This window comes from Mustela lutreola, chromosome 3 (assembly GCF_030435805.1).
Source record: "Mustela lutreola isolate mMusLut2 chromosome 3, mMusLut2.pri, whole genome shotgun sequence".
In the NCBI taxonomy this organism is placed as follows: Eukaryota; Metazoa; Chordata; class Mammalia; order Carnivora; family Mustelidae; genus Mustela; species Mustela lutreola.
Window position 1 is genome coordinate 99,883,895 of NC_081292.1, and position 71,475 is coordinate 99,955,369.

A 71,475-nucleotide genomic window follows, 5' to 3' on the forward strand; every position below is an offset into this window, starting at 1 on the left:
TCTGAAGCCAATGACCAAAAAGAATTCTTGAGACATCTTTGGTATAAAATGGTGGTTTATTTTAGCATGGGGACAGGACCTATGGGCAGGAAGAGCTGCAGCCCTGAGGTTGTGAGGGGTGGCAGGTTATGTACCATGTGGTTGGAGGAAGGTAAGGGAAAGGGAGGTTTAAACAGAACTTTCATATGCTAAAGAGAACCTACAAGATACCAGATACCAGAGGCCTTGCCATTGCCAAGGTCATTTTGCCTTCTAGCAAGGTATTAACATTAAGATAGATGAGAGATTCCCAAAGAATGTCATGTATGTTCCACCCAGGAGTGGGGGGGAGGGTATTGCAAAGGTGTCAGACTTTTGCTTTGTCCTCAGCCAGCCTTCTGTTCCTCATCAATGCCACACTAAATTGACATGGCAGTGTTCCAAATTTTTAAGTTCCAACCACTAAGGCTGTCCATGATCATTTTGCCATTTGATTGTCCCACTGACTGGATGGACCCTGTATCAATTTCTTCATCATTTCCAAAATTTCCACCCTGCCTTTTTTTTTTTAATCACCACTTATATTGAGTTCAAGAGATTTGGGGCTAAATAGTTAAAAAAGAAATGACCATGAAGTAGCAAGAGCAACACTGACAGGGTGGCATGTGGGGAATTCCCTTATCACATGAGGCCATCCAGAGTCTTCAATACAGGGACCACCTGCAAGGAGGGGGAAGGGCAAAAGAATTCCTGAGGAAGAGGAGAATTGAAGAGAGGATTTATGTGTCCACAAGGTGTTACTTAGTGGCATAGCAGAGGGTATTTGAATCAGAGATTTCCAAGGGTATTTTATCTGTTGCTAGTGGATGGTGGGTGCTCTATCCTGGGGTATGCAAAGTAGAAGGCTCCAAAAACTCACTTGAAACCCTATATACCTCAGTTCATTTTTACTCAATACATCATGTTGGCTTCTTACAAAAAAATTACAAGTTGTATTAAAAGACAAGAAATACATTTTGAAGAGACAGCAAGGATCAGAATAAGACTCAGTTATGGCATAAATATTGAAACTGCCAAACTGGGAATTTAAAACAACATGACTCATATGCTAAGATCTTTAATGGATAAAGTGGATAATGTGCAAGAACAAGTGGGCAATATAAGCAGAGAGATGGAAAAAAATGGATGTACTAGGAATCAAAAAACACTGTAATATTGTTGGTGGGAATGCAAGCTGTTTTCCGTACAGCTTTTCCATATGGATCTTCCCCAAAAAGTTGAAAATAGAGCTACCCTATGACCCAGAAATCTCACTAAGGCTAATTACCCTAAAGATACAAAAGTAATGACCTGAAGGGTCATGTGCTCCCTAATGTTTATAGGAGCATTGCCCACAATAACCAAACTATGGAAAGAACCTAGATGTCCATCAACAGATGAATGGATAAAGAAGATGTGGGCTTTATGTACAATGGAATACTATGCAGCCATCAGAGAAATGAAATCTTACCATTTGCAAGAGGTGGATGGAACTAGAGGAACTAGAGGGTATTATGCTAACCAAAATAAGTCAATCAGAGAAAGACAATTATCATAGGATCTCTCTGATATGAGGAATTTGTGAGGCAGGGTGGGGGCTCATGGGGGGGGGTAGGGAGGGAAAAATGAAACAAGATGGGATCAGGAGGGAGACAAACCATAAAGACTCTGAATCTCAGGAAACAAACAGGGTTGCTGGGGGGTGTGGGGGGAGCAATAGGGTGGCTGGGTTATGGACATTGGGGAGGGTGTGTGTTATGGTGAGCACTGTGAATTGTGTGGGACTGATGATTCACAGACCTGTACCTTTGAAACAAATAATATATTATTTGTTAATTTAAAAATAAATTTTTAAAAACCACTGTAATAATAATGAAAAGTGCCTTTGATGAACTCATCAATAGATTGGACACTAGCCCAGGAAAGATTCAATCAGCTTAAAGATACATCAATAGAAACTTCCAAAACTGAAATGCAAAGCCATGAAAAGACATGGAGGAAACTTAAATGCATACTGCTTAGTGAAAAAAGTCGATTATGAAAAGTCGTATGATTCTAAGTATATGACATTTTGAGAGAGGCAAAAATATGGAGACAGCAAAATACGTTAGTGGTTGCTAAAGCTTAGAGGAAGGGAGGGAAGGATGCGTTGGTGAACAACAGGGGATTTTTTGGGGGGCAGTGAAACTATTTTATGTGATACTGTAATGTTGAATACATGTCATTATACATTTGTCAAGACCCATACAATGTACGACCCAAAGACTGAGCTCTAATGACTTTTGTAATAGTAATGTATCAATATTGACTCAACAGTTGTAACAAATGTACCATGCCAATGCAAGATGTTAATAAGAGTGGAACCTGGGAGGGGGAGAGAGATATATGGGAACTCTCTGTCTCTTTCATTCATTTTTCTGTATAACAAAAACTCCTTAAAAAGTTTGATAATGTTTTCATTTTTTTTAAAGATTTTATTTACTTATTAGAGAGAGAGAGAGATCACAAGTAGGCAGAGCAGCAGGCAGAGAGAGGGGGAGAAGCAGGGTCCCCGCTAGGCAGAGAGCCTGATGCAGGACTTGATCCCAAGACCCTGAGATCATGACCTGAGCCAAAGGCAGCAGCTTAACCCACTGAGCCACACAGGTGCCTTGTTTTCAGTTTTTAAAGTTTTCATTTTAGTTCCAGTTAGTTAACACATAGTGTTACATTACTTTCAGGTGTACAATACAGTGATTCAAATCTACACATCACCTGGTGTTTATCACAAGTGCCCTCATCAAAACTCCATCATCTATTTCACCCATCCCCCACCCATCTCCCCTCTGGTAATCATCAGTTTGTTATATATAATTAAGAGTCTGTTTCTTGGTTTGTCTCCCATTCTTTTCCCCTCTTTGCTCATTCTTTTGTTTCTTAAACTTCCCATGTGTGAAATCATATAGTATTTGTCTTTCTCAGACTTATTCACTTAGCATTATACTCTCTAGATCCCTCCATGTCATGGCAAATGGCAAGAATTTATTATTTTTTATGGCTGAATAAATAGTCCCTTGTATATATATGCTGCATCTTCTTTGTCCATTTCCCAATCAGTGGACACTTAGTCTGCTTCCATAATTTGGCTATTGTAAATAATACTACAATAAACATAGGGGTACATGTATCCCTTTGGATTTTTTTTTTTTAATTCTTTGGGTAAACACCCAGTAGTGAAATTGCTGGATCATAGGGTAGTTCTGTTTCTAACTTTTTGAAGGAACTCCATACTGTTTGCATTCCCATCAACAGTGCACCAGGTTTCCTTTTTCTCCATATCCTTGTTGTTTCCTTTAGCATAATACTCTCTAGCTCCATATACATCATTGCAAATGGCGAGATTTCTTTTTTTTCTTATGGCTGAGTAATATTTTATTGCATATATACATGTGACATCTTCTTGATCCATTCTTCACTCAATAGACATTTAGGTTCTTTCCATACTTTGGCTATTGTTGATAATGCTGCTATAAACATCAGGTTGCATGTATCCCTTTGAATCAGTATTTTTGTATACTTTGGATAAATACCTAGTAGTACAGTTGTTGGATCATAGGTAATTCTATTTTTAACATTTTGAGGAACTCCCATACCCTTTTCTAGAGTGGCTGCACCAGTTTGCATCCCCACCAATTGTACAAGAGGGGTCCCCTTTCTCTGTATCCTCAACAACACCCGTTGTTTCCTGTGTTGTTAATTTTAGTCATTCTGACAGGTGTGAGATAATATCTCATTGTAGTTTTGTTTGCCTTTCCCTGATGATAAGTGATGATGAGCATCTTTTCATGTGTCTGTTGGTTATCTGTATGACTTCTTTGGAGAAATGTCTATTCATGTCTTTTGCTAATTTTTTACATTGGGTTATTTGTTTTTTGGATGTTGACTTTGATAAGTTTTTTATATATTTTGGATACTAATTCTTTATCAGATATGTCATTTGCAAATATCTTCTCCCATTCCATAGATTTTCTTTTAATTTTGTTGTTTTCTTCCTTGTGTAGAAGCTTTTTATATTGATGAAGTTCCAATAGTTTATGCTGCTTTTGTTTCCCTTGCCTCTGGAGACTTGTCTAGAAAAAAAGGTGCTCTGGCCAATGTCAGAGATGTTACTTCCTGTGTTCTATGAGTTTTATGGTTTCAGGTTTCACGTTTATCCTCTTTGAATTTATTTTCATGTGTGATGTAAGAAGTTGATCCAGTTTCATTCTTTTGCATGTTGCTGTCCAGTTTCCCGATACCATTTGTTGAAGAGACTGTTTTTTTCCTGGATACTCTTTCTCGCTTTGTCAAAGATTAATTGACTGTGTAATTGTGGGCTCATTTCTGCATTTTCTATTCTGTTCCACTGATCTATGTGTCTGTTTTTGTGCCAGTGTTATACTATTTCAATTACTACAGCTTTATAATGTAACTTGATGTCTAGAATTGTGATGCCTCCACCTTTGCTTTTCTTTTTTCAAGATTGCTTTGGCTATTCAGGGTCTTTTTTGGTTCCACACAAATTTTAGAATTGTTTGTTCTAACTCTGTGACAAATGTTGTTGTTATTTTGTTAGGGATTGCATTAAATGGGTAGATTTTTGTGCATTTGGGTAGTATAGACATTTTAACAATATTTGTTCTTCCAATCCATGACCATAGAATATCTTTCCATTTTTTGTGTCCTTTTCAGTTTCTTTCATCAGTGTTTTATAGTTTTCAAAATAGAGATCTTTCCCTCTTTGGTTAGGTTTATTCCTCGATAACTTATTATTTTTGGTACAGATATAAATTGTATTGTTTTCTTAATTTCACTTTCTGCTGTTTCATTATTGCTATATAGAAATGCAACAGATTTCTGTACATTGATTTTGTATCCTGCAGCTTTACTAAATTTGTTTATCAGTTCTAGTAGTTTTTTGGTGGAGTCTTTTGGGTTTCTATATATCATATCATGTCATCTGCAAATAGTGACTATTTTGCTTCCTCTTTACTAATTTGGATGGCTTTTATTTCTTTTTGTCATCTGTTTGCTGCGGCTCAGAATTGTGGTACTGTGTTGAATAAAAGTGGTGAGAGTAGAGATCCTTCTCTTGTTCCTGACTTTAGAAGAAAATCTCTCAGTTTTCCCCCATTAAGGATCATGCTAGCTGTGGGCTTTTCATATATGGTCTTTACTATATTGAGATATGTTCCCTCTAGATCTACTTTGTTGAGGTTTTTGTCATGAATGGATGTTGTCTTTTGTCAAATGCTTTTTCTGTGTCTGTTGAAATGATCTAATGGTTCTTATCCTTTCTTTTATCACATTGACTGATTTGTGAATATTGATCCACCTTTGCAACGCAGGAATAAATCCCATTTGATTATGGTGAATGATTTTTTTTCTAATGTGTTACTGGACACGCCTGGTGGCTCAGTTGGTTAAATGGCTGCCTTCGGCTCAGGTCATGATCCTGGGGTCCTGGGATCAAGTCCCTGCATCTGGATCCCTGCTCAGTGAGGAGTTTGCCTCTCCTTCTTGCTCAAACTCTCTCCTTCTCTCTCAAATAAATAAAATCTTTTTTTAAAAAGTATTTAAATGTATTGTTGTATTAGATATGCTAATATTTTGTTGAGAGTTTATGCATCTTTCTGTTCATCAGAAATATGGTCATGTAATCCTCTTTTGTGTGTGTGTGGTTTCTTTATCTGGTTTTAGTATCAGAGAAATGTAGCCTCATAGAATGAATTTGGAAGTTTTCCTTCCCTTTCTATTTTTTGGAATAGTTTGAGAAGAGTATGTATTAACTCTTCTTTAAATGTTTGTTAGAATTCGCCTGTGAAACCATCTGGCCCTAGACTTTTCTTTATTGGAAGTTTTTTGATTACTGATTCAATTTATTTGCTGGATGTCGGTCTCTTCAAATTTTCTATTTCTTTCTGTTTCAGTTTTGGTAGGTTATATGTTTCTAGGAATTTATCCATTTCTTTCAGGATATGCAATTTGTTGGCACAAATTGTCACACAATATTCTCTTATAATTGAATTTCTGTGGTATTAGTTGTTTTTCTCCTCTCTCACTTGTGATTTTACTTGAGTCCTTCTCTTTTTTTTTCTTGATAAATCTGGCTAGGGTTTACTAATTTGATTGATTTTTTTTTTTTTTCAAAGAACCAGGGCCTGGTTTCATTGATTATTCTACTATAGTTTTTTAAAATTTTGTTTCATTCTGTTTTTGTTTTTATTTATCTCTGCTCTAATCTTTATCATTTCCTCCGTTCTTCCTACTTTAGGCTTCATTTTTTATTCTTTTTATAACTCCTTCAGGTGTAAGGTTAAGTAAGTTGAGTGTTGGAGATTTTTTTTTACTTCTTGAGGTACGCGTGTATTGCTCTAAATATCTTTCTTAGCACAACTTATGATGCATCCTAAAGGTTTTGGACCATTGTGTTTCACTTTCACTTGTTTCCATGTACTTTTTAATTTCTTCTTTTATTTTCTGGTTGACCTATTCATTGTTTAGTAGCATGTTATTTAACCTCTATGTATTTGTGATCTTTTCAGGTTTTTTTCTTGTGTGACTTCTGGTTTCCTAACATTGTGGTCAGAAAAGATGCATGGTATTCAGGCTCCAAACTCAACAGGGAGTCTGCTTCTCTCTCTTCCCCTGCCCTCTCCTGTCATGCTCTCTCTCTCTCTCTAGCTTTCTCAAAATAAATAAAATCATAAAAAAAAGAAAAGATACATGGGATGATTTCTGTCTTCTTGAATTTGTTGAGGCTTGTTTTGTGGGCTAGTATGTAACATATTCTAGAGAATGTTCCATTCCATTCCACTTGAAAAGAATGTGTATTCTACTTCTTAAGGATGGCATATTCTGAATATATCTGTTAAATCTATCTGGTCCACTCTGTCATTGAAAGCCATTGTTTCCTTGTTGATTTTCTGTCTATATGATCTGTCCATTGATAAAATCAGAGTGTTAAAATCCCCCATATTATTGTATTATTATGGATTAATTTTTAATGCTGTTAACTGTTCTACATATTTGAGTGCTCCCATGTTGGGTGCATAAATATTTACAATTGCTATATCTTCTTGTTGGATTATTCCATTTATTATTATATAGTGTCATTCTTTGTCTCTCCTTATAGCCTTTGAATGTCTGTTTTCTCTGATATTAGTATTGCTACTCTGGCTTGCTTTTGATATCCATTTGCATGGTAGATATTTCTCCATCCCCTGTAATGAGTCTCTTGTAGGCAGAATATTGATAAGTCTTGTTTTTTATTCTATTCTGTCCCTCTAAGTCTTTTGATTGCAGCATTTAGTCCATTTACATTGAAAGTAATCATTGATAGATATGTATTGCCATTTTATTAATAGTTTTGTGGCTGTTTCTGAAGATTTTCTCTTTTCATGGTTTGCTGGTTTTCTTTAATGATATATTTGGGCACCTTTCTCTTCATTCTTTGCATATTTATTAGTGATTCTTTATTGTTACTGTTAGTTCTTTATTTCTTATTTACTTATTTATTTATTTTTAAATATTTTATTTATTTATAATAAATAAGACAGAGAGAGGAGACACAGCCAGAGAGGGAACACAAGCAGGGGAAGTGGGAGAAGTAGAAGCAGACTCCCTACTGAGCAGGGAGCCCAATGTGGGACTTGATCCCAGGACCCTGGGATCATGACCTGAGCTGAAGGCAGATGCTTAACAACTGAGCCACCTGGACATCCCTACCATTAGGTTTTTATATAACTTTTGCAAATAACAGTCTAAATTCGGTTGATGGTCATTTACATTTGAACCTATCCTTTACTCCCTATGTCTTAGATATATGGTGTCATATTTTACATCCTTTTATTTTGTGAGTTGCTTGACTGATTTTTTTTACAGAAATATTCATTTTTACTGCCTTTGTCTTTCTTGCCTTCATATGTCACTTTTTTCCTTTCCTTTCCATTCAGAGCACCTTTTAATATTTCTTGTAGAGCTAATTGAGTGGTCATGAACTCCTTTAGTTTTTGTTTTTCTGGTAAATTCTTTATCTCTTTCTATTATGAATGATAGCCTTGCTGGATAAAGTATTCTTGGCTGTAGATTTTTCCCATTCAGCACTTTGAATATATTATGCCATTCCCTTCTGACTTGAAATTGCTGCTGAAAAATCCCCCAGTAGCTTTAGAGGGTTTCCCTTGTATGTTACCTTTCTTTTCCCCTGTCTTGCCACTTTAAAAATTTTTTTCTTTATCACTATATTTTGCCCAAAAGATCTGCTTTTGTTGATTTCCTGGGGGGGGGGGGTTCCCTGTGCCTCCTGGATCTAGGGACTGTTTCCTTCCCCAGATTCGGTAAGTTTTCATCTTTTATTTCTTGAAATAAATTTTCTGCCCACCTTTCTCTTTTTTTTCTTCTGGGACTCCTATAATGTGAATATTGTTACATTTAATGGAGTTTATTCTTACATTTGCATAATTCTTTTTTCTCTCTTTTGTTCAGCTTGATTATTTTCCATTATTCTGTCCTCTAGGTCATTAATTTGCTCTTCTGCTACTTCTAGCCTGCTTTTTATTCTCTTGGATGTGTTTCTGATCTCATTTGTTGTGCTCTTCACCTCTGATTGGTTCTGTTTTATCTTTATGTTAAGGACTTCACTAATATCTTACACTCTTCTCAAGTCTAGTGGATTTACCTTTGATCATTGCTTTAAACACTCCATCAGTATGTTACTTCTATCTTTTTCACTTCAGTCCCTAGTTGTGGCCTTGTCCTTTTCTTGCATTTGGGACAAATTTCTCTTCTCATTTTACTTAAGTCTCTATGCTTGTTTCTCTGTGTTAGAACAGTCAGCGACATCTTATGTTCCTGAGGGTAATGACCTTATGGAGAAGAGGTCTTGTAGTGACCCTGAGATGTAATATTCTCTGTTTCCCAGGCCTGGTGCTTCCAGGAGTGTTTCCAATGTGTGCTGCATGCACTCTGCTGTTTTGTCCTTGGATGCTTTATCCTTCAGGCCAATTGTCAGCAAAGGCTCTCTTTGCCTGATGTGGGCAGTTTTTTTTTTTTTCCCCTGGCTTGAATGTAGTGCATTTTAACTAGGTATGCTCCAGTCTGCTTGTGAAATGAGATCTGTCACCACAACCACAAGGACCAAGGCTCCACAAAACTCCCAAATCTGGGTGTGTGGTGTGATCAGGAGTTTGACCAGTCTTCTGGAGGAGGTGACCCATGGTGCTGGGACTGAAGCAAGCATGACTAGGAAGGGTGGTTCCACCAGGGTGCAGGGGGGCAGGACTTGGTATAAGCAAGTTAGGTAGTGAGTGTCAGTGCTGTGCTGGTTCCCACAGGAACTGTGCTTATGTGGAGGGATGGGGGTGGAAAATGGCACCTGCCATTTCCTTTGTTCCCAGAAGTATCTCTTCATGAACAATGCCTCTCTGGAATGTGGTCCAAAATGAGTAAATAACCTCCCCGCTCTGTGTTCCAGGTGCTGTTCAGATTGCTGTTTCTACATTGTACGTCTACAGGCTGTTTGCACTGCCTTCTCTCCAAGAGCAGCCTTGAAGACTCTGAGCTCTTCCCATGCACCATGCCCAGTGACCTTAACATTCCACGTTTAAGCCCAACGGTTGTTAGACTATGACATTTGGGCCCACTCACTTTCCGAGCCAATTTCTATGGGATTCATTTTCTCTGTGTGCCCCTTGTGTGTTAGTTTCTCTCTTGCTCTTCTCCATAAGCATGATCTGTTTCTCTCCCAAACCAGTCTCTGCACTCCCTGCTTTCTTCAAGAGGACCTCTTCTCTCCATTTATTTGCTTGTTTGTTTGTTTATAAAGATATTATTTATTTGAGAGAGAGAGTGAGAAAGATCATGTTGGGGGGGGGAGATAAGGGAAAGAGAGAAACAGACTCCCTGCTGAGCAGGGAGCCCAATGTAGGGCTCAATCCCAAGGTCTGGGATCATGATTTGAGCTGAAGGCAGATGCTTAACCAACTGAACCACCCAGGTACCCCTCTTCTCTCCCTTTAGTTGTGGAGGTTGTTTTGCCAATCTTTTAGAATGGTTTCATAGTTATCTAGTTGTGTTCATGGGACAAGGTAGGCCTTGGATCCTCCCACTCCACCACCATCTTCCATCTCTCCTATTAAATTTTTTAAACATGGCAGCCATTTTATTCCCCCTCCCTTCAATATATTTGCTGATTTGGTGCATCGGGATGCTTGCCAGGAGACTGGAGTATTTTTAAATGGTAGAACCTAATCTTCCTTAGTCTTTGGTATCTGGGAGACAAAGTCCTATCCAGAAAAAGGGCTTACTTAGCTCAAACCAAGTGCCCATCTTTTTCATAAAAGATTTGACAAGTTTGGAATCAGCCTGGGGTAGGAAACTGAAGAGTGGACTTTAAGACTTCCAAGAGAAAGAACAACTTTTTGCATCTTTGAAGTGCACAAAGTAGACCCTTCAGTCTCTCAGTCCAAAGCTGATAGTGTCTTACTATCATTTGAAACCAGATGGGATCTTTATCTAACTACAACTGAGGTCAAGTTTCATCCAGCATAGTTATTTTTTTAATCACTGAGATATGATGGATATATAATACTATGTTCAGATATATAAAATAGTGATTTGACATTTGTATACATTATAAAATTATCTCCAAAGTGTAGTCACCATCTGTTCCCACACAGTTAATACATTATTGACTATATTTTCCATGCTGTACATTATATCCCCATGACTTATTTTATAATGGGAAGTTTGTACTTGATCCCCTTCACTCATTTCACCCTTCCACAAATCCCCTTTCCTCCTGGGCACAAATCTGTTGTCTATATTAATAAGTCTAAGTTTTATTTTGTTTATTTGTTCATTTGCTTTGTAGATCCCACCTATAAGTGAAAGAATGCAGTATTCTTTTTTTCTTTCTTATTTCACTTAGAATAATACCCACTATGTCCAAATGTGTTGTTGCATGTAGTAAGATTTCATTCTTTTTTATGGCTGAGTGGTATTATTTTGTGTGCTTATACTACACTATCTTCATCCATGGACACCTAGGTTATTTCCATATCTTGGCCATTGTAAATAATGCTGCAGTGAACATGAGGGTGAATATATCTTTTTTAAATTAGTGTTTTCATTTTCTTCATATAGATATCTAGTAGTGGAATTCCTAGATCATATGGTAATTCTATTTTTTTTAATTTTTTATTTTTTATCAACATATATTTTTATCCCCAGGTGTACAAGTCTGTGAATCGCCAGGTTTACACACTTCACAGCACTCACCAAAGCACATACCCTCCCCAATGTCCATAACCCCACCCCCCTTCTCCCAACCCCCCTTCCCCTAGCAACCCTCTATTTTGTGAAAATAAGAGTCACTTATGTTTTGTCTCCCTCCCAATCCCATCTTGTTTCATTGATTCTTCTCCTACTTAAGCCCCCATGTTGCATCACCATTTCCTCATATCAGGCAGATCATATGATAGTTGTCTTTCTCTGCTTGACTTATTTCGCTAAGCATGATACCCTCTAGTTCCATCCATGTTGTCGCAAATGGCAAGATTTCATTTCTTTTGATGGCTGCATAGTATTCCATTGTGTATATATACCACATCTTCTTGATCCATTCATCTGTTGATGGAGACCTAGGTTCTTTCCATAGTTTGGCTATTGTGGACATTGCTGCTATAAACATTCGGGTACACGTGCCCCTTTGGATCACTACGTTTGTATCTTTAGGGTAAATACCCAGTAGTGCAATTGCTGGGTCATAGGGTAGTTCTATTTTCAACATTTTGAGGAACCTCCATGCTGTATTCCAGAGTGGATGCACCAGCTTGCATTCCCACCAACAGTGTAGGAGTGTTCCCCTTTCTCCGCATCCTCGCCAGCATCTGTTATTTCTCGACTTGTTGATTTTAGCCATTCTGACTGGTGTGAGGTGATATCTCATTGTGGTTTTGATTTGTATTTCCCTGATGCCGAGTGATATGGAGCACTTTTTCATGTGTCTGTTGGCCACCTGGATGTCTTCTTTGCAGAAATGTCTGTTTATGTCCTCTGCCCATTTCTTGATTGGATTATTTGTCCTTTGGGTGTTGAGTTTACTAAGTTCTTTATAGATTTTGGACACTAGTCCTTTATCTGATATGTCGTTTGCAAATATCTTCTCCCATTCTGTCAGTTGTCTTTTGATTTTGTTAACTGTTTCTTTTTTTTTTTTTTAAAGATTTTATTTATTATTTATTTGACAGAGAGAGAAATCACAAGTAGGCGGAGAGTCAGGCAGAGAGAGAGAGAGAGAGAGAGAAGCAGGCTCCCGCTGAGCAAAGAGCCAGATGCGGGGCTCGATCCCAGGACACTGAGATCATGACCCGAGCCAAAGGCAGCGGCTTAATCCACTGAGCCATCCAGGAGCCCCTTAACTGTTTCTTTTGATGTGCAAAAGCTTTTGATCTTGATGAAATCCCAATAGTTCATTTTTGCCCATGCTTCCCTTATCTTTGGCAATGTTCCTAGAAAGATGTTGCTGCGGCTGAGGTCGAAGAGGTTGCTGCCTGTGTTCTCCTCAAGGATTTGGATGGATTCCTTTTGCACATTGAGGTCCTTCATCCATTTTGAGTCTATTTTCGTGTGTGGTGTAAGGAAATGGTCCAATTTCATTTTTCTGCATGTGGCTGTCCAATTTTCTCACACCATTTATTGAAGAGGCTATCCTTTTTCCATTGGACATTCTTTCCTACTTTGTCGAAGATTAGTTGACCATAGAGTTGAGGGTCTATTTCTGGGCTCTCTATTCTGTTCCATTGATCTATGTGTCTGTTTTTGTGCCAGTACCATGCTGTCTTGATGATGACAGCTTTGTAATAGAGCTTGAAGTCCGGAATTGTGATGCCACCAACGTTGGCTTTCTTTTTCAATATCCCTTTGGCTATTCGAGGTCTTTTCTGGTTCCATATAAATTTTAGCATTATTTGTTCCATTTCTTTGAAAAAGATGGATGGTACTTTGATAGGAATTGCATTTAATGTGTAGATTGCTTTAGGTAGCATAGACATTTTCACAATATTTATTCTTCCAATCCAGGAGCATGGAACATTTTTCCATTTCTTTGTGTCTTCCTCAATTTCTTTCATGAGTACTTTATAGTTTTCTGAGGATAGATTCTGTGCCTCTTTGGTTAGGTTTATTCCTAGGTATCTTATGGTTTTGGGTGCAATTGTAAATGGGATTGAGGCCTTAATTTCTCTTTCTTCTGTCTTGCTGTTGGTGTAGAGAAATGCAACTGATTTCTGTGCATTGATTTTATATCCTGACACTTTACTGAATTCCTGTATAAGTTCTAGCAGTTTTGGAGTGGAGTCTTTTGGGTTTTCCACATATAGTATCATATCATCTGCAAAGAGTGATAATTTGACTTCTTCTTTACTGATTTGGATGCCTTTAATTTCCTTTTGTTGTCTGATTGCTGAGGCTAGGACCTCTAGTACTATGTTGAATAGCAGTGGTGATAATGGACATCCCTGCCGTGTTCCTGACCTTAGCGGAAAAGCTTTCAGTTTTTCTCCATTGAGAATGATATTTGCTGTGGATTTTTCATAGATGGCTTTGATGATATTGAGGTATGCGCCCTCTATCCCTACACTTTGAAGAGTTTTGATCAGGAAGGGATGCTGTACTTTGTCAAATGCTTTTTCAGCATCTATTGAGAGTATCATATGGTTCTTGTTCTTTCTTTTATTGATGTGTTGTATCACATCGACTGATTTGCGGATGTTGAACCAACCTTGCAGCCCTGGAATAAATCCCACTTGGTCGTGGTGAATAATCCTTTTAATGTACTGTTGAATCCTATTGGCTAGTATTTTGTTGAGTATTTTCGCATCTGTGTTCATCAAGGATATTGGTCTATAGCACTCTTTTTTGATGGGATCCTTGTCTGGTTTGGGGATCAAGGTGATGCTGGCCTCATAAAATGAGTTTGGAGGTTTTTCCTTCCATTTCTATTTTTTGGAACAGTTCCAGGAGAATAGGAATTAGTTCTTCTTTAAATGTTTGGTAGAATTCCCCCGGGAAGCCGTCTGGCCCTGGGCTTTTGTTTGTTTGGAGATTTTTAATGACTGTTTCAATCTCCTTACTGGTTATGGGTCTGTTCAGGCTTTCTATTTCTTCCTGGTTCAGTTGTGGTAGTTTATATGTTTCGAGGAATGCATCCATTTCTTCCAGATTGTCAAATTTATTGGCGTAGAGTTGCTCATAGTATGTTCTTATAATAGTTTGTATTTCTTTGGTGTTAGCTGTGATCTCTCCTCTTTCATTCATGATTTTATTTATTTGGGTCCTTTCTCTTTTCTTTTTGATAAGTCGGGCCAGGGGTTTATCAATCTTATTAATTCTTTCAAAGAACCAGCTCCTAGTTTCGTTGATTTGTTCTATTGTTTTTTTGGTTTCTATTTCATTGATTTCTGCTCTGATCTTTATGATTTCTCTTCTCCTGCTGGGCTTAGGGTTTCTTTCTTGTTCTTTCTCCAGCTCCTTTAGGTATAGGGTTAGGTTGTGTACCTGAGACCTTTCTTGAGAAAGGTCTTAGGTTTCTTGAGAAAGGCTTGTACCGCTATATATTTTCCTCTCAGGACTGCCTTTGTTGTGTCCCACAGATTTTGAACCATTGTATTTTCATTATCATTTGTTTCCATGATTTTTTTCAATTCTTCTTTAATTTCCCGGTTGACCCATTCATTCTTTAGAAGGATGCTGTTTAGTCTCCATGTATTAGGGTTCTTTCCAAACTTCCTTTTGTGGCTGAGTTCTAGCTTTAGAGCATTGTGGTCTGAAAATATGCAGGGAATGATCCCAATCTTTTGATACCGGTTGAGTCCTGATTTAGGACCCAGAATGTGATCTATTCTGGAGAATGTTCCATGTGCACTAGAGAAGAATGTGTATTCTGTTGCTTTGGGATGAAATGTTCTGAATATATCTGTGATGTCCATGTGGTCCAGTGTGTCGTTTAAGGCCTTTATTTCCTTGCTGATCTTTTGCTTGGATGATCTGTCCATTTCAGTGAGGGGAGTGTTAAAGTCCCCTACTATTATTGTATTATTGTTGATGTGTTTCTTTGATTTTGTTATTAATTGGTTTATATAGTTGGCTGCTCCCACGTTGGGGGCATAGATATTTAAAATTGTTAAATCTTCTTGTTGGACAGACCCTTTGAGTATGATATAGTGTCCTTCCTCATCTCTTATTATAGCCTTTGGCTTAAAATCTAATTGATCTGATATAAGGATTGCCACTCTGCTTTCTTCTGATGTCCATTAGCATGGTAAATTCTTTTCCACCCCCTCACTTTAAATCTGGAGGTGTCTTCGGGCTTAAAATGAGTTTCTTGGAGGCAACATATAGATGAGTTTTGTTTTTTTATCCATTCTGATACCCTGTGTCTTTTGACTGGGGCATTTAGCCTATTAACATTCAGGGTAACTATTGAGAGATATGAATTTAGTGCCGTTGTATTGCCTATAAGGTGACTGTTACTGTATATTGTCTCTGTTCCTTACTGATCTACCACTTGTAGGCTCACTCTTTGCTTAGAGGACCCCTTTCAATATTTCCTGTAGAGCTGGTTTGGTGTTTGCAAATTCTTTCAGTTTTTGTTTGTCCTGGAAGCTTTTAATCTCTCCTTCTATTTTCAATGATAGCCTAGCTGGATATAGTATTCTTGGCTGCATGTTTTTCTCGTTTAGTGCTTTGAAAATATCATGCCAGCTCTTTCTGGCCTGCCAGGTCTCTGTGGATAAGTCAGCTGCTAATCTAATATTTTTACCATTGTATGTTACAGACTTCTTTTCCCGAGCTGCTTTCAGGATTTTCTCTTTGTCACTAAGACTTGAAAATTTTACTATTAGGTTACAGGGCGTGGACCTATTTTTATTGATTTTGAGGGGCATTCTCTGAACCTCCTGAATTTTGATGCTCGTTCCCTTTGCCAAACTGGGGAGATTCTCCCCAATAATTCTCTCCAGTATACCTTCTGCTCCCCTCTCTCTTTCTTCTTCTTCTGGAATCCCAATTATTCTAATGTTGTTTCATCTTATGGTGTCACTTATCTCTCGAATTCTCCCCTTGTGGTCCAGTAGCTGTTTGTCCCTCTTTTGCCCAGCTTCTTTATTCTCTGTCATTTGGTCTTCTATATCACTAATTCTTTCTTCTGCCTCATTTATCCTAGCAGTGAGAGCCTCCATTTTTTATTGTATCTCATTAATAGCTTTTTTTATTTCAACTTGGTTAGATTTTAGTTCTTTTATTTCTCCAGAAAGGGCTTTTATATCTCCCAAGAGGGTTTCTCTAATATCTTCCATGCCTTTTTCGAGCCCGGCTAGAACCTTGAGAATTGTCATTCTGAACTCTAGATCTGACATATTACCAAAGTCTGTATTGATTAGGTCCCTAGCCTTCGGTACTGCCTCTTGTTCTTTTTTTGTGGTGAATTTTTCCGCCTTGTCATTTTGTCCAGATAAGAGTATATGAAGGAGCAAGTAAAATACTAAAAGCGTGGCAACAACCCCAGGAAAATATGCTTTAACCAAATCAGAAGAGTTCCCAAATCGTGAGGGGGAGAAAGGGGATAAAAAGAGGTTCAAAAAGAAAGAAAGAAAAGAAAAGAATTTAAAAAAGAAAACGAATAAAGAAAAATATAAAAAGAAATATATATATATTAGATAAACTAGTTTAAAAACGTTTAAAAAAATTTAGCAGAAGAAGAGAAAAAAATGAAAAAGAAAAAAATTAAATTAACTGCAAGACTAAAAAAATCACAGGGAGAAAGCCATGAGTTCCGTGCTTTGCCTTCTCCTCCTCTGGAATTCTGCTGCTCTCCTTGGTATTGAAACCGCACTCCTTGGTAGGTGAACTTGGTCTTGGCTGGGTTTCTTGTTGATCTTCTTCTGGGGGAGGGGCCTGGTGTAGTGATTCTCAAGTGTCTTTGCCCCAGGCGGAATTGCACCGCCCTTACCAGGGGCCGGGCTGAGTAATCCGCTCAGGTTTGCTTTCAGGAGCTTTTGTTCCCTGAGCGCTTTCCGTAGAGTTCCAGAGGACAGGAATACAAATGGCGGCCTCCTGGTCTCCAGCCTTGAGGAGCCGAAAGCCCGGGGCCCCACTCCTCAGTGTGCCCTCAGAGAACAGCGCCCAGTTACTCCCGTCTGCCTGACCTCTGGCCGTGCTCCGAGCTCACCGTGCCTACGACCGGTTCAAGGTAACCCCTGAGCTGGGAGCTTACTGTCGGCTCTGTCTCTGTAGCCGGCTTTCCCCTTCCAGTACCCGCAAGCTCTGCAACACTCAGACACCCCTGATCCTTCTGTGACCCTGTAGGACCTGTGGCCACACTGACCCTGCGTGGGCTTCGCCCCGGTTTAGCCTCTGGAGCGATGTCCCTCAGCGGAACAGACTTTTAAAAGTCCCGATTTTGTGCTCCGTTGCTCCGCCGCTTGCCGGGAGCTGGCCCCTCCCCCAGGGTCTATCTTCCCCTCGCTTTGGATTCACTTCTCCGCCAGTCCTACCTTTCAGAAAGTGGTTGTTTTTCTGTTTCCAGAATCGCTATTCTTCTCTTCGATCGGCCGATGGATTTGCAGGTGTTTGTAGTCTTTAGATAAGCTATCTAGAGGATCTCCTGCTAGCTGAAGTAGTCTCAGCCTGCTACTTCCGCCATCTTGACTCCTTCTCCTGGTAATTCTATTTTAATTTGAGAAACTTTATACTGTTCCTATAGTGGCTGCACCTATTACATTCCCATCAACAGTAAACCAGGGTTTCCTTTTCTCCACACCCTTGCCAACACTTGATATTTCTTGTTTTTTGTTTTTGTTTTTGATTTTTATTTTTTGATGATAGCCATTCTGGCAGGTGTGATACATCTCATTGTAGTTTTTATTGTATTTCCCTGATGATTAGTGATATTAAACATCCTTCCATATGTCTGTTGGATATCTGTATGTCTTCTTTTGAAAAATTTCTATTCAGATTCTCCATTATTATTTATTCTCTTTTTTATCCATTTGCTTTTTTGACATTGAGTTATATAAATTGGACATGAACAATTTATCAAATGTATGATTTGCAAATATCTTCTGCCATTCAGTATGTTGTCTCTTTGTTTTGTTGATAGTTTCCTTCACTGTGCAGAAGCTTCTCAGTTCAGTGTAGTTTCATTTGCTTGGTTTTGTTTTTATTTCCTTTGCCTTTGCAGTCAGATCCAATGAAAATATCACTAAGACCAATACCAAGGAATTTATTACCTATGTTTTCTTCTAGGAGTTTTATGGTTTCAGTTCTTACTCTGAAGTCTTTAATCATAGGCTCCATGCCTAGTGTGGAACCCATTGTGGGGCTGGAACTCACAACCCTGAGATCAAGACCTGTGCTGAGATCAAGAGTCAGATACTTAACTGACTGAGCCTCCTGGGGCCAGGTTCATTCTTTTGCATGTAATTGTCTCATAGTTTTTCCAACACCATTTATTGGAAAGACTGTCTTTTCCCCATTATACAATATTCTTGCCTCCTTTGGTGTAGATTAATTGACTATATACTTGTGGATCTATTTGGCACTCTCTACTTTTGATCTATGTGTCTATTTTTGTGCTGGTATCATACTGTTTTGACTACTATAGCTTTGTAGTATATCATGAAATCTGAGATTGTGATACCTCCAGCATTGTTATTATTTCTCAAGATGGCTTTAGCTATTTGAGGTCTTTCATTGGGCTCCATGCTGGGTGTGTAGCCTACTAAAAAAGAAAAGTTTTTACTTAAATTCCAGTTAGTTCACATACAGAATAATATTAATTTCAGGTGCACAATATAGTGATTTAACACTTTCACACAACACCCAGTGCTCATCACAACAAATGCATTCTTTAATCCCCATCACCTATTTAACCCTCCCCACTCCCATGTCCCCTCTGATAACCATAAGTTTGTTCTCTATAGTTAAGAGTCTGTTTCTTTGTTTGTCTCTCTCACTCTCTTTTCCCCCCTCCCATTTGTCTTGTTTCTTAAATTCCACATATGGTGAAATCATATGGTATTTGTATTTCGCTGACTGACTTATTTTGTTTAGCATAATACTCTCTATACAAATTTTATAATTATTTGCTCCAAAATACAAAATGTACAAAATGCTGTACAAAATGCTGTTTGTATTGATAAGCATTGCATTGAATCTGTAGATTGCTTTGGGTATGTATGGACATTTATTTTAATTATAGTAATTCTTCTAATCCATGGGCATGGCATACCTTTCTATTTGTTCTGGTCATCTTCAATTTCTTTTATCAGTATCTTATAGTTTTCAGAGTACAGGTCTTTCACCTTTTGATTTAATTTATTCTTAGGGTTTTTAAAAAATTTTTGGTGTCATTTTATTTATTTATTATTTTTTAAAAGACAGCTTCTTGTTAGTTTTATTTACAGAAAATTCAACAGCATCCACTCAGTCCAGTTTGGTGGCCAGTCCTTGAGCCTTTGCTTTTTCCAACTTGGCAATGTGATCCACTGACTTTGGACCTAGGACATTGTCTCCCCAGTGACAGTGGATCACACCATATCTGTCAGTGTAATTGGTCTTAATAGCTTCCACCAGCTTAAGCAGAGCTCCTTTGTCTTCCAAGTTAACCTCTGTGAAACAAGACACCCCAGCCTGGTGTTCCCCTTGATAATGCAGTAAAGAACACCAAACTTATGACTCAGGCCAGCTCAGTGGGATCCACACCATGTGCAATAACTACCAGCTGAACCTTCTTGTTTTCCACCAAGGTGGTGACTATATTATCCTTAGCTCGAAGGACAGGTGGCCTCTTAGTGAGGACATCCCTTTTCCCAGCAGCTTTCTTCTCAGACCAGGCCAACAATCTCTTCTTCTTCTCATTCTTTGTCTCTGGTCTGTATTTGTGGGCCAGCTTTAAGCAGTTGAATAGCTGTTTAGCAGTCCAGGACCTGGGTGGACTGGTTAATTCCAGGAAGCACTTTTAGACATTTGTAGAAAATAGCCCTTTGCTGCTACAGCTGAATGTAGCAGAGACATTTGACAATGCAGGTGAGGTAAATTTAGGGCTGAATGTCTTGTCCAATGCCAAAAATTCTTGGGTCTTTTCTCAAACAGGGGACTGACCACCTTCTGAGCCTCCTGCTTCTTCACAAGAGCAAGGCCTGGGACCACCCCTTAGCCTTCTTTTCCTTTGGCATCTTGGATTGCTGGAGGAGAGAGTGTTATAATTTTAAATGGGATTGTTTTCTTAATTTCTCTTTCTGCTACCTCATTATTAGTGTATAGAAATGGAACAGTTTCTGCATATTAATTTTGTGTCCTGTGACTTTACTGAATTCATTTATCAGTTCTAATAGATTTTTGGTGGTCTTTTGGGTTTTCTATATATAGTATGTCATCTGCAAATAGTGACAATTTTATTCCTTTTTAACCAATATAGATGGATTCCTTTTATTTACTGTTATTATTATTGGTCTGATTAGTATTGATTACTGCAGCCAAGACTGCCAAGACTGTGTTGAATAAAAAAGTATTGAGTATGGAGATCCTTGTCTTGTTCCTGATTTTAGATGATAATATTTCAATTATTCACCATTAAGTATGATGTTATTGTGGGTTTTTCATATATGGCCATTACTATGTTGAGGTATGTTCCTTCTAAACTCACTTTGTTGAGAGTGTATGTTGTATTTTGTAATGTATGTTGTATTTTGTCAAATGTTCCTTCTGAATTTATTTTTTTCCTTTTTCATTTTATTTTATTTCTTTTCAGTATTCCAGAATTCATTGTTTATGCACCACACCCAGTGCTCCATGCAATACATGTCCTCCTTAATACCCACCACCTAACTCTCCACACCACTGCTTCTGAATTTATTGAGATGATCATACACTTTTTGGCCTTTCCCTTGTTAATGTGTGTTAATGTCATATTGACTGATTTATGAATATTGATTCACTCTTGCAACCTTGCAACCACAATCCCATTTGATTGTAGTAGATGACTTTTTTAATGTATTGTTAAATTTGGTTTATTAATATTTTGTTGAGGATTTTTGCATCTGTGTTCATCAGAGATACTGGCCTGTTTCATTTTTTGTAGTGTCTTTGTCTGGTTTTGGTATTAGTGTAAGACTGGTCTTATAGAATAAATTTGGATGTTTTCCTTCCTCTACTATTTTATTGCAATAGTTTAAGGATAGGTATTAACTCTTCTTTAAAATTTGATAGAATTCATCAGTAAAGCCTGATCCTGAACTTTTATTTGTTGGTTTTTTTAATTGATTCAATTTGATTAGTAATTAATATGTTCAAATTCTCTATTTCTTCCTGATTCAATTTTGGAAGATGGTGTGTTTCTAGGAATTTATCCATTTTTTCTAGGTTGTCCAATTTATTGGCATATGGTTTTTCATAATATTCTCTTATAATCTTTTGTGTTTCTATGGTGTCTGCTATTTCTCCTCCATTTCTGATTTTGAGTTCTCTCTTTTTCTTGTTAAATCATGCTAAAAGTGGGTCAATTTTGTTTATCTTTTCAAAGAACCAGCTCTTGGTTTCATTAGTCTTTTTTATTGTGTTTTTAATTTCTTTAAAGATTTTATTTATTTATTTGACAGAGAGAGACATCACAAGTAGGCAGAGAGGCAGGTAGAGAAGTGGGGAAGCAGGCTCCCTGCTGAGCAGAGAGCCTGATGCCGGGCTCAATCCCAGGACCCTGTGATCATGACCTGAGCTGAAGGCAGAGGCTTAACCCACTGAGCCACCCAGGCACCCCTGTGTTTTTAATTTATTTCATTATTTCTGCTCTGATCTTTATCATTCCCTTCCTTCTGCTACCTTTGGGTTTTGTTTGTTCTCCTTTTCTAGCTCCTTTAGGTGTTTATTTGAGATTTTTCTTATTTCTTGAGGTAGATCTCTAATGCTATAAACTTCCCTCTTAGAACTGTTTTTGTTGTGTCCCAAAGATATTGGACCCTTGTGCTTTTATTTTCACTGGTCTCCATGTATTTGTTGGTTTCCCCTTTGATTTCTGAGTTGACACATTTATCATTTAGTAGCACGTTGTTTAGCTTCCATGTTTTGGAATTATTTCCAGATTTTTCTTGTAATTGATTTCTAGTTTCATACAGTTGTAGTTGGAAAAGTTGTTTGATATGATTTCAGTCTTCTTAAATTTATTGAGACTTGTTTTGTGGCCTAATGTGATCAATCCTAGGAAATGCTCCATATGCATTTGAAAAGAATGTGTATTCTATTTGTTTTGGGTGGAATGTTCTATATATATCTGTCAGGTTTATCTAATGTGATGTTTTATTCAAAACCACTGTTTCCTTGTGGATTTTCTATCTGAATGATCTGCTATTAAGTCCCCTACTATTGTTGAATTATTGTTGATTTCTTCCTTTATGTCTGTTACTATTTGCTTTATGTATTTAGGTGCTCTTACATTGCATGTATCAATATTTACAACTGTTATATCCTCTAATTGGATTGACCCTTTTATCACTAGGTCTTTGTCTCTTGCTATCATCTTTATTTTAAAATCTATTCTGTCTGATGTAAGTATTGTTATCCCAGCCTTTTTTATTTGTATGATATATATTTTTCTATCCCTTCATTTTCAGTCTGTATTGTCTAGGTCTGAAGTGAGTCTCTTGTAGGCAGCATATAGATGGCTTTTGTTTTTGGTTTTGTTTTTAGCCATTTAGTCACCCTATGTCTTTTGACTTGAGCATTTAGTTCATTTACAATCAAAGTAATTATCACCATTTTGTTGTTTTCCAGCTGTGTTTGTAGTTCTTCCCTCTTTCTTCTTCTGTAGTTTTCTTCCCTTTGGCTTGATGGCTTTCTTTAGTGTTATGCTTGGATTCCTTTCTTTTTATTTTTTGTGTATCTTTTTCTAAAATCTGTGGTTATCATTGGGTCCATATAGAACGTTTTACGTGTGTAACAGTCTATATTAAGTTGATGGTCCAAGTGATTGAACACACTCTAAGATAACTAAGTTTTTACTTCTCCCTCCACATTTTATGTGTATGATGTCATGTTTTTCATCTTTTTATTTTGTGTATTCCATGACTAATTTTTTTAGATATGATTGATCTTACTACTTTTGTGTTTTAACCTTCAAACTGGCTGTACGAGTGATTAACCTACTACCTTTACTGTATTTTGCTTTTACCTATGAAATTTTTTCCTTTCTTATTTTTTTTACTTCTACTTATGGCCTTCTCTTTCCATGTAAAAAATTCCTTTTAACAATTCTTTTTCTGGGGGGCGCCTGGGTGGCTCAGTAGGTTAAAGCCTCTGCCTTCGGCTCAGGTCATAATCTCAGGGTCCTGGGATTGAGCCCTGCATCGGGCTCTCTGCTTGGCAGGGAGCCTGCTTCCTCCTCTCTCTCTGCCTGCCTCTCTACCTACTTGTAATCTCTGTCTATCAAATAAATAAATAAAATGTTTAAAAACAAAAAACAATTCTTTTTTTTTCCTTTATTGTTATTAGGCTGGTTTAGTGTTGATGAAATTTAACTTTTGTTTTTCAGGGAAACACTTTATCTCTCTCTCTCTCCTTTTTTTTTTTTTTTGTTTGTTTGTTTGTTTGTTCCTATCCTGTTTATCTCTCCTTCTATTCTGAAACTTTCTAGATAGAATATTCTTGGTTGTAATTTTTTTCTTTCAGCACTTTGAATGTATCATCCACTTCTTTATGGCCTTCAATGTCTGCTGAAAGACCAGCTGATACCAACTTAGTTCTTGATTGAACCAGAAAGGGGAAACATTTTCTGATATGAAAAAAAAAATACAATCTTAAGCTGCTATGATTCCTTTTTAAATAATTTTCAGCATTCTAAAAAAAATTTTTGAGACAGGCAAAGAAGCAAAAAATGTAACCAATAAATAAGAAGAAAGGAACCAATATACGTAGACCCACAAACAGACCCACAATGTATTAAAGAAGATAGAGAAAACAGTGGGCCAAATTGGTGGAAATTTGGAGATTTTCTACCGAGAAATGGAATATGAAAAGAAAAATCATGTGGACACTCCAGAAGTGAAAACTTTGACTTCTGAAATTAATAATTCATTGCACAGCTTTCATAGAGATTGAACACAGAAGACAGAATTACTGAACTTGAAGACAGATTGATAGAAACTCTTCAAATCAGCATAGAGAGAAGTAAAGAAAGAAAGAAGAAAGGAAGAAAGAAAGAAAAAAAGGAGGAGAGATGAAATGGCAGATTGTGATTAATCTTATGAAGTCCTTTACACCATGTGATTGTTTAAGCACATGCATGATTTTTTTTTAAACAGGTGCAGTGCTCTCCTGTCTGATGAGGGGTTCTGTGGGACCTCAGTGTCCACACTGACCCTTGCACTCATTGCACAGGGTGATGGGAAGGGAAAGGACATAGGTTAGAAACCAGAAGACCTGGACTTCATGCTTAGCTCTCCCATTGACTTGCTGTGTGATCTGGGTTTGCTTAAAACTTACTTTCCTGGCCAAACCCCATGGAGTCCCCAGAAGGGCTATAGCTAGGATCAGGCCTAGCCCAGCACCTGCCAGTGGAGCCTGACAAGGGGCAAGTCTGAAACTGGCTAATGATTGACCTATTCTAAATATTGACAGAGCCCAAGTTCTGCCATTGCCCAACCATACATGACTTCTCTCCTTCACCTGCAACCTGGCTCCATGTCACAGGGGACAGAACAGAGACTTTGAAGCTTACCACAAGTTCCACATGACTCCTTCATTAGGGACAATTTAGGGAGTCCCACTGATTCTCTTTCCTCCACATCAATATGAAGAGAGTCAGTAGTACTTTCCCTCCCAGTTGCTGTGAGACCACTGCCATCACAAGGTTAGCTAAGTGAGAGTGATCAATACAGCTACCCTCATCCCTGTCCTCAGCCTTCAGCCTCCCCTGAGACAGCTGGGGTTGGCTAGCCATCTCTTCCCTGGGGTCCATCTCCCTGCTCAGTCTCCCCTGGCTTCCCTTGGGACTTAGTCCATCTATTCCTGAACTTGTGCCCACGAGTTCACAAGCCCCACCCCCTGCCACCTCCCTCCATCTCTCCCTGGTCCTCTTGGCCTCAGTTTAGCTAGCAGTTTCCCATCTGTCCTTCCACCCCTTCTCTGCCCCTGTTTAAGCTGGGTGGAGGACTCCTTAGGAGGCAGAAACCCCAATTCCTCAGCAGCAACCCCAGAGCAGGACTCTCTGCACATGACTGGCTTCCAATGGAGTACTGAACTCCCACTTTCATAGATGACTCAGCCTGTGAAGAACACTCCCATCTCTAAAGGAGTTTCAGTTACTGTGACCCTCAGTCCCAAACTTTGCATGAAGGAGTAAGGACAGAAGGGGAGGGAGGAGCTCACTGATACCTCCAGAGACTCTGCAGATTTTTATTGTGTTTTATCCTTACAATCACTAGGGATATAGTGGATATGAACCCAAGTTCTTAGATGAGGATATGAAGGTTCCGGGTAATGCAGCAAGTCTTAGGCACCAGCTGGGAGATATCTATGGCATTACATATGAAATGAGCTGGGAAGCTGTTGCTGGCTTTGCAGTTATTGTTGTTCATTTTAAAGTATGATCTTGTTTAAGTTGGGAACTGTCTGTTCTTTAAAAGTTTGATAGAGGAGTGCCTGAGTGGCTCAGTGGGTTGGCCTCTCCCTTCAGCTCAGGTCATGGTCTCAGGGTCCTGGGATTGAGCCCCGCATCAGGCTCTCTGCTCAGCAGGGAGCCGGCCTCCCCCTCTGTCTCTACTTGCCTCTCTTCCTACTTGTTCTCTCTCTCTCTCTGTCAAATAAATAAATAAATCTTTTTTTAAAAGTTTGATAGAATTCACAGGCACAAAACAACACATGGCTGAGGTTTAGAAGGGGAGAAGGATGGCTTTCAGCACCACTTCAGTTTTCTTCTTATGTTTTCAGGAATGTATCTATTTCATTTATGTTTTCGAGTTTATTAGATTCTAGCAAAACAGTTCTTAATTCCTTCTCCTTGCTATTTTATTTTTTTATGAGATATAATTGACATTTAACATCATATTAGTTTCAGGTGTACAAAATAATGATTATTTGTATATATTTTTAAATGATTGCTACAATAAGTCTTGTTAACATCCATTGCCATAATTACAAAGTTTGTTTTCTGTGAGGAGAACATTCAAGATCTACTTTCTAGCAGTTTTCAAATACAATACAGTATTATTAACTATAGTCACCATGTTGCACATTACATCCTCAAGGCTTTTTTATTTTATAGCTAGAAGTTCATGCCTTTTGACCTTCTTTACCCATTTTTCCCACCCCCAAAATCTCCTCCTCTGGCAACCACCAATCTGTTTTCTGCATCTATGAATTTAGTTGGTTGGTTGGGTGGTCCGTTAGTTAGTTAGGTTCCATATATAAGTGAGAAACTGCAGTATTTGTCTTTCTTTGTCTGACTTATGTCACTTAGCATAGTAACCTTAGGGTCCATTCATGTTGCACAAATGGTAAGATTTTCTTTTTTTCATATTTTCATATGTTTATTTGCCATCTATATGTCTTCTTGTTAAATTAACATTTAATATATTATTTGTTTCAGGGGTACAGGTCTGTGACTCATCGGTCTTACATAATTCACAGCGCTCACCATAGCACATGCCCTACCCAGTGTCCATCACCCAGCCACCCCATTCCTCCCACCACCCTCTTCTCTAGCAACCCTCAGTTTGTTTCCTGAGATAAAGAGTCTCTTATGGTTTGTCTCCCTCTCTGATTTCGTCCCACTTCATTTTTTCCTTTCCTCCCCCATGATCCTCTGCCTTTTTCTCAAATTCTACATATTAATGAGATCACATGATAATTGATTTCCTTGACTTATTTTGCTTAACATAATATCCTCTAGTTCCATCCATGTTGTTGCAAATGGCATGATTTCATTTTTGATGGCTGCATAATATTCTGTTGTATATATACACCACATCTTTTTTATTCATTCATCTGTTGATGGACATCTAGGCTTTTTCCAAAGTTTGGATATTTTGGACATTGTTGCTATAAACATAGGGGTGCACATGCCCCTTCAGATCACTACATTTGTATCTTTGAGGTAAATACCCCATAGAGCAATTGCTGGGTCATAGGGTAGCTCTTTTTGCAACTTTTTGAGGAACCTCCACACTATTTTCCAGAGTGGCTGCACCAGCTTGCATTCCCACCAAGAGTGTAGGAGAGTTCCCCTTCCTCTGCATCCTCTCCAACACCTGTCAGTTCCTGACTGGTTAATTTTAGCCATTCTGACTGTGTAAGGCCGTATCTCATTGAGGTTTTGGTTTGTAATTCCCTGATAACCGAGTGATTTGAGCACTTTTCCATGTGTGTGTTGGCCAATTGGATGTCGTCTTTGCAGAAATGTCCGTTCATGTCTTCTGCCCATTTTTTGATTGGACTATTTGCTCTTTGGGTATTGAGTTTAAGTCCTTTATAGATTTGGGATACTAGCCCTTTATCTGATATGTCATTTGCAAATATCTTTTCCCATTGTGTTGGTTATCTTTGGTTTTGTTGACTGTTTCCTTTGCTGTGCAAATGCTTTTTATCTTGATCAAGTCCCAATAGTTCATTTTTGCTTTTGTTCCCTTGCCTCCAGCAATATATCTAGTAAGAAGTTGCTATGGTTGAGGTCAACCTGTCTTCTCCTTAGGATGTGGCCTGTCTTCTCCTTAGGATGTTGATGGTGTCCTATCTCATATTTAGATCCTTCATCCATTTTTACTTTTGTATATGGTATAAGAAAGTGGTCCAGTTTCATTCTTCTGCATGTTGCTGACCAGTTTTCCCAACACCATTTGTTGAAAAGACTGTCTTTTTCCACTAAATATTCTTTGCTGCTTTGTCAAAGATTAGTTTACTGTATAGTTGTGGGTCCATTTCTGGGTTTTCCATTCTGTTCCATTGATCTATGCGTCTGTTTTTGTGACAGTACCATACTGTCTTGATGACTGCAGCTTTGTAATAAAGCTTTAAGTCCAGAATTGTGATGCCTCCAGCTTTTCTTTTCTTTTTCAGGAGTGCTTTGGCTATTCAGGGTCTTTTGTGGTTCCATACAAATTTTAGGATTATTTGTTCTAGCCCTATGAAAAATGCTGGTAGTATTTTGATAACGATTGCATTAAATGTGTAGATTATTTGGGGGAGTATAGACATCTTAACAATGTTTGTTGTCCCAATCCAAGCTTTTCCATTTCTTTGTGTCCTCTTCAATGTCTTTCATAAGTGTTCTCTAGTTTTCAGAGTTCACATCTTTTACATCTTTGGTTAGGTTTATTCCTAGGTATCATCTGGTTCTTGGTATAATGGTAAATGAAACCAATTCCTTGATTTCTCTTTCTGCTGCTCCATTATTAAAATGCAACAGATTTCTGTGCATTTATTTTATATCCTGTGACTTTGATGAATTCATATATTAGTTCTAGCAATTTTTTGGTGAAGTTTGTTGGCTTTCTACATGGAGCAACATGTTGTCTGTAAAAAGTGAGAGTTTGACTCTTCCTTGCTGATTTGGATATCTTTTGTTTCTTTTTATTGTTTGATTGCTGAGGCTAAGACTTCCAATAATGGTTAAAGAGTAATGGTGAGAGTGGCCATCAGTTTTTCCCCACTGAAGATGATATTAGTTGTGGTTCTTTCATATATGGCCTGCGTGATGTTGAGGTATGTTCCATCTATCCCTACTCTGTTGAAGGTTTTTATCAAGAATGGGTACTATATATTGTCAAATGATGTTTTGGCATCTATTGAGAGGATTCTTATCCTTTCTTGTAGTTATGTGGTGTATCACAATTGATTTGTGAATATTGAACCACACCTACAGCCAAGAAAAATCCCACTTGATTGTGGTGAATAATGCTTTTAATGTACTGTTGGATTCAATTTGCTAGTCTCTTGTTGAAAACTTTTGTATCCTGTTCATTGTTAATGTTGGACTGTAATTCTCCTTTTCTTTTTTTTTTTTTGTTCATATATATATATATGTATATATATATATATATATATATATATGATTTTGTTTATTTATTTGACAGAGAGAGAGATCACAAGTAGCCACAGAGGTAGGCAGAGAGGGAGGCAGGAAGCAGGCTCCCTGCTGAGCAGAGAGCCTAATGCAGGGCTTGATCCCAGGACCCTGGGATCATGACCTGAGCCGAAGGCAGAGGCTTAACCCACTGAGCCACCCAGGAACCCCTATAATTCTCCTTTTCAGCGGAGCCTTTGTCTGATTTTGGAATCAAGGTAATGCTGGGCTTGTAGAAGGAGACTGGAAGTTTTCCATCCATTTCCATTTTTTTTTTTTTAACAGTTCAAGAATGGGTATTAACTCTTTAAATGTTTGGTCCTGGGAAGCCACCTGGCCATGGACTTTTGTTTTCTGGGAGTTTTTTGATTGCTGATTCAACTTCTATGCTGGTTATGGGTCTGTTAAAATTTTCTATATCTTCCTATTTCAGATTTGTTAATTTGGTAATTCTAGGAATTTGTCCATTTCTTCCAGATTGATCAATGGCTATAATTTTTCATAATATTCTCTTATAATTGTTTGTATTTTTGTGGTGTTGGTTGTGATCTGTCCTCTTTCATTTGTGATTTTATTTATTTGGGTCCCTTTTCTTTTTATAAGTCTGGCTAGAGGTTTGTCAATTTTATTAATTCTTTCAAAGAACCAACTCCTGGTTTTGTTAATCTGTTCCAGATTTTTGTTTGTTTGTTTCTATATAATTTATTTCTTTTCTAATCTTTATTATTTCCCCTCTTCGGCTGGCTTTAGTCTATATTTGCTGTTCCTTTTCCAGCTCCTGTAGGTGTAATATTAAGTTGTATATTTGAGAGTTTTTTTGCTTCTTGAATTAGGCCTATTTTGCAATATACTTCTCTCTTAGGACCATCCTTGCTGCATCTCAAAAGTTTTGGATGTCATATTTTCATTTTCATCTGCTTTTATACATTTTTTAAAAATTTTTTCTTTAAGGGGCCCCCTGGGTGGCTCAGTGGTTAAAGCCTCTGCCTTTGGCTCAGGTCATTATCCCAGGGTCCTGGGATCAAGCCTCACATTGGGCTCTCTGCTCAGCAGGGAGCCTGCCTCCTCCTCCTCTCTCTTTCTGCCTGCCTCTCTGCCTACTTGTGGTATGTCTGTCAAATAAATAAAAATCTTTAAAAAAAAAATTTCCTCTTTAACTTGTTGGTTGAGCCATTCATTCTTTAGTAGGATGTTCTTTAACCTCTGTGTATATGTGGCCTTTCCAAATTTTTCTTGTGGATGACTTCAAATTTTATAATCCTGTGGTCTGAAAATATGCATGGTATGATCTCTCTCTTGTATTGTTGAAGGCAGATTCATGACCCAGTATATGATCTATTCTGGAAAATGTTCTGCATGCACTTGAAAAGAATGTTTATTCTGCTGCTTTAGGATGAAATGTTCTGAATATATCTGTTAAGTCCATCTGGTCCTTGTGAGTTCTCTCTTTTAATTGGTCATTTTAACCTAGTTATATTTATCATTATTTCCAACTCATTCCATAGTTTCCATTAACTATACTTTCTTCTTGTCTCATTTTATAGTTTATGTTTGTTTTGATTTACTTTTTGTATAAGGTGTGAGACTTAGATTGGGTTTCATTCTTTGGCCTACAGATGGTCTACGGTACCAGCTTCATGTGTTGAGAAGTCTCTCCTTTCTCCATTGAATTACTTTTGCAGCTTTGTCAAAAATCAGATGCCCATAGTTGTGTGTTTAATTTATATCTAAGTACTTCATTTTCTTTCCTTTTTAAAGATTTTATTTGTTTATTTGACAGACAGAAATCACAAGTAGGCAGAGAGGCAGGCAAAGAGAGAGAAAGGGAAGCAAGCTCCCTGCCAAGCAGAGAGCCCAATGTGGGGCTTGATTCCAGGACCCTGGGATCATGACCTGAGCTGAAGGCAGAGGCTTTAACCCACTGAGCCACCCAGGCTCCCCTAAGTACTTTATTTTCTTTAGGGTGGTTGAAAGTGGTATTGTGTTTTTAGTTTTGATTTGGACATGCTCATTGTTATTATATAGGAATGAAATGTATTTATGTGTAGTGCTTATTTATTTTTAGTCTCCTTTTTTGTTTTCTGTTGGACAGACGCAGTTTTCTTGGGTGTGTTTAAAAGATGTACCTTTGTTCTTGTTTTCTTGCCTTTAGGACCATTTCCAGAGACTTTAAATGTTTTTTCTTTTTTTTTTTTTTTTTCATAATTTTCACTAGTTTCACTACGCTCCTCATACTGTCATGCCCGACTTTTCTCATCCATGCTAGTTAACTGTCTTTATGGGAAGCTCACCTTGTGCAAAGGCATCCAGCATGCTGTCACTCTCTCAATCCATTATGTCCCACAAGTGTCAGGGATGCTGGCCCAATGCACTAATTGGGAGGTGGTTCAAACTCTGGGCCTGTCTTTCTCCCAGTTCCTAGCTGTGCCATCTACCCCTCTCCTGGGTGTATTAAGAGATGAATCTTGCAGGCCCCTTCTCAGGCACAGTTCTTCTCTTGTGGTTGAATATAGATAACTCCATGGGTCCTGGTATCTCTCTGATGTGATTAGCAGCTCTGATCTGACAAGCTGGTTATAATCACAAGTCAAGGTCTCCTTCACTATTGTCTCACTCCTGCTATCCTTTCTGAGATTGCTGCCTGAGGCTTGGGAAAAGTGCCTATCCAAGAAGAAATGGCCCTTAAAGACCATCTGTCTAGTGGTTTTTAACCTCAGTTACACTTTTAAATCACCTAGGGAGTTTTTAAAGTATCAATGCCTGGGTCACCTACTCTAAATCAGTTAAACCAGAGTCTCCAAGGGTGCAATTCTAGCTAGATGTCTGTGAAAGTTCCTCAGGAGGTTCTAATGGACAGATGGGCTTGAGAACCACAGCTTTCATTTAATCCCTTTATTTTATAATGCCCAGATGAGAGAATGAGTTGGCCAAGGCCATACAGAGTTAGATTCCTTGTATGACTTTCAGCTAATTGTCTCAGCTTGTCTCACCTCTATCCCTTTTTATTGGGTACATCCTTACTTCTTTCTCTGTCTCATCCAGTCATTCTTAGAAGGCTGGGTCAAGACAGAACCTCTTGCTTACTGCTGTTCATGATTGTGTGAAATTGTCCTTAAAGAGCTTCCCCAACTACACTGTGAGCTCGTGCTGAGCTGAACCAACACCTTCTGAGTCTCTGGCTACTTCCTCCACTGGATTGATAATAGTCTCTACGCCCAGCAGGTGCTCAACACAGCTGCTCTCCAAGAACAGTGGAGAATAGACAGGGCCATAGGGGTTTGGGAGTCAGACTTAGACTTAAATCCTGATTTCACCATGTAAACCCTCCTGAACTTCAGATTCCTCCTCTGTAATATGAGTTCAAAACCTCTGCCTTCATGGTTGGGTTGACTGTAAAGCTCTGGCTTCCAGATCTGTTTTGTGTGGGCTCCTTCCAAGACCCTGGGAAGGTCTCTCACAGTTTCATAGTCACATTTTTTATTCTTCTTCATATAGAGAGCCGCCTCCAAATGCTATCAGCCTAAGACCTCACCGAACTTGGAACCACTCCTCCCCACCCCACAGAGCTGCTCTGAAGTTAAATAAGATTGTGTTCCTAAAGTGTGGGAAATGCAGTAGACGCTCCACAAATGTTACTTCTCTCCAGAACAGCACAAAAAAAGGATTCAAAGACAGACAGAACTGTAACTGATGTGCATGTCACATGTCCCCTTTAATTTCTCAAATATTCCCATTCAGCAATCCAGCCCCATTCCACAAGTGGCCTCTGGGGTTCAGACACAAGCCTGAGGGATGCTAAGGTACCTGGTTCTCAGGGAAGGCCTCCTCGGCTCTAATGTGGCCATGGATCCAGTCAAGGTAGCGGCTAACTTTTGTGTAAATGCCGTAATTGTGGAGGCGCCCACAGCCTTCGCCCCAGCTCACCAGGCCCACCAGGAACCAGGTGCCACGGAAAGATGCAACCATAGGCCCCCCACTGTCACCCTCACAGGCATCCCGTGTGTCCCCAAGGATGCCCGCACACAGCATGTTCTCAGAGACCATGTTGTGCATGGCCTGGATGCACTCATTGTGCGGGGCCACAGGGATATTGATGAAATTGAGGACGAAGGTGCGGTTCCTTTTGGTTTCACTGCGATAGCCCCAGCCGGTCACCACAGTCTCCTGCCCAACCTGAGTGAGTTCACGCTCTGCAAGGCCACTGTCTGGGAGGCAGATGGGCACGATGGTCTGCGAGAGGACAGCAGGCTGGGCCAGGCGGAGCAGTGCGATGTCATTGTCCGTGGTGCTCTTGCTGTAGTTGGGGTGGATGAGGATCTCCTTGATGTCCACATCCATCTCCCACTTCTCCCAGCGCCGCAGGTCATACTCCCCTGTGGGACAAAGGAGCAGTTAAGAGCGGTTTGGGGCAACCAGTGGGTCCACACCTGGAGTGGTCGCTGTTTCTCCCAGGCAGTTACGAGTGCCAAAAGTCTGTGCTTCATATCCCTGCCAGTGGTAACAGCTGGGGTGTCAGTCCTAAAGGGGCAGAATTCCGACTGGAATTTAATACTCAGTCCCAGATGGAGCAGTGAGCCCTGGCAAGTAAGCAGCTGTGGGTGGTCAGCATGGCAGACACAGATCAGATCCACACTGGGAAGTGGAGGGACACAACTCTTCTAGCAGTGCTGGCCCAAAAACAAGGCAGTGACAAGCCACGATGGGGACAGGGCCAGAACAGCAAGACCTAGAGAGGACCCACGGGACACAGGCTCTGCCAGGAAAGATCTGGATCACACGCAAGGGACAAGATCCTCTCCAGCAAGGCTGATGGCTCCTGGAGCGGCAGGGGCAGTGCAGGGAGCTGAGAATTCTAAACTGAGTGCCACTGGAGGCCATGGGACTTTGGTCATGCTGGAGGCAATTGTAGAGAATATGAATTTGGTCATCCTCAATATATCTTTTCCTTCTTTTCTGCACGAACAGTGGAGAGCCCCCTCCAGAAATTGGTAGAGGGGGGCCCAGGCTTGTGGCCCTGGGTTACTGCAGGAAAGCAGCGGGGAAGATGCTGGGGCCTCTGCTGCTCAGCTCTGTTCTTGTCAGTCATGTGAAGCATGGCCCTGAGCCCAAGCCATGTGGATGCCTTGTGGATCTCCACACCTAAGGTGCCAGAGACCCACACACACAGCCTGTTCGTGTGAGTGTGAATAAAGAGGCGAGGGTATGTGTGTGTGTGTGTGTGTGAGAGAGACCCCCCTCACTTTGCAAACATGTGTATGTAAGCACTTGGGCACCAGATTGGAAAAGAATCCCCTACCTGCAGAACAACAGGTGCCACTGTGTCTAAAATACCACAAGAGTAGCTGCGGGGAGCATACAGGCCTCTTCTCCCCAGACACCTTCCAGGGGACTCACTCAAGCAGCCTCTTGTTCAAGCACCCCAAAGACGAGGGTCCCCAAAGCTCACTAAGGCCTCTGGTGGTGCCCTCCTGCCTAGCCCCAGCCCGCACCGAGCCTGACGATGAGCTTCTTAGAGCCCTCCATGCAGTGGGCGGCTGTCAGCACCCAGGAGGTATGGATGAGCACTGCCCCACAGGCCAGCTTCTTCTTTGCGTCCAGCAGGATCACCTGGAATGGGAGTAGACAGTGACATCACAACACTACCTCTGACAGCTCCAAGTCTGGGCCTACAGTTCTTGGCACAGCCACAGCATGGTTCTCAAGCTTGCATTGGTCAGTTTTTCATGGTCACACAGCATGGACTTATGGTCCCTTGCTGGCATTTTCTGTCTTACAGAGCTGGACTGTTGTAGGGCATCTCCTTGCCTCTGCCCATGCTATTGCTACAGTCATCCTTAGCAGCACCCAGAAAGTTCTGCCCAACCTTGAGACTTAGGCTGGGACTCAAGTCCTCTAAGATGCCTTTGAAGCCTCAAGGTTGTATTGAGTATCCCCCTCAGGATTCCATAAGCCCCTATCCCCCTGGCCATCCTGGCTTTGGTCCCATTGAGTGGCTGTTTTTATGGGCCTGACCCTCGCAGGATCTATCCCCAAGGCCTGCCAATCTTCTGCTTATTGATTTTCTGTACCCCTCCCTCCCACCCAGTGCCTGGGACCATTTAAAGCATTAGTTCCCATGGTAAGGCTGGCGAGGTACTGCAGGGTCAACCCAAGCAAGTCCTCTGTCATAAGCCAGGCCCTGGCCTAATGTGCCACTAGCAGCACATGATCTTTCCAGCTCTTTGTTATAACTATAACTCACCTTCCTGCACATCTGCCCCCTGCCCCTGTGCCCAATTCACGCTGCCCCGACCACTACTCTCCCATCAGGTACCCCTGGATTTCCCTTAAACTGCTTCGCCATTAGCACTGCCCCCCACCCCAAGTGAAGGCAGCATTTCCTCTCTCCATCTGTGCATTCTGATCAGGAATTCCCAGTAGGGGCTCAGAGATTCCTGCCCCAACTGCTGAACAGCTGCTTCTCATCTCACCTGCCAGGGGCTCTCTCCCCATTTGGTCTCTTTCCCATTGACGAGCCTTGGATCTACTTGGTCAGTTTGGTTTGTGTCCCGTTTCAAGTGCTTGCGCTTCTTCTCCAATCGCTTCCCTGGCTTCCCACAAGGGAACTTCACTGAAGACAGGGGAAGCAAGTGAGTTCCTGCCAGGCACTACTCCCCAAGACTGCCCTCCCATCTTTGTCTACTTCCTGCCTGCAGGCTAGTTTGCTCCATTGTAGGGTTAAAAGGCTAGGTGACACTGAGGCACCCAGTTCTAGTAAACTGCACATCCCCTTGTGTTAGTCAGTCAGTCAACAAACAGTGCCACCTAACGGTAAGAGCCAGACCAAGCACCATCACTACCTATCTGTGTGTCCCCGGACAGATTAAACTTTGCAGAGTTCAGTATTTGCTCCTCCAGAAGTTGCTGGGAGCAGTCCCTGAGGTACATAAAATAAAGTCTCATGCTGGGATACCACCAAGCTCTTAACACAGGTAAGAAATTATGGGGAGGAAGTGGTGGGCATTCCTGGGGGAGCCCCCAAAGTAGCTCTGAGCACGGTTGTGAGGTCCCCTGCCAAGAGGACAGAGAACAGGACAGAGAACCGAGGGCTGGGTTGAACCATGCATGCTAGGTTGAAAGATTTAGACTTGTAGGATAGTTTATGGGCAACCATCAGCAGAAGAATTGCATAGTGGCAAAGAATAGAGACAGACAAAAGCAAAAAATTCCAGAGGATAGACATGGTAACTAACTTGGCTGACTGAGAAAGCAAAAACCTTAGCCAGTAATACAATTCCAGCAGCAGACTGCTTTTTATTACAGAACCCTCCAGAAGCCTCAGTGTTTCTGAAGGACACAGTCAGTGTAGGGTGGGACTACAGACAGGAACGCTGAGTTTAGAAATGAAACTGCCAAAGCCCAAGTCCTCTGTCTCAGGCCCCCAGTGGCTTGGCTCCTCTCTCAGTCCTGAAAAAGACCACAGGTGCCTTCTCTGCACAGGGTGAACCAGAGACTGTGATCTGTGGGCCTCCAGCCACAGGAAAGAGTGACATGCAAGGCTGGCCAGACGGAGTCACGCAGATATCTGCAGACTGGACAGATGCCAGCTCCTCTTCTCTACTCTGCTCCAGGGGGGCTGGAAGGCAGGCTATGCCCAGTCAAACATGAATCTGGAGAATTCCTCTCAGGAAGCGGCCTCTGAGGAGGACCTGAGGAGCTTGGCAATAGGGATTCTACCAGTGACCTGGGGCTTCTGATGGCCTCTTAGAAAGCCTTTAGGCCAGCTGGTCCACAGGCATTTCCTGGTAAGTTCCCGTGAATCATTATTTCAAAATAAAAGGTTAGACATTTCTTCCCAGTGAAAGGGTTGGAATATAACATTGTGGAAAGTTCCCTGAAAGAACACGAAGCCAAGTCAAAGAGATGGAAAACAGAAGTGAAAATAAACCTAGAGAAGCGATCCCAAGGAGGGGAGATCTGAGTAATGGGAGGTCCCAGAGGTGAGAATAGAGAATGCAATGGGAGAATATCAAAGAAATAACTAAGGAAATGTGCCTGAGGCAGTAGACAGGAATTTCCACATGAAAAGGTTCCATCAAGGGCATTGTACAACGAATGACAAAAGACCCATACTGGGAAACAATCTGCTGAAATTCATGATAAGAGTTGTAAAATTCTCACTTCTAGGACATATACAAAGTTGATAAAAATTAAAATGTTTTAAGAAGGAAAACAGAAAAGAAGGCAGACTCAAGGTTCCTGTCTCTCCTCAGGGAAGCCAGAGGGGAGCTGGGATGCCAAGCTGGACGAGGTGTCTTCAGAAAATAAAGCCACCCAAGGTGGATGAAGGAAGATGCTGGAGGCCTAGCCCCTAACACCCACTCAGAGTTTGGGAGATGAGCTCATATGGGCTCATGCTCCTCCGGAAGTTGTCCCCAAGGTGAGCTGGGGAACCTGGAGGAAGGCAGGCAAGAGAGGGAAAGCGACCCAAGGGCACCCACACAACTCCCAGGCTGACTGCACTACCAAGCACCCTGTCGGTGCAGGGGCGGCCCGTCTCCTCGCCCACTCCCTGGAAGCCTCTCGTGCCGCCCCCACCGCCGGTTTGGGGGGCGCTCACCTGTGGGCTCGCACTGCAGGTGGTCGTCCCCCAGCTTGTAGCCCGGCGCGCAGCGGCAGCGGCGCCCGCCTTCCTCCTCCAGGCAGTGGTGCGCGCAGCCGCCGTTGTCCACCGAGCAGTTGTAGTAGATGACCTCTGGGCGGACAGGGGAGGAGGCGCCAGGAGTGGGTGGCGCGGCGCGTTCCGGCTCCCGCCCCACCCCCCGGGCCCCCAGGAACCCCGTCTCCCGACCCCCACCCTCCTCCGCGGCCTGCTCTCTCACCGTGCCTACAGAAGCGACCCTCCCAGCCCCCGTCGCAGTTGCAGCCAAAGGCGCTAATGCCGTCGATGCATGTGCCGTGTCCGCAACACGGGCTGTCGCACGGGTGCTCAGAAGGTAGGGACGCGCACTGGTCCCCGTCTGCGACATGGGAGGAGGGGCGTCATTGGTGTCTCCAGCGGAGGGGGGGGGGGGGACGGGACGCCCCGCCCCGTCCCTACAGCGGCTCAAAAAAACGGGGGGGGGGGGGTGGCAGGGGCACCGCAGCCTGGGGTCTAGAGCGCACTCACCGAAGTACTTGGACCAGTAGGCCAGCTGTGAAGAAAAGGGACAGGGTCAAAGGCCTCAGCCCATGTATAAGTATATAGGGAGCCCAGGGGGTGCCCCCTGAGTCTGGCCTAGGTAGAGCAGGGGAGGGAAGGGCTTCTGGACAAAGAGGGGTCTACCCCTGCTTGTTGCCAGCCGCTGGTGCAACTGCCCTCTGAGGAGGACCACCACACTCCTCCTTGCCCCCTGCTGCCCATGTCCAAGCCACATCCCAGGTACCACCCCCCCACCCCACCCCACCCCCAGTGCAGCTGGAACCCTGCTCTCTGGACTGCCTGCTACAGCAACAACCTTTACACTGGAAGCGACCCAAATCTCCCACCCAGCTGCTCTGCCTCCTTCCAGCCTCTGTCACTCTCTTGGGCTTTTCTGGACCTCTCATGCATGTGGTCTTTCCCTAAGCCAGTGTTCTCAAAGCGGAGACCTTGTTGGTTAGACATGGATTGCTGAGAAGGTCTGCTTGTCTGACCAAGTCCCTGTTCCTGCTGCTGCTGCTGCTGCTGCTGCTGGTGATCTGGGACCACCACACGGGAGATCCACAGCTGGATGCCTGCAACATTAAACCCCTCCCTGTAGCAGTGGCTCTGCCCTGCTGGGCCTAGGAGACCTTAGGGTAAGGTGCTCAGATTGTGGCTGCACAAATTCCTTTGGGCATCTGTTGAGGAGGTTGTTTGGGAAAAAGGCCAGTGGTGATCTAGGCAAGGAGGTAGCAGATGAAAGGACAGACCAGAGTTTCCCACCCTAGTCTTGGAAGCCCTGAATTAATAAGGAAGGGCATCCTTATAGACCTTATAGACCTGCATCCCAGGTAGCAGCACAACTTCTTGTCCTAGTACCTCAAGTAAGCTCTTGAGATGGACTGGGTCTGAGCCTTGTATCAGAGAGCTACCTCCCTTACCAATCCATCCTTCTGCCTCAGGGCTGCCACCACGGCGCCCTGGCAGCCAAAGAGGATGTGGACTTCCCTTCTGATCCCCCGAGCAATCAGATTTTGCCTCTTGAGAATTTGAACTGAGGCACAGAGGGAGTGTATGTAGACAGACATCAGGGAATCTTGGGTCACACACCCCCTGATAGGCAGATGTGTGGCTGGAAACAGAGAAGGTGGGATTTTGGTCACAGAGAACAGGGGAGGCAGGGGCCAGCTATGGGCAGAGGGCGGACTGAACTTCCTCCAGTGGGGTTATTGGGAATCCGAGCCTAAGGTTTCCCCAAATTCCCTATTCCTGGAGCTAACTGCAGAGTTCTGTTCCTTGCAGTCATGTGTGACCTGACCAAGACTGTAGGGCCAGCGTCTTCTTCATTCCACTCACCCTCCTCACCCCCAAGCAAGCTGGATGGAGAAGGGGCTGTTGCCCATTGCCTCCCCAGACTCCCAGGAGGGCCTCAGCAGTGGGGCCCTATCTTGTTCCTCCAGACCCCTGCTGGCCACCAGCTTGCCCCTGAGGCTCGTCCTCTGCACCCAGCCAGATGGCCTTACTGTGTAATCCACATTTTGGAAAATCTCCTGGGCCTCCTCGAAGTCACAGATTTCCTCTATGCACTCCCGCTCCAGGCTGCCTGGCCGGATCTCCTCTAGGAAGGAGTTGGCGCGCTTGCGGATCCGCAAAACCTGGTGGGCGCTCTTGCTGCTGGAGAACACTGAGTCTGGTTGGGGGGTAGAGGGAAGCTCATTAGGGAGAGGGGTCTAGGGTGGGGCCACTCTGCAGTGAGGCCCAGGAGATATTTTTGTCTTGAGCCCTCAGGACTTAAAACTCTGCTGCTCCTCTGCTCTCTTCCTCCACATACAGCAGATGGCCAGCGGGGGAAGACAGGAGACTTGGCCATTCAGAGGATATGTGCTGGACAGACAGTCCTCCCTTTGGACCCAATCTGACCTCCATGTGACCTTGAGCCAGTGCCTTTGCCTCTCTAAACTTCAGTTTATTTGTACAAACATGAGGATGAGGTAATGGTGTCAAACAGCACAGTGCCTGACCTAGAAATGAGCACTCAGTGACACATGTTGGCTGGATGTTGTTATTACCAGGACTGCAAACGTCACTCTGTCTTGCTATTCTCCCAGTACCCCTGTGCAACCCTATCTTGACTGTCCCACTTATCTCCCCCACCTCCCCACCTCCACCCCCCTTGACCTCTCCTGAGTGGAGCATTTCCTCTGCCTTCCCCTCAGGGGCAGGGCAGACCTGGAAGACAGCAGACCTGTGCCTTGGGCTCTGAGAGATATCTGTTGGTTATAGCTGGGATGAAGGGACCAAGTAAGGGGAGTGAGCAAGACAGGCTGGAGGAGGCAGTGCAGTGTCCAGGAAAGGAAGGCATCTGACCTGAGTCTGGATACAGGAGCCAAGTGAACCACAGGTAGGAGTCCCCACTCCCAGGCAGACAAGCAGCTCAATATGGAGCTCAAATGCCAACAACAGCTGGTGTGCCTCAAGGAGACTGGGGCAGGGGGGCTGCTGCAAGGCACTGGCAGCTCTTTGCCCCTCAGACCTCCTCATGCACCCTGGCTTTCTCCTGTTGGCTGGGAGTCAAGGGGGTCAAGGGGTGAAGCTGGGCAGTCACCATACACGTGTCTAGGAGGAGAGGCTGCCCTGTGGCAGTGTGGTTGCTAGCCAGTCCTGGCTTTCAGCTTTCTGGCTTTCACAGTTAAGGGAGTGAGTGGATGGAAGGGAAAGGCCCAGGGGACCCAGTGGCCCACTCCCAGACTGGAGGTGGGAACTTCATGACATACCCCCTGGGGCTCCTTGCTGTCACCACAGTACTCTGCCATCACAGTCCCCCCACCCCTGCCTAGGGTGGAGGGGCGGGGGCTACTGGATTCAAGCAGCTGGCCTTTAGGGACTGTCAGGTTGCTCCTCCCCATGGTGCCTCTCCTGTCACTCTGAGGCTCAGAGGATATGCTGCAAAGTATGAGGGCCTTGTGTAGGGCCTTGTGAAGACCCTGATGATCCCAGGGAAGGACAGTGGCCTTACCGGGAGGAACTGGTGTGCCGGAAATTCCCCAGATGGTCACCAACAGTAAGAGGCTTGCGAGCTGCCACATTCTGGAGTTGCTGCCACCTGTCTGAGGAGGATTTTTGAGCTTCCAGCAGCCTCACCAGCCCCTGCTCTGCCTACCACCCCTGCCCCAGATGGGAGCTGACTGCCAGGGCCAGGGCTTGGGGGGGTCCTTGTTCACTACCCAGACAGCTACTAGCCCCTCAGTGTCCTGGCCTGTGTGGGGCTAGGATCACAGCAGCTGCCCAGCATCTGAGGGATGAAGAGAAAAGGTGGAAAGGACACAGATTCCTGGGGAAGATCAAAAGGACTCAGCACAAAAGGGCCATGGCAGGTGCCCTCTCTTGCCCTGTTATTTGAGGACAGGAGGTGGTGACTTTGCTGATTTAATGGCCAGGCTAAGAGTCGTAACTAATATTTATCAGACATTTATGGTATTTTTCGAACAACTTATACATAGTTCAGAAAGCAGGCCACCAAGTCAACCACTTGGTGCAAATCCCAGCTCCGGGACACCAATGCTGGGCAAGATACCTAACGGCTCCATGCCTCAGTTTCCTAGTTAGAAAAACTGTATTTCTGCCTTATAGTAACCCTATGAGAATTAAATTAATTAATCCACATAATACTCTTAAAACAGGGTTTGTATACAGCAAATGCTTGGGAATATTGGCTTTTATTCTCTCGGTTAAAGCTCACAAAACGGGGTGCCTGGTTGGCTCAATGGGTTAAGCCGCTGCCTTCAGCTCAGGTCATGATCTCAGGGTCCTGGGATCGAGTCCTGCATCAGGCTTTCTGCTCAGCAGGGAGCCTGCTCTACCCCTCCTCTCTCTTGCCTGCCTCTCTGCCTACTTGTGATCATTCTCTCTCTCTGTCAAATAAATAAATAAAATCTTTAAAAAAAAAAAAAAAAAGCTCACAATGCCTGTGAGTGAGGTGTCTTCACCCCATTTCATAGAAGGTGGTCACATCAAAGCTTAGAGGAGAGAAGGAGCTTACTGAAAACCCACAACTGGGACCTGACAGAGCTAGGACCCCAGCCCAGTGTCCAGGCCTCGAATCTTAACCCCTGCCCCAAACTACCTGCTGCCCCACGAAGCCCCAGAAGTACTCCTGCAGGCTGGAAACTGAGGAGCAATCCCTCCACTGCCTCCAACCCCAAGCAGTAGGCCTGCCGGCCCCACCGGCAACCTCCCCCACTCCATCTGACCTCACTTTCTGCCTTCTCTGACCCCCGCCCCCGCCGGAGGCTGTTTGTGATATTTGTTTGAATCAGACACCCTAGGTTTAGAGGAGGGGGTGAGATGGGGAGTAGGGGGAGTCCTGGGCTCCAAGCTGCCCTTACGATGTCCCAGGTCCCTGGCGACCCTCAGACTATTTCCACTTGCCTCCAAGTCTGGGAAGAAGGCCTGGGAACTGTGGCACCCAGGCCTGAAAAATGCCAGCCAGCGCCCTGGCCCGGCCTGTGGCAGAGTCCTGACGTCCCATTAGCCCAAGCTCCAGCCAGCTTCTGGAACCCTGGCTGGAGCATTCAACCTTCACATCTGCTGTTCCCACCCCCGTCCCCCCTCACAGACCTGCCATGAAGGGGCCTTACTGGGGTGGGCCAGGGAGAGACTGCAAGGTCGCCGTCCCGCCGCCATGACAGCCTGAACCGCGCATGAGTTAATCCATAACCTCAAATATTTGCTTGGCCCTCAGTGCTGAGACCTCCCCCTCCACAGATAAACAAACGGGCTCCCAGCTCCTGATGGCCCTGTTTGCCCAAAGCCCATTTTTGTCCACCAATTGGTGCCATCCAGGAGGGAGGGCGGGAAGGATGGGCAGTGTCAAACTGTCTACCGATGTGGTCTCATTTTGGCCTCGAAGGTGGCTGGCTGTAGGAGGGACATCGTGGCTATGTTGCAGATGGGGACATTTTTACCCAAAGATACTAGTTTTCCCCAGATTAGCACTACTGGCAATGATTCTGTATTTCACCAAATCTAGGACGCCGTTAATTATATTTTATATTTTATGTGGCAGAAACACTGTCAGTTACACAGGTACACAGCATCCTGATTTCCAATTTTCACTATCAAAAGACACCCCTCTCTGGGTCCCTCCCATGTGAGTGCTGGCCACTCAGCTCTACCCTGGGCTCCAATAGCTCCTGTAGCTGCCCCGCACAGCAGCCTGTGGCTGCTCCTGGAATCTCTACTTTGTAGATAAGAGCACTCAGAAATCTCTTGTTAGTTGCTCAGATTCACCAAGCTGCTGAGTGGCAGGCCTGGCGTAGACTCAGGTCTTCCTGGCACCTCTTGGCCACCTTTGTAAACAAGTGAGAAAAACAAACCGGGTTCTGGAAAGGCTGTTGTCAGTCCGTGGCTGGGACGCTGGGAATGAAAAGGGCAGAAGTACAAGGTCCAGCCTGAAGCCTTGGCGCCAGTTCTTGAGTCTGTCGACATTTATGAGGTATCTTGCTTCCCTGTACCCACTGTGTGGGATCCACACCTATTTCCTCCCTACAGTACCTGCTCTTCCAACCCCCACCCCCACCCCAGGGCTTAACCACACCCCCCAAAGCCAGAGCTCCTGCAGGGATCATGTGACCCTGTCCTGCTAGCCTCCAGGACTGTCCAGGAAAGTCACCTGACCCAGGGGTCAACCCAGTTCTCTACCCCAGCCCCTAGTAGTGGTATCTGGGTGCCCTCATTCCACAGTGAGCACTGGACTGGGAAGATTTTGAAGCCAGGGCCCAGGCATCCATATTTGGGCCTAAAGCAGAGGAAGCTGATGAAGAGGAAGATACAAACTCAGGAGAAAGGCTGAGAGAGGAGACCTTCAACACTCAGGAGTGGGAGGGAACAGCAGGGGTAGGCCCCTACCTTCCAGAGTGAGCGCATCCTGGCTTTAGGCTCATGAGGGTCCCTGCCCTCCTAGAAACCCCCTCTTTCCTTAAATTTCCTTAAACTGACTGGGGTAGCTTGCATTTCTTAGGACAGGATATCTCCTCCAGAGGAACGGCACCTTCCCTGAGCTGTGGGGCTACAGGCCCACAGGCCACCTGAGAAGGCAAGAGGAATGGGGGGACATCAGCACGAGCTGGGGTGGCCCAGGAAGGCTGCCTGGGGGAGGTAGAGCTACACCTAGAGGTCAGAGAGCAGGAAGGACCCTGGGAACAGAAGAAGGCCCCTCAGGAGGGGAGGGAATGGAGGCAGGGAGACAAACAGTGGAGGAAGCACCGCAGCAAGGAGGGGTAGAAGAGAGGGAGGAGGAAATAATGGAGTATGGCACGTGGAGTGGAGCCTCCAGCAAGTGGGGATCCAGTAGCTGTTTTTGGAGGGTCTGTGGCAGCTGCCTCTAGAAGGGGACATGTGTTCTCAGAACTCAGGCAGGAAGCCCAGAGACCATGGGTATGACCACACAAGAGGGGCTGCTCAGCAGCCGAGGACCTTGCCAAATACCTCCAGCGCCCATGTTCTTGTGCTAGGTGGCCTCCCAGTAAGTCCAAGTCCGAAGCAGCTAGTGGTCTGGGCTCTCCTCATTTCCACTTCTCTTCCCTAATACCCCCTTCTCCTCCGTGGCTACCGAGTGCAAGGTATGGTGGCTGTTCACTGGGACTCCATCCTCCTTGCCTTCCCCACCAAGCTCCTCACCCACCACCTGCTCCCCAGCTGGCACTGGTGGTCAGTTCCATGTGATGGCTACATAGGGTTCACACATTGGTCCCAAATGTGGATGAGAGACTCTGCCTGAGGCACCCACATCCAAACCAGCCCCGATGCCCAAAGCCTGACCCCCTGAAGAGCCAAGGCAGCTGCAGTGGGAGAAGTGACCAGTGCCAGGGGTGGACTCATGCCTTGAAGGCTGCCCAGAGTGGGGCAGGATGGTTCCTCTTGCTGAACGATTCATGCTTGTTGGCCAGCTGGGCACTGCAGTAGGGGTGCCTGCTTCAGGACTCCTTATTGGCTGGCAGCTCAGGGAACCAGAGTCATCTCCCTGAAGCAGGGAGGGCCCCCTCCTGCTGTTCCCCAAGTTTGCGCAGGCTGAACAGTTGCCATCCCCGGGAGAGTGCTGCTGGGAATCCAGGTGTCTGGGCTCACTGGCAACAGGTTTCTAGCAGGGGCCACTCCCCTGGTCCTCCCAGTTCGGTCTGGGCTGCTGTTCCAAGGGATGGCCTTGCCTGGCTTGGTGGCTGCTGCTGGTTTGTCTTGTCTGACGCTGGGGTGTTCCTTCCCAGTTGTGAGTCACCCTGCTGGGCCTAACTTTCTCCTGATGCCAGAGCAGGACTTTGGCGTCACAGCCAGCCATGATTCAGAGAGAGGAAGGCCGTCGGTGCGCAGGGAACTGACTGCATTTGTGAGGACATGGGCAGAGGAATAAGATGCAAAGGGGTGGACAGCAGGAGAAGAGAAATCATAAAGATCAGAGCAGAACTCAATGAAATAGAAACCAAAAAAACAATAGAACAAATCAACGAAACTAGGAGCTGGTTCTTTGAAAGAATTAATAAAATTGATAAACCCCTGGCCCGACTTATCAAAAAGAAAAGAGAAAGGACCCAAATAAATAAAATCATGAATGAAAGAGGAGAGATCACAACTAACACCAAGGAAATACAAACTATTATAAGAACATACTATGAGCAACTCTACGGCAATAAATTTGACAATCTGGAAGAAATGGATGCATTCCTAGAAACATATAAACTACCACAACTGAACCATGAAGAAATAGAAAGCCTGAACAGACCCATAACCAGTAAGGAGATTGAAACAGTCATTAAAAATCTCCAAACAAACAAAAGCCCAGGGCCAGACGGCTTCCCGGGGGAATTCTACCAAACATTTAAAGAAGAACTAATTCCTATTCTCCTGAAACTGTTCCAAAAAATAGAAATGGAAGGAAAACTTCCAAACTCATTTTATGAGGCCAGCATCACCTTGATCCCAAAACCAGACAAGGATCCCACCAAAAAAGAGAGCTATAGACCGATATCCTTGATGAACACAGATGCGAAAATACTCAACAAAATACTAGCCAATCGGATTCAACAGTACATTAAAAAGATTATTCACCACGACCAAGTGGGATTTATTCCAGGGCTGCAAGGTTGGTTCAACATCCGCAAATCAGTCAATGTGATACAACACATCAATAAAAGTAAGAACAAGAACCATATGATACTCTCAATAGATGCTGAAAAAGCATTTGACAAAGTACAACATCCCTTCCTGATCAAAACTCTTCAAAGTGTAGGGATAGAGGGCACATACCTCAATATCATCAAAGCCATCTATGAAAAACCCACCGCAAATATCATTCTCAATGGAGAAAAACTGAAAGCTTTTCCGCTAAGGTCAGGAACACGGCAGGGATGTCCATTATCACCACTGCTATTCAACATCGTACTAGAGGTCCTAGCCTCAGCAATCAGACAACAAAAGGAAATTAAAGGCATCCAAATCGGCAAAGAAGAAGTCAAATTATCACTCTTCGCAGATGATATGATACTATATGTGGAAAACCCAAAAGACTCCACTCCAAAACTGCTAGAACTTATACAGGAATTCAGTAAAGTGTCAGGATATAAAATCAATGCACAGAAATCAGTTGCATTTCTCTACACCAACAGCAAGACAGAAGAAAGAGATATTAAGGAGTCAATCCCATTTACAATTGCATCCAAAACCATAAGATACCTAGGAATAAACCTAACCAAAGAGACACAGAATCTATACTCAGAAAACTATAAAGTACTCATGAAAGAAATTGAGGAAGACACAAAGAAATGGAAAAATGTTCCATGCTCCTGGATTGGAAGAATAAATATTGTGAAAATGTCTATGCTACCTAAAGCAATCTACACATTTAATGCAATTCCTATCAAAGTACCATCCATCTTTTTCAAAGAAATGGAACAAATAATTCTAAAATTTATATGGAACCAGAAAAGACCTCGAATAGCCAAAGGGATATTGAAAAAGAAAGCCAACGTTGGTGGCATCACAATTCCGGACTTCAAGCTCTATTACAAAGCTGTCATCATCAAGACAGCATGGTACTGGCACAAAAACAGACACATAGATCAATGGAACAGAATAGAGAGCCCAGAAATAGACCCTCAACTCTATGGTCAACTAATCTTCGACAAAGCAGGAAAGAATGTCCAATGGAAAAAAGACAGCCTTTTCAATAAATGGTGCTGGGAAAATTGGACAGCCACATGCAGAAAAATGAAATTGGACCATTTCCTTACACCACACACAAAAATAGACTCAAAATGGATGAAGGACCTCAATGTACGAAAGGAATCCATCAAAATCCTTGAGGAGAACACGGGCAGCAACCTCTTCGACCTCTGCCGCAGCAACATCTTCCTAGGAACAACGCAAAAGGCAAGGGAAGCAAGGGAAAAAATGAACTACTGGGATTTCATCAAGATCAAAAGCTTTTGCACAGCAAAGGAAACAGTTAACAAAATCAAAAGACAACTGACAGAATGGGAGAAGATATTTGCAAACGACATATCAGATAAAGGACTAGTGTCCAGAATCTATAAAGAACTTAGCAAACTCAACACCCAAAGAACAAATAATCCAATCAAGAAATGGGCAGAAGACATGAACAGACATTTCTGCAAAGAAGACATCCAGATGGCCAACAGACACATGAAAAAGTGCTCCATATCACTCGGCATCAGGGAAATACAAATCAAAACCACAATGAGATATCACCTCACACCAGTCAGAATGGCTAAAATCAACAAGTCAGGAAATGACAGATGCTGGCGAGGATGCGGAGAAAGGGGAACCCTCCTACACTGTTGGTGGGAATGCAAGCTGGTGCAGCCACTCTGGAAAACAGCATGGAGGTTCCTCAAAATGTTGAAAATAGAACTGCCCTATGACCCAGCAATTGCACTATTGGGTATTTACCCTAAAGATACAAATGTAGTGATCCAAAGGGACACATGCACCCGAATGTTTATAGCAGCAATGTCCACAATAGCCAAACTATGGAAAGAACCTAGATGTCCATCAACAGATGAATGGATCAAGAAGATGTGGTATATATACACAATGGAATACTATGCAGCCATCAAAAGAAATGAAATCTTGCCATTTGCAACAACATGGATGGAACTAGAGCGTATCATGCTTAGCGAAATAAGTCAAGCAGAGAAAGACAACTATCATATGATCTCCCTGATATGAGGAAGTGGTGATGCAACATGGAGGCTTAAGTGGGTAGAAGAATAAATGAAACAAGATGGGATTGGGAGGGAGACAAACCATAAGTGACTCTTAATCTCACAAAACAAACTGAGGGTTGCCGGGGGGAGGGGGTTGGGGAGAAGGGGGTGGGATTATGGACATTGGGGAGGGTATGTGATTTGGTGAGTGCTGTGAAGTGTGTAAACCTGGTGATTCACAGACCTGGGGATAAAAATATATGTATATAAAAAATATATGTTTATAAAAAATAAAAAATTAAAAAAAAAAAAAAAAAGAATAACAAGAAACAAACAAAATACTGTTTAAAAGACAAAAATAAAAACAAACAAACAAAAAAACCCTCAACCTAGGAAATAATATAAACCAAGGAACAAAGAGAAATTCTTCACAACTGATTCACAGTATAGAACAACTTAAGCTCATAAATTCAACAAAATAAGAACTCAATCAGATTATAAACAACAGAAAGATGAAAATGAAGATCGCAGCCATAAGACAAACTGAATACTCATATAGTATCAGTACAGACCTAATAAATTTGAAAAATGGTAAGCGACAGAACAGACACAAATGAAAATTGAATTACTGGCTTAAGATAATTACAAGTAAACATTACAGGAAAGAGAAGAAAGTATGGCACAGAAAAGCTAATAGATATGGAAGATAAAGATGATTCAACGTTTCAGTATTTGTTGTCCTGTGACCTAATGAGTGGAACAGGAAATGTTTTCAGAGATAGAAGAAAATTTTCCTGATATGAAAAAAAATCCACATATTGAAAGATATAAAATACTCACTATTACCAAGCAATATTCTAAAAAAGCTATTGAGCATCAAGGTTAAGGATGGGATTCTTTAGGCAGAGGACATCAAGTGGCCTTAGATTTCTCTACAGTAACATTCAATGCCAGAAGACAATGAAACAAAATCTACAAGATTCTCAAGAAAATAAGTTATTACCTCAAAATACTATATACATCCAAAATATATTGATTTAAAGGCAAAAGGCAGACATCCTCAAACATTAAAGAACACAAAGAATGTAGCATCTCTCAGCCCTTTCTGAAAAAACTTACAAAAAAATCTCATCGGATAAGAAATTGAACCAAAATGGCATGATAAAAGGACTAAATAGTGAGCAATCATTCCATTTAAATATAAAATGAATGCAAAAAAATACACATATATAAGTGTATATATACAGAATGAATGCTATATCACTATGTAAAATAGGTGCAAAGTATCCCATTGTTATTAAGGTATTTATCTGTATATAAACACGGAAAAAGGGCGCCTGGGTGGCTCAGTGAGTTAGGCCGCTGTCTTCGGCTCAGGTCATGATCTCAGGGTCCTGGGATCGAGTCCCGCATCGGGCTCTCTGCTCGGCAGGGAGCCTGCTTCCTCCTCTCTCTCTCTCTCTGCCTGCCTCTCTGCCTACTTGTGATCTCTCTCTGTCAAATAAATAAATAAAATCTTTAAAAAATAAATAAATAAAAAAAAAAAAAAAAAAAAAAGATGCAAAGGGGTGGGGTTGGAGGTAAGGTGGGAGGAAGAGGAGTTTGGGGGGGGGGGCTACAGAAAGAAAGCCAAAACCAGGAGGTGTCATCGAGCAGTGGGGGATTCAGAAACCTCACTTTTGTTGTCAGGCTCACACAAGCTTATTGTTTTTAAACTTTTATTTATTTATTTATTTGAGAGAGAGAGACCCAGCAGAGTGAGGGGCAGAGAGAGAAGCACACTCCCCGCTGAGCAGGGAGCCGGATGCAGTGCTCAATAAGGGGCTCCATCCCAGGACACTGAGATCATGACCTGAGCCAAAGGCAGCCGCTCAAGTGACTGAGCCACCCACGTGCCCCTCACATGGGTTTAAACTTCAACTTCTTTCCTTCCCTCAGCCTCAATTTTCCACACCTGTAAAATGAGACCAATAACTGTATGCACTCCAGGCTGATGTTATGAGGATTCAATTAAATATTTTCTATAAGGTGAACAGAGACTTAGGTAATCAACCAGCGGCAATGTCCTCTCTCAGCTTCCCAAGTATCCTAGAGATAAAGCGAGGAGCCACCTGAAACTTTGTTTTGATCAGGGGCCCTGGGGGAGAGGGGGGAGTATGGGTATCCCTCCCCCTTTGTGAATGCCTGTGAGGGCCTGGGAGAGGTAGACCAGGACGGGGAGAGGGACCAGCTGCTGTCTGTATAGCTACAGGCTCAGACTCAGCGTCCAAGGCTCCTGCTCTCCCCCCGGGGTTGGGGTGTGCTTTTACCCAGCACTGGCCCCCACTCTCGAATCCCAAATAGAATCTCATAGATCCTGGGCTACCTCTCCTTATCAGAGCAGTGGGATGGAGGGCTCACAGGACTGTGGCTGGTGCTCACCCCAGGCCGGCTCCCCAGGGTCTTGTCCATTCTCTCTGCTGGGGAAGACCTGGAGCTGCTTCCCTGGAGGCCAGGGAAGAGAGAAACCAGAGACCCTGGGGAGCCACCCACCGTACCATACGGTACCTGGTAAGAAGTGCAGGTGGGTGGATACAGCCAAGGTCAACAGCACAATGACACATTGACTATTTATTTTTCTCAAACCAGGTTTGAGGAATAATGTACATACAATAAAATTGGCTTTTTCAATGTTCAGTTCTATTTGTTTTGACAAATGTATGTAGTAGTGTAACTACCACCACGATTATGACTATGGGACATTTCTGTCACCCTCAAAAGTTCCCCAGTGCACCACCCTGGCAACCACTGATGTGGTTTCTGTTGCTTTTTCTAGAATTGCATATAAATGGAATCCTACAGCATGGAGCCTTTTAGGATTGGCTTCTATCACTCACCAGAGTTTCTGAGATTCCTTCACGTGAATGTACGTATCAGTAGTTTCTATAGCTGAGTAGTTTCCATTATATGGATGTACCACAATTGGTTACCCATTCACCACTGCTTGGCTATTACTAAATAAAGCTTCTGGAACATTGACATACAGGTCTTTGTGTGGATATGTTTTCATTTCTCTTGGGTAAGTCTCTAGGAATGGGACTGCTGAGTCATGTGGCCAGTACATTTACTTTTATTAAAAAACAAAAACAAACTGTTATGTAAAGTGGCTGTACCATTTTGCATTCCCACAAGCAAAATATGAGTGGTCCAGCCATTCTTCATCCGCACCAGCACTTGCGTGGTTAGTTTTTTTGTTTCATTTTGTTATTTTTGGTTATCTTAATAGGTGCGTGGTAGGATCTCATTTCATTTCCCCAATCATTAATGATGTTAGGCATCTTTTCATGTGCTTATTTGCCATTCATATACCCTCTTTGGTGATGTGTCTGTTTCAATATTTGGTCTATTTTTTTAAAATTGAGGGTTTAAAAAAAAAGATTTTATTTATTTATTTGAGAGAGAGAGAGAGTGCGCACAAGCAGGGGGAGCAGCAGACGGAGAAGCAGGCTCCCTGAAGGGACCCCAATGTAGGACCCAATCCCATGAACCCGAGACCATGACACGACCTGAAAGCAGACGCTTAACCAACTAAGCTACCCAGGCGCCCCTAAAATTGAGGGTTTTTTAAAAAAGAGTTTATTTATTTGGAAGAGAGAGAGAGCACAAGAGTGGGGTGTAGGGCATAGGGAAAGAGAGAATCAGATTCCCCGGTGAGCAGGGAACCCAATACTGTCTGGATCCCAAGGACTCCGGGATCATGACCTTAGCTAAAGGCAGATGCTTAATGACTGAGCCACCCAGGTGCCCAGATCCTTTGCATTTTTATACACATTTTAGATTCAGCTTGTCAATTTCTTTAAAACAAAACAAAAAAATCTTGCTGGGATTTTGAATGGAACTGAGTCGATTCTATGGAACAATCTGGAGAGAAGAGACATCTTACTGGTGGGTCTTCTGATCTATTAGCCTGGAATTCCCATTTAGGTCTTTGTTAACTTGTCTCCCCAATGTTTGGTAGTTCTTAGTATATAGATCTTGAACATATTTTGTTAAATTTATCCCTACTTATTTTATGTTTTTTAAAAATGCTATTGTAAATGGCATTTTACATATTTTAATTATAATTATGTGTTGCTAATATATAGAAATACAACTGATAGCTTTATACTAAGACTTACTTTTTCAGTTTTATTGAGATAAAACTAACATATAACATCATATTAGATAAAGGCATACAGTATGCTTTAATATATGTATATATTGCAAAGTGTATAAAAAAGTATAAAAAGTATAGTTGATATCCATCACCTCACATAGTTACATTTTTTTTTCTTGAGGTGAGAATTTTTTCAATATACTGTCTGCATGACTTTCATAAATACAATACAGAATGATAAGCTACAGTTACCATACTGCATCTTACATCCCCAGAACTTATCTTTAACTGGAAGTTTGTACCCTTTGACCTCCTTCCCTCACATCCCCCTTTGGTAACCACTGATTTTTTTTGTTTGTTTTTTAAGGATTTTATTTATTTATTTGTCAGAGAGAGAGTACAAGCTAGGGGAGCAAGGTAGAGGGAGAACCAGGCTCCACACTTAGCAAGGAGCCTGATGCGGGACTTGATCCCCCTGGGAACATGACCTGAGCTGAAGGCAGATAACCCAGGAGTCCCTACTAATTGAATCTATAATGAACTCATAGATTTTTTGGTTCTACATGCAAGTGAGATCATACAGGATTTATCTTCAACTTATTTCTTTTTTTTTTTTTTGTCAATTAACTTTTTTTTTAATTTTTTTAAAATTTTTTATTTTTTATAAACATATATTTTTATCCCCAGGGGTACAGGTCTGTGAATCACCAGGTTTACACACTTCACAGCACTCACCAAAGCACATACCCTCCCCAATGTCCATAATCCCACCCCCTTCTCCCAACCCCTCTCCCCCCAGCAACCCTCAGTTTGTTTTGTGAGATTAAGAGTCACTTATGGTTTGTCTCCCTCCCAATTCCATCTTGTTTCATTGATTCTTCTTCTACCCACTTAAGCCCCCATGTTGCATCACCACTTCCTCATATCAGGGAGATCATATGACAGTTGTCTTTCTCCGCTTGACTTATTTCGCTAAGCATGATACCCTCTAGTTCCATCCATGTTGTCGCAAATGGCAAGATTTCATTTCTTTTGATGGCTGCATAGTATTCCATTGTGTATATATACCACATCTTCTTGATCCATTCATCTGTTGATGGACATCTAGGTTCTTTCCACAGTTTGGCTATTGTGGACATTGCTGCTGTAAACATTCGGGTGCACGTGCCCCTTTAGAACACTACGTTTGTATCTTTAGGGTAAATACCCAGTAGTACAATTGCTGGGTCATAGGGCAGTTCTATTTTGAGGAATCTCCATGCTTTTTTCCAGAGTGGCTGCCCCAGCTTGCATTCCCACCAACAGTGTAGGAGTGTTCCCCTTTCTCCGCATCCTCGCCAGCATCTGTCATTTCCTGACTTGTTGATTTTAGCCATTCTGACTGGTGTGAGGTGATACCTCATTGTGGTTTTGATTTGTATTTCCCTGATGCCCAGTGATATGGAGCACTCAACTTATTTCTTGATTCCACAAGCATGTGCTGGGGTAACTGACCCTGCAAGTTTGTCGGGACTATTCTGATTTTAGCCCTTAAAGCATGTCTAGTAAACTCTACCCTGGGATGAGAAAACTCCCAGTTTTTAGGGGAAAGGTACAAAACACAAAGGTGAGCCCCAAAAGAGGGGTTGAAAGCAACACTGGTTTTAGTACCAAATGGACCCAGGACTTTCCCTAGGCCCTGTTGCTGACGATGACAGTCGTGATGGGCAGTTTGTGATCACTCATCAACCATTATTACACCACCTGATGACTTAAGTGTGCTGTCCTCTGGAGGACGGAACATTCACTTTGCCTGTGGATTCACCATTGTGCTTTGTATCTAGACAGTACTAGTTTAATTTTTAACATGATAAATATTGCGACCATGGTTTTTTAAAAGTTCAGATGATGAACGCTAGCATGATTACAATACCAATGCCAGCATGCACTAGACGCTATGGTCATTTAGAAAGCTAAACGACTGTATTATTTCGGTGGCAGCTAGATAACACATACAATAGTATTAGAGCGATAAATCGTCAAAAAGGGGATCCTGGACCATATGCAGAGAATTGGGGATTTGGCATGGAGTGGGAGAGGCTGGGGGCAGGGGGGCAAAGAAATGTAAAAGCACATGAAGAAACTGATTCCCACCGGTACCCAAGGAAACAGGCAAGTACTTCTAACTTAATGAAAATGTTTTTTGGTTTTTGGGGTTTTTTTTGACACCAGTTCTCAGTTGAAGATAGTGGTGGCTGAATTAGGGTGGGCCTACTGAATGGGTGAATGTATTGCTCCTTTGATTGTTCTGACACAGAGAGTTATATGTCCTCAATCATAGGCCATACCTGAAATATCTTGTAGGTAGACCGAAGGTGAAATTTTGATAACAGATGTGTTGGCCCTTTATAGTGTGTAGAGCTGGCTCTGTCAGATCCTACCAACAATCACGCTTTCTACAGGTTGCCAAGAGCTGAGTCCAATCATGGCAATGAAGAAATGTTCTCCCGCCTCTCAAGCACTTTGATTTGAAAAGTGGAGCTCCAAATGGTCTTTTTGATTTCTGTGAGGATTTTATTTATTTATTTTTAGATTTTATTTATTTATTTGATAGAGATCACAACTAGGCAGAGAGGCAGGCAGAGAGAGAGGGGAAGCAGTTTCCCCGCTGAGCAGAGATCCCAATGCAGGGCCCGATCCCAGGACCCTAAGATCATGACCTGAGCTGAAGGCAGAGGCTTAACCCACTGAGCCACCCAGGTGTCCTTCTGTGAGGATTTTAATGAAACTTCAGAAAAAAATTTCTAAAGTATCAATGATATACAGATACAAAGGAGCCTTGGCTCACCTGTCTGCACTTGCACTTGACAGTGCAAGTGTAAATTTTTGCAAATTCTGATCAGTCTATGAACGCTTACCAAAGAAAACGAAAAGATCTTACCTGCTAAGTGTCCTGAACACCTTATATACCCATGGCCCAAGGGGTTTGGTTTGCTTCCTTTGAGACTGAGGCCTTCCCAATGACAGGTTTGGTTATTTCTCAGTTTCCTCAAAACGTGCAAGAGACCCCAATGAGCTATTTGATGTTCTAGAAATAAGAGACAGTCTCATTTAGACATGTGCCTCCAAGAGGCTGTCATCATTGCCAGCCGTAGAAGAGATGGTAAAAAGTTAGGCTATCATCAAATCATATTTTCAAAGTGTAGGATAATTTGAAAATAATATTGAGAATGAGAAGGGAGACAAGGATTGCATTTGAATGGACATCTATGAATGGTTCTTCCAAAACTGATGATCTTTGAAGAGATCAGAAGGATCCTGAAAAAGGATGATCTGATGGCACCTGAGTTGTTCATTGTTCTGTGTAGGAAATAACAAAAACCCATGTAATAAAAATTGGCTGGTGACATAAAACAAAATGTCACCAGAAGAAGGGCAACCGATTTAAATAGGACTTTCTCACTTCTTTACTAAGACTGGAACTTATCTGTGATTCAAATTTAATATCACAAGTTTAAATACCTCTATGCTTTAAAGCCATTTTCTCTGAGATACACATAAGTACGATAGAGAGAGAGAGAGAGAGAGAGAGCGCTTTATGACACCCAGTGTGCTTCGAAATGTTTACAAAGGATGAAAGTTTAGATGTTGAATTTATTGATGGAAAGGAGCTAACAAAAAGCTGTTCTACCAAAGCCAGCCTATAGCTACAAAGAGGATGGGCCTTTTTGGAGAGCAGGAAGCTAATCCCTACAAGTCTAAAAGCCTGCTGTTGTTAGTAAGATCCTAAGTATTCCATGCTCAAATGATTTTGTTGAGAGAATCATTAGCTTGATGCCATTGCATTGGACTGACTGCAGGAATTAGTGTAATGTGGGCTTAATAAGAGCAGGACTGCAAGTCAAAGAATTTTATGTTTGGCCATATTCATTTTCTTCACTACATCAAAGAAGGTTTCCTAAAGGCTACAGGCAAGGAATCAGAGAGGTAAAAATCTCCTCTGCATCAATGACAGAAATGTCATTTTTTAAAAATTAAATATTGGTACTATGTTTAATTAGTCCTATTGTATTTACATTCTCTTAGAAAGTCTTACATGTATGTATCTTCTTTTTTTTAAAGACTTTATTTTTGTAGAGCAGTTTTAGGTTCACAAAAAATTGAGGGGAGTGCACAGAGATGTCCCATATACCCCAACCACTGTACCCCCACATGTATAGACTCCCCATCAACATCCCCAACAGAGTGTACATTTGTTAAAACTGATGAACCTACACTAACACATCATAATTAGCCAAAGCCCGTAGTTTATATTTGGGTTTGCCCCTGATGTGGTACATTCTGTGGGTATGTCCACCACGATGGACACCATCCATCTTTACCGTATCATACAGAGGAGTTCCACTGCCCTAAAATCATCTGTGCTTCATTTATTCCTGCCTCCCCTCACTGCCCCAACAACCCTGGCAACTACTGATATATATATATATATATATATATATATATATATATATATATATATTTTTTTTTAAACTGTCTCCATACTGCCTTTTGCTGAATGTCATATAAGAATGTCATGGAATCATACCATACGTAGCCTTTTACATGTATGTATGTTAATACAAATTTTAAGTATCCAATGAGTTAAAATAAATTGCAGTACCAAAGAACAGAAACATTACCTATTTTTATATTTCTTTCTCACAAAGTAGTCCTAATAATTATTTGTCATGTTCATTACTAATCCTAATGTTCTGTTTAAATAATAGCATTTATGTAACACAAAAGTAAATAATACAGAATATAAAATTTACAATAAACACCTATTTTTCATAGTTAATGATATAATTCTGACATACACTATTTCAAATAAACCTTTTCATATTTCTAGGTTAAAGCAACATATACACAGGTATGTGTATAATTTTTAACATATTATTATGGGTTTGGGGAGTCTGGCATGGCTGTGTCCCAGGCTGGATCTCTAAAGTTGGTCACGCGAATATTTGTCCCACCTCCTCCGCTGCCTGGGCTCTGTTTAAGCCAAGGTATGCTTAGCCCACGAAGACCTGGCCGCTGTTCTCAAGGGGCCCACAGTCTGGTGATGAAGCCAGACCCAAAACAGGCCGGCAGAGAGCAATACCGAAGGTGCCAGCACGTAGCCTCCCCCAGGTAACCCAGTCCGGAGGAGGTCTTCTGAGAAGGCTTCCTGGAGGAGGTGGGCCTCGGCTGGCGCGTGGAGGCGAAGGAGGACGGGGCCGGGGGTGGCGGTGGTGGTGCTGGGAGTTCAAAGAGAGGGCGTGCGAAGAGCAAGGCAGAGCGCGGCACCGGGGCCTCCCCGGCAGGTGAGCGGCCCAAACGGACCTGCACAGTTGGGTCTCCCTCTGGCCGCCCCTCGCGTCCCTGAGTGCCCCGCGTCCTCCAGGCGGTCTCCTGTCCCGCTCCGCGGAGGTCGGAAGCCGGAAGGGTCGCTCCCGCGGCAGGCCGTGCGCTCCCGTCCCAAGCAGGGCGTCAGCACTCCGGGCGCCCCGCCGCCCCCCGCGGGCGTCTGCTGGCAGCTCACCTCCCGCTGAGTCAGCCTGTGAGTCAGCGCCCCCTGACTGCGCCGGCCGGCCGCGTCTGGGCGGGGCTCTAGGACGCGGGACGGGGGCGGGGGCTGAGAGCGAGGAGGGAGGAGGAGGAGGAGGAGGAAGGGTGAGCTAGACAGGGGTGGAGCAAGGGAGGGAGGGGAGAATGGGCTTTGGAAGAAAAAGTGGAGAAAATAGGGGAAGAGAAAAGGGAAGGGAAAAGGGAGGAGGGAAGGAGGAGTTAAGGACGGGCGGAGGAGGAGGCGGGGGAGGCAGGAGGGAGGGAGATGGGGAGGAGGGGGGAGGAAGTGCAAGGTCCAAAGTAAGGGTTCCAAACCTTCGGCATGCAGGGCAAATTTGGCTTGTCTTCTGTTTTTGTTCAGCTGAGGAGCTGAGAATAGCTTTCAAATTTTGTAACTTGAAAAATACAAAGAGACAAACGTTTTGTAACAAATGAAAAGTATTTACAATTCAAACTTCAGCGTCCAGGAGGAGTTTTTTGGAACACTAATGCTCATTTGTAATATGTGTCCATTAGTGCTTTGCAGAACAGCAGAGTTGAGCAATTATGCGAGACTGCACGGCCCCCAAAGCCTAAAGTGTTTACTACCTGTACCTTTCCATGTTTGCTGTCCACATTCCAGGGGCTGCTCAAGTCCCTGGCTGTTAAGGAGGCAATTCTTTTTTGGAGCGCAGGGCCTGTGGAGGGGGAGGGGATGCCGGGCCTCAGGCCTGATGGGGGGGTTCCCACCCTGGGGAGCCATTCCAGCTCTGCTAACCCATACCCAAGTTTTTGTCAGCAGTCAGTAGAGCCCTCCTTACTTGCACCCCAGGCCACTCTGTTGTGGCTGAACTTCCTCTGCTCTGGGGTAGGGAGCTACTCACTGCAGCCTGGGGACCCAGGTTTGTCCCACACCATCTTTGCGAGCCCCCCCCCCCCACCTCCAGTGGTGTGCTGGGGGCCCATGGGACCAAATACTCACTCCCAGCTAAGTGGTTGTTGCTCCTGGTTACCTATTAACCATCTAGTCCTTCCACAGGGTTTCAAGGAAGTCAGGCCTGCACATTTATTGCCTTTGCTGCTCCCGGGATCGTGATAAGCCCCATTACCTGCACCCCAAGGCAAACCATCCTGGTGATCCAGGTTCTGGCCTGATGCCAGTTGTTGCTTAAGGCAGTGTTTTTGAAACTTTGTTGTTTTTTTTTTTAAACCTCAACCCCCAGTAAGAAATACATTTTACATTGCAGCGAAGTTTCACAAAACTATTTACCCCAATTACAGGTGATGCCCTCTTGCCAGTATCTATTCCTTTTGTTTTTTGGAAATGATGATCATGAAACATGAAATTGATTGTATGAACTGCTAATGGGTTGCAACCAGCAATATGAAAAACATGTTTGATGGTGTCCAGACATATCCGTCTTTACTCTTTTTCAGTACAAAGCACAACAGCAGAAAAGGGCCTGCTTCACCTGTTAGCAGAGGCTTCCTGGCTCTCAGTATTCATGACTCTCCCTTTCACCCTTGACCTAAGACAGAGCCCTCAAACTGCAGGAGCAATAAATCTGCATACCTGTTTGTTTCTACCCTGCAGGGTGCATTGCATCTTGGTAACCACTCCCCTGGGGTGGGGAGGACAAAAGGGATTGGGGATAGGAAGAGGATTTACTCCTCACTCTACTTAAATGCTGTTTTAATTCTGTGAATTCTGACACATACCTATTACTTCATATTTTTTATTTAAAAACATTTTGAGCTAATAGAAAGGTATCTCCTGCCCCTGCAATAAGTTCATGCATTCTACCTTCCTCCCACTCCTTTCTCCCTGCTCCCTCCCCACCCACCCACCCACCCCCACCCCTCCTCCACCCCAGCATTTCTCCTTCAGAGTGAATGAAGCCTCAGAATGCTTGGCATTCCCTGAGGTGGGCGTTTCTAACAACTGATAAGTCAGAATTCCTTTTGAAAGTTAGTTGCCACTCCAGGGGTGCCTAGGTGGCTCAGTCAGTTAAGTGTCTGCTTTCCACTCAGGATCCCGGGGTCTTGGGATCAAGCTCCCTAACCCCCCCAGGGCTTCCTGCTCAGCAGGATCCTTCTTCTCTCTCTGTCTGCCAGTCCCCTGCTTCTGCTTGCTCTCTCTGTCAAATAATTTTTTTTTTTAAAGGGAAGTTGGTTGCCATCCTGTAGACTGTCTACCAACATGCAGTCTTTTTAGACTTACAAAAAAGTTGCTAGTATAGCACCTTCTGCTCAGATTTTCCCCAATGTTTGCCACAGAAGGACCAAAGCCAGGGGATTAACAAAGATATAACACTGTTCACTCATCTACTAGCCTTATTTGGATTTTGCCAAATGTCCCACCAGCATCCTGTTTCTGGTCCAGGATCCCATTCGGAATCCCACATGGCATTTAGTTGTCCTGTCCCCTTTAGCTTGCACCTGGGATAGTTCCTCAGTCTCTCTGTGCCACTGCAACACTTGGGCCAGTTATCTTGTAGGAATAGAGCTCCCTGTTTTCTCCTTCCTCTATTGAAGTTACGCATTTTTGGCAAGAATACCACAGAAGTGATGTGCCCTTCTCCAGATGCCCTATCAGGTGGTGCTGATGTGTCTAAACTGCTCATAGTAATTTTGATCACCTGGTAAAAATGGTCTCTCGGAGGTTTCTCCACTGTAAAGCCATCTGTTTTCCTTTGTCATTAATAAACATTCTGTGGGGAGATGCTTTATGACTATATAAATATCCTGTTCTCTCATACTTTTTCCCACTAATTGTAGAATCCCTTGATGATCCTTGTTTGCAACAGGCATTGCTGTGGTTTTTACCAAATAGTGATTTTTCTATTTCCACTATTCTTTCTACATTAATGGGAAATCTACTGTAAAAAGGAACTCTTTCCCCCATTTATTTACTTAATCCATTATTTTTACATCTTTATGGATGATCTTTTAGATATTTCATTCTGTGGGTTCTAATCCATTACTCTTCTTTTCTGCTCAAATTGTAACAGATTTGGCAATTGGGAGCTCCCCTAAGTTGGCTTCTGTGCTCCTTGACATGCCTCCATCATTCCTGGAGCACTTCCTTACTGTGTGGCACAAGATGACCCAGGCTTCTCTGGTATTTTCCCTTCCCCAGCCCTGGAATCAGTCATTTCTCTAGGAGCCCTGGCTTGTTTTATTGGAGAATGGTATTTAGGAATTAGGATCTAGGTACAAATCAGATTTAATCTGGTTAAATGAAAATGCAAAACTGGATTGGCCTTCGGAACAGCTTGGGAAGGAAAAGAGCAAGCTGTGCAGGGCTAAGGGGGCTGGTGAGAGGTGGGGACCCAAACAGTGGAGAAAGAGTGGGCAGAGCAGAGTGAGCCAAGGCAGTGAGGGCAGTGTGACTGTTCAATCCTTGGCTGGGAATACCTGAGGGAAGCATGGCCTCCATACAAATAAAAGGAAAGATTTAGAAAGAAACCATCAATAAAACAAGAAAAGGCAGCCTACTGAATGGGAGAATATATTGCAAATGATCTATCCAATAAAGGATTAATATTCAAAGTATATGAAGAACTTACAGAACTCAACACCGGAAAAAAAAAAAAAAAAACATAAAAACCCAAATAATCTGATTTTAAAATGTACAGAGGACTTGAACAGACATTTCTCCAAACAAAAATACAGGTGATCAACAGACATATGAAATGGTGCTCCACATCACTGATCATTAGGGAAATGCAAATCAAAACCACAGTAAGCTATCACCTCATACCAGAATGGCTCAAAAACTCAAAACACAAGACTCAAAAACATGAGAAATAACAAATGTTGGTGAGGATGTAGAGGAAAGGGGACCCTAGTGGTGGTAGGAATGTAAACTGGTGTAGTCATTGTAGAAAACAGTATGGATTTTCCTAAAACAATTAAAAACAGGATTACCATAAGATCCAGTACCACATGATTCAGATACCCACTACTGGATATTTACCCAAAGAAACAAAAACACTAATTAGAAAAGATACATGCATCCTTTATTTTAGCATTATTGACAATGGACAAGATACAGAAGCAACCCAACTGCCCGTTGATAGATGAATGGATGAAGAAGATATATTACATATATACAATGGAATATTGGTCAGCCATAAAAAGAATGAAATCTTGCCATTGGTGACAATGTGGATGGATCTGGAGGGTATTATGCTAAGTGAAGTATGTTAGAGAAAGAAATACCATATGATTTTACTTCTGTGTGGAATAAACAAACAAAGAAAAAGCAGAAATAGACCCATAAATACAGGAAACAAACTGGTGGTTGTTGTGGGGTGGGGTGGGCAAAATGGATGAAGGGGGTGGGAGATACAGATTTTCAGTTATGGAATGAGTAAGTCATGGGAATAACAGGTACAGCATAGTGAATATCACCAATGGCACTGTCATGCATTGCATGGTGACAGATGGGAGCTATGCTTGTGAGCATACACAGACTTACAGAATCACTATTTTGTACATCTGAAACTAAAGTCCCCATTGTGCATGAACTGTACTTCAATTTAAAAGAACAAGGAGAGGGTGCCTGGGTGGCTCAGTGGGTTAAGCCTCTGCCTTCGGCTCAGGTCATGATCTCAGGGTCCTGGGATCGAGCCCCGGAGTCGGGCTCTCTGCTCAGCAGGGAACCTGCTTCCCCCTCTCTCTCTGCCTGCCTCTCTGCCTACTTGGGATTTCTGTCTGTCAAGTAAATAAATGAAATCGTTATAAACAATAATAAAAAAAAAAAAAAAACAAGGAGAGGTGCCTGGGTGACTCAGTTGGTTGAACATCCAACTCTTGATTTTTGGCTCAGGTCATGATCTCAGTGTCCTATGATCAAACCCCGTGTCAGGCTCCATACTCACCAGGGAGTCTGCTGGAGATTCTCTCTCTCCCTCGCCATCTGACCCTCTCCCCTCTCTAAAATAAATAAATACATCTTAGGGGTGCCTGAGTGGCTCAGTGGGTTAAGCCTCTGCCTTCAGCTCAGGTCATGATCTCAGGGGATCGAGCCCCACAGGGACCTCTCTGCTCAGCGGGGAGCCTGCTTCTCCCTCTCTCTCTCTGCCTACTTGTGATCTCTCTCTCCGTGTCAAATAAATAAATAAAATCTTTTTTAAAAAATAAAATAAATAAATACATCTTGAAAAAATTAAAAAACAAAACAAAACAAAACAAAAATCAAGGAACACTAGGGCGTTAGCAGGGATATGCTCCTGGGGTGTGCAGCCGGCACCTGGAGTTGGGAGGGAGAGATCACTTTTCATTTTTGTCTTTAACAGTGTCTGTGTTTGTTGTTTCCTTTTTTGAAACCAAAGAACAATGAAAGGGGCGCTGTTGGACCAGTGTAGTGGGGTTCACCCAGCACAGCGGGTCTTTGCATGGGGGGCCAGCCACTTTGTAGTTTCAAATGCTGAAATCCTTGGGGCTGAGAGGGAGTGCGGCTTTCAAACTCCGCTGCTTGTCACCCACCACAAGAAGTACATCTTATAACATGTTCTAACATATAGACACATAAATTCAACTTAAACCGATATCCACAAGCTGTTTTCTATTCCAGGCAGGTTATTTTCAGCTAGTTTGATTCCACAACATACTAATGAATGGATCCAAACTTGCAGTTTGAAAAACACCCCTCCGGGCCAACCTCTTATTGTGCAAACAGGGAAACTGAGGTCCTAAGAAGGGAACTGAGTGCCCCAAATGCTATGGCTTTTCAAGAGGACCTTTTTACTTATGACCTTTCAAACAATGCTACATTTTTATAGCTACTGGGGGGGAAATAGGTCTGGATAATGAGAGTAGATGTTTTGAAAGTATGAAGAGTCAGATGAAATTGGGCTAAGGGTCTTGAACCAGGACTTTCTGGCCTTATTCAATAGCCCCAAATGCTTCATGTTGGAGGCCATAGGCTCTTTGAAATAAAGTAAATGTTTTGTCGTTCATCTGTCCCTTCACAACTTACTCAGCAAAAGCTCTGAGAAGGTACTATGCAGAGGAAGGCCTGTAGGATGAAAGTGTGTCTTGCCCTCAGGGTGCTCTCAGTGTCCTTGGGAAGCCCACAGACAAGCCCCCAGAGAGGACCTTGAGGTAAGAGATGTACAGGGTAGGAGTGGGGCAGACTGAGGATTTGGGGCCCTGAGAGTGAAGTGATGGGAAGGACAAGAAGGGGTTGGAGACACAGAGGCTCCATGGTGGAGGGCTTCTCTGCCTGCTACCCCATGGAGTTTAAACTTTATCCTATGGGCAATGGGGGCCTGTGACATGCTCTGAGAAGGGGAGTGACCTGGCCAGATTTGCATCCATTACAATGATTCCTGTAGTCACAGGAAGCTGGTGGCCAAAATCTGACACTGCAGCTCATGGAAGCCACCCTAGGAGGTGACCCAGGTCGAGAAAAAGGGGAGCTAGAGTTTACAGGGAACAGCTGACAGCAAGAGCAGGCCTGCTGAGGCGTGAAGGCAGCTTTGTAGCCCCTGCCCCATCCGAGTGCAGAGACCATGCACACTTTTCTAAAGACATGGCGCTGACATCAGAGAGAGTTCTCAGACCCTCTAACCTAAGGGACTGCCCTAGAGAATCACACCAGCCCGCGCCCCAGAACTCAGTCCCTGAGTCCCTTGGATGGAACACAAGGTGGGGTGTTAACAGTGAAAAGACATACAGTGCACTGTCCTGCGGAGACCTGGTTTCGAAAGTTCCTCTTCCACATACAAATTAGGTGACTTTAGGAAAGTTGGTTAACTTTGCCCTGGCTTATGTATAATTTCCTCCTTGCCCAATGCGGGAGACAGGGGTAAGTGTGGATGAGTTAGTGTGTTTAAGGTCTGTTGTAAACCCAAATGAAGAGTCACTCTCATAATCTTTTAAAGATGAGGAGGCCAAGGTCAGAGAGGTTAAGTGACTCGCCCAAGGCTACCCAGCTGGTGGAACTAGGAGCCCAGCGGTGGTCTGAGTGTATTCAGCCTGTGTTCCTTCTAGGAGCTAGCGTTTCTCCATGCTGGGATTCCACAGCAAGTAAAGCCCTGCAGCCTGCACCCAGCCTGAAATGATGTGCGACTATTAACCTAATCCTTGGGGGGGTGCAGAGTATATAGCAATGAGTCACCCTGAGCAGCTCCAACAAAGAGACCCCCTCCTCCCCAGCCAGCACTTGGGCTGAGACTTGGTTGCCAAGCAACAAGACATAACATATATAAATACAACCCAGTTTCTCGCTGTAACAGTGAGGCCTATTTCTTTCACTGCTGTCTTCCCCTTACTTTTGCCCTCTGCCCTGGCTGCCTTCCCTGCAGCTTCTCCTGGGGCAGTAGGTTTGCTCCTCAAGGGAAGAGCTTCCAGATCAGAGTGAAGGCAGACTGCAGAGGCAGATTCCTCAGGGTGGATGGGGAGTTCTGCCTGGGCGACAAATGGGACAAGGCTGTGCAGGGCGGGGTGGGAGAGAGGTGCAGAAGGTGTGGGTGGTGGCCACAGACGGGATGGTAGGGGCGGCGGTAGCTGAACAGGACTTCCTGACGTTGAGGCAGCAGCATGGCAGAAGGAGGCACCTCAGATTGGGGGGTGTGTGCCCATTTCCTCGGGGCAGGAGGGCCTTCTGCTGCTCTGGGTGCCCCAGTGGTGGTGACAGCCTCCTGTGTGGGTCTCATGCCATCTCCTCTTGAACCTGTGCGTTTCTCATTCCATCTTGCATTACCAGTTTAGCTGCAGAATATCTTGAGAGGGTGGCTCCTCTGGGAGGGCCTCTTGCCTATGCACTTGTCCTGCTTGTGCCCAAGACAGTGTACATGGTAACAGTTATTATTTTAGGACTCCTTTTGTGGTCAAGCAATGAACTTGGCACTGCATATAGATCATCCTATTAACCCTCACAATGATACTATAGCTTTGGTATTATTTTTTCATCAGTTTTATTAGGCTTAATTTACACATAATAAAATGTACCATTTTTACCTATACAATGTGATAGTTTGACAAATGGATACAATGTTGTAGTCAGCATCGTGGTGTTCATGACCTAGAACAATTCCATCACCCCTCTGCAGCCTTCCCTTGGCCCCTGGCAACCACACTGACACTAGAGTTTTACCTTTCCTAGACTTTCATTGACATGGAAGGCAGCTATGCTAACCACCATACCACCAACGTGAAATGGAATAATGCCATATATAGTCCTTTGGTGAAAGTCTTCTTTTACTTACCATAATGCTTTTGAAATGTTATCATTGTTTAGGTCCTTTATTAGTCCAGCTAATGAATATCTGGGCTGTTTCCATTTGGGGGCTATTACGAAAAAAGTGGCACCAAATGTATATGTACAAGCATTTCTATAGATGTGTTTTCGTCTCTCTAGGTGGAACTGCTGGTTCATTCAAAAGATGAAAGACTGAAGCTCAGAGAGGTTAAGAAACTTGCCTGAGCAGACGGACATACCTTGGCAGAAATTCACAGCCAAGCCTCACCTTAGTGGCAGGTGGTCACCCAGAGGAAATAGGTATTTTTTTAGTTGAAAGTAATTCTTTGGCCAGTAATTCCTGTAGTAGTGCATACCTGGGCTGGATTCAGCTATATTCTGGCTCTAAGCTGGCAGAAGCCGCCTGACGCTCAGCACAAGCTGCTGAGTGTTTGGGGGCATAGGTCACTTTTTGGAGACATTTCAGCAGGTGACTTCTATAAGCCTGGGTGGCAGGACTGTGAGCTGTTTTGTTTTCTGAAGGTGTTTGCCAGCCTTCTCCACTCTGAAAGGGCTGTTTTCTCTAAATAATTACTGGAGGGGAGAGATTTTGAGCGGAAGCACTGTGCTCCTCACCAGGCTTGTAACCAGTGGTCTGAATATCCACTGTGAATGTCTTGAGTCTGTCCTCGCTTTCACAACTGTTGGTTGTTGGCATATTTCTGAAAGGGAGGGTTTTCCCTTCTTCCTCATTTAAGTTTAGAACACTGTGCCTCATGAATGATTATGTGGGAGATAACCCTTTATTATCATCACTTTCATGTTCCACATGTTCCAGATTTGGCCCTAATTAACCCCTTGACGCTGACTCTGGCGTCCTTTCCACACATGTATAATGCCCCAGGCTTTTGTACTTCTGCAGCAGCCCCAGTCCCTTTTGGTAAAGAGTGGCATTCAGAAACCTAGACTGAAACACTAGATAGACTCACTGTGACTGGGATATCCCACTTCTAGGCCTCCTCAGGCTACAAGTTTAAAAGCAGCAGGGTTATGTAAGTGCCATGAGACTACATTTGTAAGTGAGGGCTTGGCAAAATTGGGTACCAGGTTCTAAGGGAATCTACAGTAGGTGGCAGGTCCATTGCACGGCAGAACCCTGGCCAAGTCAACCAGGCAGTAAAGTTTCTCTGCACAGAAATCCCTCCACAGGGGCGCCTGGGTGGCTCAGTCATCACGTGTCTGGTTTCGGCCCAGGTCATAATCCCAGGGTCCTGGGATCAAGCCCTGCATTGGGGTCCCTGGTTGGTGGGAAGCCTATTTCTCCCTCTCCCACTCGCCCTGCTTTCTTACTGTGTTCTCTTTCTTGCTGTCCCTCTGTCAAATAAATAAATAAAATCTTTAAAAGAAAAGAAAAGAAATCCCTCCACAAATTTCTTGAAGTCTGAGGCAACAACCTCAAGGGTTGAGGGGGCAGGTAACATCTTTTAGTTTTTCTTTCTTTGGCATGAATAACTTTCAGGGCAGAGGACATGATAGGCTGGTTCTTTTTCTTTTTCTTTTTCTTTTTAAATATTTTATTTATTCACTTGAGAGAGAGAGAGAGAAAATAAGAGAAGAGAGGGTCAGGGGGAGAAGCAGACTCCCCACTGAGTGGGGAGCCTGATGCAGAACCAGATCCCAGGACTCCAGGATTATGACCAAGCAGAAGGCAGTTGCCCAACCAACTGAACCAGCCAGGCGCCAGACATGCTGGTTCTTAAGGATGGTGGTGGAGGGCCAGGGAGTGGCAGGAGAAGAATGGTCTTAGGGGCTCCAGAAGATACACTGTGTTTCCAGTGGTGACAGAAAACTACCCAAGTTCTCTGGGCATGGCCCCTCTGCTATGCTCAAGGCTGATGGAGCAACTGGCTCATGAGAGTCTGATCATAATGAACTCCAAAATTAGAGGTGAGGACTCATAATATGGGGTCACCATCTCAGAGTCGGTCTCCCTGAAAGTAACTGCCTTCTGGTGTGTGTGGGCACCCTCCATTCTCAAGGGGCTGCTGGCTCTACAGTCTACTGGGGCAGGTGTGGCGCTGGGCCTCTCACAGACAGCAATGGGGGCAAGGCTTTCTGTATCCAGTGGCTTTCACATGCCTTGCCCCACTGGTGTCCAACACAATCCTGTCTTCTGTTCAGTGAGCCCGACCAAGAGGGTCAGGCACCAGTTCTGGCCAACTCCAGTGTTCGTGGCTGAGCCTGGCCAGAGCCACCAGGCTTGGCCACAGTAGGGCAGCCAGTGTTTGAGGGCACAGGGAACCCCACTCTCTGAAACAGGTCCGAGCAACCACAGCAGTCTGGAGGGGCCAAGGGGTCAGTGGCACTGCCGTCTCTCAGGACACTGAGCCTTCTCCAGTGCAGCTCCAGACAGGCTGGCCTCTGATGAAGAACCAGACCTTCAGATGAAGAAAGAATGTCATCCCTTTGAGTAGATTTGCAGGAACCAGCTGTGAAAGGAGCTGCACCATGCTGGGTTGAGGCGCATCTTGAGCCAGAAGGATGGAGATGACTAATTCTTCACTGATGTCTATTGGTATCAACACCCATGATGGCTGATGGCGTACCTGGCTCTGAAAGGGAGCTTGGGGGTCCCTGGAGGGAAGGAAGCCAGTGGTTTCACCAGGGACCAGTCTGAACCTGGAGGGCCAAGCCCCAGGTGCTGGGAGGGGCAGCTGAAGGCAAGACAGGGCGTGGTACCCTGTGGTATTAGGCAATCAGGGAGGGGCTCTGGGACCTGGCATTAGGGAGGAACCCAGAGATACCAGGCACTGGAGAGGGCTGGATGCTGGACTCCTTTCAGGGCTGCTCCATTAGGTGGCCCAGCAGCCTGGTAACAGCAACCCTGCTTTTCTCTGCCACATTTTCCTATGCAAAAGAGAATATGAATAGAAATATACATATGAAATGAGAATGTGCAAATGAGGATAATCATTCCCATGACGTTCTCTTGGGATGTTTGTGAGAAACACCAATAAAACATGGTGAAGAGAGTGGGGAAGAAGCAGAGAGAGAAGGAAATAAGAGGAACAGGAAGAGAACCAGACAATATGAACAAGAGAAAGGGAAGAAACATATTCCTCATTCTGCTATTGAGACACAGAGATTGGAGGCAACAATGGGCCATTAGGGGGTGCTGCAGCGGTGGAGGCCACCGGGAGGCCCCAAGCAAACGGCCATTGAGACACAGAGATTGGAGGCAACAATGGGCCATTAGGGGGTGCTGCAGCGGTGGAGGCCACCGGGAGGCCCCAAGCAAACGGCCAACTTCTCAAAAACCCTAATTTACTATAAAGTCTTAGAATGTGTTAGCTCAGATAACCCATGTGATTTAAACATCTCTAGGACCTTTTCCAAAACAGAAAGTTCTCCCCCAGTAACAGTCCGTAATTTCCTTTTCCACTGTATCATGTCCTATCTAACACCATGATGAGGGCTAAAGGAATGTGAAAGGGACAGTCATCTCTAGGATGAGTTTCACTTCTCAAATTTCACTTAGCATCGGTGTCTCACGTGATCTGTCATTTTGTTGTAAATACCAAGGGCAAAAAAAAAATCTCTATTATGTTCCCTGGCAGCCAAGAGGCTGTCCTTAGCTCTCTATTCATTATATGAACATCTTTCATTAAAAAGAAATTAGAATAAAAGTTAAAATTAAAGTATACATACCAGCTATCAAATTTGTAATTATAGCAGAAAGAAAGTAAAACTACTTAGGTTGCATAAATGAAAAAAAGTAGGATATAAAATTGCATTATAGGATTGCAACTGCCTAAAACTACCTAAAAATGTATAAAAGCAAAAAATACCATCACAACAAAGATCTTTGCAGGGAGAAAAGACTGAATGGGAATAGCTATAGATGGAATGAGAGGGTTTTCTTCCTTGTGTGTCCCACATTTTCCATCAATATGTGTAACATAATGTAAAATACACAATACACAATTTTAAAGAGATATAGGTAATAGCAACTGATAAAGGAAAGAATTAGAGATAACCAAAATCACAGAAAATTCAAGACAAACCTCTGGGGGAAATCTTGTCATATGGCCTCTTTCCACACTCAGAAAGTTGCTTGGGCGATCCCAAACAGCAGAAATCCCAGAAATGATTTTTCTTGGCTTCCGGAAGTACTGTGGATTTTTGTCAGGAGCTTTACCTTACTAATGTTTTGCTTTTTGACAAAAAAAAGTGAGTGTCCACCCCAACTGCCTTGGGGATGATGATGACAATAATAAAAAATAAATAAAAATAAATAATAGACTTGTCATGGATCATTTATACAGCACATGGTATACCTACAGTGTCCTGTTCTAGCTCCCCAAGTCACGGCTCCCCATGTGCTTCCCAGGGAGACACGATTGGCTGCCAGGCAACAGTCATCTATCCCTCAGCTCTTGTAACCTCTAGCTTGGGCTTGTGGTCAGATGTGGCCTGGCAGTGTGCTCAGCCCTGGGCACACCTCATGTAGGCTGAACCCATCATGGTAGTGCTGACTCCTTTGTAGACACAGGAAAGGAGCTGGCCCAGCGCCAGTCAATGAAATGCTCTCAGGAGGAAGTTCAGCTACAAGTGACAGACACTTACTCCCTCTTTATGTGAAAGTACAGAGCCCTGTGGTACAGACTGGGATGGGGGTTGTGTTTCTACCACTTCTGTGTGGCCCCTTGTCCTCATTCTCCAAGACAGCCTAGAAGGTATTCCAGGATGGAGAAAGGGATGAAGACAGAGAAGGCAAAGCAGTTGTCTCTTGGGGAAGGGTCTCTCAAGAAGGTTCTTGGATGAACACTTCATTGATTTCCCTTTTGCTAGTACCTAGTCACAGGACCACATTTAGGTACAAGGGAGGCTGTTTATTATAGAAGGTCTATTGCTCAGCCAAAATTTGATTTTTATGGAAAAGGCAGAATGAACTCAGGGGCACCATTAGCAGATTTTTAGCAAGAACAAAAGGGCAGTCTGCTGGATGGCAGATGTGAGATTGCTCTTAGTGAAGAGAATCACAAGCACACTTAGCCTCAGATTTTTGTTTTGTTTTGTTTTTATTTAAATTCAATT

At 43.2% G+C, this 71,475-nt stretch overlaps 1 protein-coding gene, 2 long non-coding RNA genes and 1 pseudogene across 6 annotated transcripts; 2 read left to right on the forward strand and 2 right to left on the reverse strand.

Moving 5' to 3' along the window:
• Window positions 1-19,521: 19,521 nt before the first annotated feature.
• Window positions 19,522-31,452, reverse strand: LOC131827898 (large ribosomal subunit protein eL8-like; annotated as a pseudogene).
• A 1,376-nt stretch (window positions 31,453-32,828) lies between these two features.
• PROC (protein C, inactivator of coagulation factors Va and VIIIa) lies at window positions 32,829-43,016 on the reverse strand. 4 transcript variants are annotated; one of them, XM_059166559.1, is made up of 9 exons: window positions 42,926-43,016; window positions 41,305-41,391; window positions 39,812-39,978; window positions 38,295-38,319; window positions 38,008-38,145; window positions 37,746-37,880; window positions 35,617-35,756; window positions 34,636-34,753; window positions 32,829-33,519 (listed from the first exon to the last, which is right to left on the reverse strand). In XM_059166559.1, exons 1-9 carry the CDS (start codon window positions 42,969-42,971, stop codon window positions 32,942-32,944), a joined length of 1,434 nt encoding a protein of 477 aa, XP_059022542.1. In that variant the 5' UTR covers window positions 42,972-43,016; the 3' UTR covers window positions 32,829-32,941. The 4 variants fall into 4 exon arrangements, with proteins under 4 accessions (XP_059022542.1, XP_059022541.1, XP_059022543.1 ...); XM_059166558.1 differs by having other exon boundaries at window positions 41,305-41,395; window positions 42,906-43,015; XM_059166560.1 differs by having other exon boundaries at window positions 42,906-42,993.
• On the forward strand, window positions 36,020-37,747 carry LOC131826894 (uncharacterized). Its single transcript, XR_009351800.1, has 3 exons — window positions 36,020-36,117; window positions 36,626-36,930; window positions 37,399-37,747. It is a non-coding gene; the product is annotated as an uncharacterized LOC131826894 (long non-coding RNA).
• LOC131826893 (uncharacterized) lies at window positions 38,204-42,242 on the forward strand. The gene is made up of 2 exons (XR_009351799.1): window positions 38,204-38,944; window positions 40,122-42,242. It is a non-coding gene; the product is annotated as an uncharacterized LOC131826893 (long non-coding RNA).
• Window positions 43,017-71,475: the final 28,459 nt, after the last annotated feature.

What these genes read in the sequence shown, in the direction of transcription:
- PROC (XM_059166558.1), bottom strand. Translation starts at nt 42,971, where the DNA reads ATGGCGGCGGGACGGCGACCTTGCAGTCTCTCCCTGGCCCACCCCAGT. An exon ending in GTAAGGCCCCTTCATGGCAG is followed by an intron (nt 41,396 to 42,905) that starts GTCTGTGAGGGG and finishes AATCCTCCTCAG; the next exon opens with ACAGGTGGCAGCAACTCCAG. An exon ending in CCTGCAGTGCGAGCCCACAG is followed by an intron (nt 35,757 to 37,745) that starts GTGAGCGCCCCC and finishes CCCTGTCTTCAG; the next exon opens with TGAAGTTCCCTTGTGGGAAG.